We start from the raw sequence: 72,089 nt of genomic DNA on the forward strand, positions 1-72,089 counted from the left end.
CCAAATTCCTTAGAAGATCTAAGTCAATTGCTCACAATCATGCAATCAAAATACATAAATACTAAAAATCCCCAAAGTTGAAGAACAATCAAACCATAGTAATTGAATTTGGGTTACATAAATGCCCTAAGAGAGGATTTAACTACTCATGAAGACGGAGAATATCATCTTTGTTGGTGTGAAAAGCATCTTCATGGACTGTAACTTCTCTTTTAGGGATCTTCTTTTTCAATTCTTCAAAGAGAACTTCAAAAACCCTAAAAGCAGCCGCTAGATCTGAAAAATTGCAAGAGAAAAAGAGAGAGATTCCCTGTGGCCTTCACCTTCTTTTATAGGAATAACTAACTTCTAACCCTTCTTGGATGGGCTTTAGGACTTCTGGTCATCTGGGCCCGTCTGGGACTTAAAGGATGGTTTTAAAATTAATCCCGCGTTAAAAGAAGTTTCCTGAAATGAAAATGCTCGAGCTCAAATTCTTGTGCTCGAGCTTTGCAGCTTGTGCTTGAGATGCTTGAGCATTAATTTTATACTTAGCCAAATTTTCATCAAATATTTCCGAAACATCTTTTTCTTTAACACTTAGAATTTTTCTGAATTTTTCTTGAATTTGTGCTCGAGCATTAATTTTTGTGCTCGAGCATTTTGAACTTATGCTCGAGCACAAATTCTTGTGCTCGAGCTTTGCAACTTGTGCTCGAGATGCTCGAGCATTGATTTTATACTTAGCCAAATTTTCATCAAATATTCTCAAAATGTCTTTTTCTTTAGCACTTAGAATTTTTCTGAACTTTTCTTGAATTTGTGCTCGAGCATTAATTTTTGTGCTCAAGCATTTTGAATTTATGCTCGAGCATTTTAATAAATGCTCAAGCTCTGGTACCTGGAATTTTTGAAGTGTCTTTTCATCTTCCCAGGGGATTTGTGCTCGAGCTTTTCAACTTGTGCTCGAGCACATTTTCTATTGGTCGAGCTTCTTGAGAGATGCTCAAGCTTTTCAACTTGTCCTCGAGTATTTTTGACTTAGTCATTTTTTTCTTCTTCAATCCACTTTGTGCTCGAGGACAAATGGTTGTGCTCGAGTTCTGGCACTTGAAATTCTTTAAAAATCCCTAATTAAGTCTAGAATGATCTCGGATGGTCCGGTACAACTCCATAAGCTTCAAAAACATTTATTTGAGCTCCAGAATCATGATTTTGTCATGTTCTTCGAGAAATCACCTACAAAAAGCAAACAAACTAAAATAAGCATAAAACCGGATAAAAGTATCACTTAAGGTCTTAACATACACACGTTTAAGGGCTCGATAATGCAATATTCAGGGCTAATCACCTCATGTTCAACTTTGATTATTTTTTTGCCAAAGTCTGTGGAAGATACCAATTTTCACTGGAAGTCGGAATCGGCCATGTATTAACCTTTTTATTGGAAGTTAGCCGATAATTTGTGGGACCTTAACTGCATTTGATACATTCACCTCTATATGGCCATGTGCTAAGCTCCTACTGGCCATTGGAATAAGAATATGATGCTTTAAGTTTCATTGGAACTTGCCACGTGCCACTTTTTGATTGAAGGGCGACAGCTGAAAATTAGGGTGTAAACATTTTGTTTATGCATTTTTATTGTTCTATAAGACAACCAATAAAAAAAAAATAAAAAAAAATAAAAAAAAGGAAAAAGAATTTCTGATTCTTTTGAGAATGATGACAAGGAGGATGTAGGTCATAAAACTGAACCTATTCAAACTGGTCACGTATGATTTAAGTTAGTTGAGTTTTAATAGCTCAAGCAGTTGGATTTGATTTAGAGAAATGCCAGGGAGCCGTGATAGTTGATCGGGAATCAGTCAACTGAAAATCAATCACAATACCTGAGGGATTCTTTTGATTGGTCAACCCATCACAAAACTGTAAAATAAAAATTTAAAAAGAATATATTATTTACTGTCATTGGTTGAAAATTAATCAGAAGAGACCAGGTGTTCTGATTAATTTTTAACCAATCACTAAAGCGAGATAATTAAAAATTGAAAAACAATTTTTAAGAACAATTAAAATTTGAAAATTATTTTTAGAGCCTTTCATAATTTTCTTAAAACAATTGAAATTTGAAAATTGTTTGAAGATAATTGAAGCAAAAGAAGTCCAAAATCACTACTAGTATGTCTAATTTACACATCTGTCTACTATTTGACTTGTTCTATCATTAATATCATGTGCAATTTTGCTCTTGGTGCAGCACAAAAAATGGGTCATCCTAATTGGTGTCACGTGTCCTTACATAGAAAATATTACCTGATAAGACGAAATATAAGTCCTTGCTTTTACACGTGCCCTTGATGCCAAAAATGGCAGCAGTTCATAACCAAGAGGCGTAAAATTTGTTGTATGCTGGATCCATAATGTGGATGAAGTACGAGTAGTCTCATCTTTTACGCATTTGAAACAACCGACTTTGATCACAGAGAGAGATATGGCCTCTCTGACTGTTCCTCCTGTTCTTACATCCCCACGGGACGATGCTACCCAACTTCACCATGCTTTCAAGGGTACTCTCTCTCTCTCTCTCTCTCTCTGAAATTACTTTCAAGACTTTAAATATACATGACTTTGTTTGGTGGGTTTATGATATTTAATCATCTTCAGCAATTTTAATTTCGGGGTAGTAATGATTTCTTGTTTTATCTTTTGTTGAAGGGGCTTCTCTGTCAATGTATTTCTAACTTTTTGCTTTGTTGATTTTTCTTCTCTTTATGTGTGTTTGTTCAATTTTGTCAAGAATTTCAATAAAAAGTAATGAATTTAGGTCTGGATCCTTCTCTATTGGGATTAATTAATTAATTAATTTATTTATTTATATTTTTTTTATGTTATGCTCCATATGCAAATGAATAATTTTGAAAAAATATATTTGAGTATTTTATCTTTTAAAAATAAAATAAGGTTGCTGGAACAGATTCTTAAATTGACTATTTCTCTCCGATTATGGTTGCTTGTTGAACAAATCTTATATTTATGAAATTCTTGTTTCATAAGCTTCTCGTGCATGTATATTACTTTTTTGATGTACTGTTTTTGAGATATGAATTTTTGAAGTTAGGATGAATTAGGATTTAAATAAAATAGCAATAAGGGTATTTTGGTCCAAATATTCACTCTTTATTCCCTTCAATAGTTGGAGGGCGTTCTTTGGTAAAAATTTAGACAAGGAGAGTTTACTGGAAAAGGCCCATAGTCGAGGTGTGTTTGTTGTACTTTGCCCTAGATTTAACTCTGAGTTTCTCTATTATTCTCAAGGTTTAAATACTATTTGTTTCCCATACTCAATCCATCAGTAATTAAATGAGTATTTTTAATATATATTTAATATATATACTCCGTGGTATGATCTCTCCTTTCCAAAGAGAGGTCGAGAGTTCAAATTGCAAGAGGCATGCTATAGGTATGAGTGTAAGTATTCCTATTAAACAGTCAGTTGTATAAATTTTCACTAGTGTTCTACAACTTAACTACCAATCAATTCATGTCCTTAAAGTCTTAGAGGGTTGATGAATTTCAAATTTCTAAAAGGAGACATGGCATTGCTTGTTAAGTATTGTTTATTTGGGTGCCACAGTTTTCATACTCTGTAGTTTGACATCATTCCCTCTTTGAAAACTAATTAGGGCTTGGTTCCAATTTTTAACACAATTATTAATCAAATCCAGTATAACTAAATCCATTAGGTCTCGATTATCACATTGCAATCTAGTTTTTAAAAAATCTAATGCACAAAGCCACAAAATAGTTTTTATATTAAAATTGGGATTTATTTTTTAATTGTTAGCTATAATAATTTATATCTAAACTTTATTCTCCTTGGAAATGCCACACAAACATATTCTCATTGCATCAATCTATTGAGACAATTTTGTGAAAATCATTTAATAAATCATTCATTTCAGTAGTTAAATAAGGAGAATTGATGCCTCTTATCATGAAAGAGCTCTTGTAATAGTATTACTTTTAATCACTTACATAGGTTAAGACCCCAAGAAAATATAAAAACGATATATATGCCAAATTCCATGCCTTTGAGGCATCCCTCTAAATGGCCAATTTCACATTAGATTGGTTTTTGTTATACCATCAATAACTTTGTATAGAATACCATCAATGTGAAATGTGAACCTTGGATTATGTAAAATTAATTTAACATTTAAGGGACTTGATCCTCTCCTGTATAGCTTTGTGTATTGTACTTTGTCATACATTTAAATCAATGAATACATTTAAATCGATGATGCAAAATACCACGCAATGCCATTTATTGAGGATTCAACGTACACCATGCCCCACCATTTGCAAAATCATTAAATCAAGGATACTTCGTTGTAAATGTGTTGCATTCTCAATTTGATATGTTGCATCCTCGGTGGTGCATCCTTGAAGTAAACATGTCGTATAAGTGTTTGCATCAGTATCGCATTAGTGTTGCGTAAGATATGTGGATTAGCTTTTTGATTTAAAATGCATAAAATCATCTAGTGCACCGGAGATGATCCTAATACCAGATGTAAGGGTGTTATAGTCATGACCTCATAGTTCTCTTTATAAAATATTAAATCAAAACATGATGTTTATCATGTGACTTCTTGTACGCATTAGATTTTGGAAGGAAAATTTTCAAAAAATTAATATTTTTTTCTAAATTATTTTAATTTTTTAATTCATTAAAATGACAAAAGTTCCAATTGACTGAAAAGTACTTCCTCAGTTGTAAAATGGTTGTTTCTTTTTCTATTTCTGGTTGTCCCAAAATTCATGTTTCATTTAGAAAGTCAAGCAATTGCATTTTCACAAATATATATCTGAAGTTTGAAAACTTCCCAACTCCAAAATATACATTATAAATTAATTGAATGAAATAAATAAATACAGTAGAAGACTGGTTTTCAAGAAATTTCATTGTGTTCACTACTTATTTCAATTTGTATGTCTTTTTCTACTCCCTCCAGGATTTGGCTGTGATGCTGAAGCAGTGATCAATATTGTTGCCTACCGTGATGCAACACAGCGCGCTCTTATCCAACAAGAATACAGAGCAATGTTTTCTGCTGACCTGCGCAAAAAATTGGCTTCTGAGCTTAGCGGCGATTTAGAGGTATCAACATACAACTTCTACTCCTTCATTTCTATCTTGTGGCTTCTTTCTTATGGTAATCTTGTGTGTGTGTGTGTGTGTGTGTGTGTATCAGGCGGCAGTTCTTCTGTGGATGCATGATCCAGCAGTACGTGATGCTGTTATATTGACGGAGGCACTAAAAGGGAACTGCCTTGAAGTTGCCACTGAAGTGATATGCTCTCGTACTCCATCCCAGATACACTTGTTCAAGCAAGCCTACTATTCAATGAATAAGGTCGACCTTAAACATGATATTGAAAAACATGCCTCTGGAGATCATGAAAAGGTAAGCATCTCTCTTTCGTCTCAGTTTATCTTTTAACTGAATTGATCTTAGAATGTGAGTTTAGGCTAGTTAGACTCTATAGAGACCTAATTTTTAACATTATTGATTCCCCAAAATAACTGTGCATAGAGTTCATTGTGTTGATGTTACAATTGCCACAACAAACACCACCATCAACTTCTCCGATTTAGTTCTTAAATTTTTCTTATTAAAAAAATTTCATTTCTTTATATTCATGGATAAATTGATATATCAAGTGTGTTGATTATCAGAGATAGAAAGACAAAGAGAGAAATATAATATGAAAGAATAGATTGAATTGATGTATATAGAATTGATGTTAATGATAATGATACAAAGCAAGTATAAATAGGCTAACATCAAACGGCTAGTAAATCACTATTACAATGGCTATAATATAATGTGATTATGGTAGCATATAATATATTCTAATTATGTTAACATCCCCCCTCAAATTCAAGTTGGTAGAGCAGAAACCAACTTGAGTTTGGAGAGAAAATCTGGAGCAGAAGACGGTACCGATGTTGTGAAGATCTGATATGTTGAGGTGCACATGATAGACTACTTACGGCAAGTGTGGTAGCCTTGAGAGAGCTCTTGAAAGCAATTATTAGAGTGGAATTTACCACTTGAGAGACGTACAGATGCGTAAGACAGAGCGGGATTACCGCTTGGTAGAGTGGTATAACCAGTTGAGATGCGCACAGGCACATAAAGACCACTTTACGACAGATATGGTAGCCATGAGCTCTTGAAAGCTAATAATTGAGTGGAATCATAGAGTGGAATTTACCACTTCAGGTGACGAAACTGCAAAGTTTCGACATGTTGAGAGTGCTTAAAAGCACGGCGAGAGTGGGATTACCACTTGAGGTGCTTGGGAGCACATTGAGAATGGGATTACCACTTGAGGTGCACTAAGGCACATGACAGTGCTTGGAAGCGTGTGATAGAAATGTTGATGACATGGCGCTTGGAAGCGCATGATAGAGCCAGATCAATGCCGAGAAACTAGGTGGGCTGTACTCCGAAAACTGGAACTGGTCGGAATAGGCCCCCTCAAGTTCTAGAGGGATATCAGGAGCGCTTAGAACTTGAATCTGAAATTGGGCCAAACCTTTATCGAACTGGGCCAAAGATTTATCTAGGCTAAATACTGAACTGGGTTTGGAACAGTCCAAACAAGTAAACAAATATATATATATATATTGAATTGTGACAGACATGTGGGCCTGCACTTTTGGCTAATGTATAGAGATAGAAAGAAAATTGGTTTAGAGAGAGAAAGTGAGATGGGTGTTGAGTCAGCCAGGGAGGTAAATGAGAAGAGCCAAGAATCGATAGAGAAATGGCAGAGTGAGACGATGCGGGAGCGTCGGAAATCAGAGGAGCTGGTAGAGAAGCAACCTGAGTTGAGATCGGTGCTAATAGTGCTGACAATCTGAAACGCCTTGGACGGTGTCGGCGATGAGCAAGATGGACAGAGAGTTTCACAATGAGGAACTGCGATGAAGCATCGGTGGATTCACCCCGGGGCCGGCCATAACAACTTTGGGCTTTCGCCACGCCGATGTTGGAATTTCGAGTTTCTGGATCTCGCTGACATGGATCTTCAGTGGTGGAGTTATAAACTGTTTCTCTCTTCATTGCAGAGGAGATTTGATGAGAGAGAAAGGACGTATCGGCTATGATACTGGGTCTACACAGCGGTATACCGACAGTGACTGCAAAGACACCGGAGCCAGCGATGGAGATGAGAACCGTTGAGTCGAAGTCATAGAGCTTGACCTGGTATGGTACTATTTCTGATGTTTGGCTACGAGCTACGGAGAGCTGGAGGGAGCTTGGCTGTTAGAGGAATAGTCGGCAAGCTTGGAACTGAATCGGCGGTTGTAGAGAGAGGTAAGGTGACAGATGAAATTCTATCGGCGGTGGAAGCAACGAAACCCGTTGATCTCTAGTCCGATCGTGTAGATGAATGATTCTGGACGTGAGGGGCGCAAGTTTGGAGACTGGAAGAATGAACTGGGTACAGAGTCTGTGCTGCCATCTGAGGGCGGATGGGTTCACGCTGGCAACCTCTTCGACGAATCCCAATTAGGTTGATTTGGACACCTTGGCGGCGGACTTCATGGCTGGTAACCAGTTGGCGCTGAGTGTGCCGACGCAGATCGCGTCGGCGTGAGGAGTGAAGTCTGGGAAGGCCATTTCGGCCCCTTCCAGGGATGGGTTGGGGCCGGGACTCGGAGGGATACAGAGGAGTGGGACACCACAGATTGGCAGTGGGGCAAAGGCAAAGCTTGAGAGTTGAGAGACAGCGGGCTATGGAAACTGAAAGCTATGGGTTTTGATTTTTTTTTTTTTTTTTTATTCTTGCGGACTTTACAGTTAGAGAGAGAGAGAGAAGAAGGTCAGAGTTGAGAACAGAGGCAGAGACGATGACTCAGAGGTTGGTTTAATTGAGGACCTTGGACCGCCACCGGAGATGAGGCTTATGCCGACATCTCCGGCGGTGCTCTGATACCATGTTGATTATCAGAGATAGAAAGACAGAGAGAGAAATATAATATGAAAGAATATATTGAATTGATATATATAGAATTGATGTTAATGATAATGATACAAAGCAGGTATAAATAGGCTAACATCAATCGGCTAGTAAATCACTATTACAACAGCTATAATATAATATAATTAGGGTAGCATATAATATAATCTAACTATGTTAACAAAGTGAAATGAATGATGTAGCTTTTGGTTGCATATATAAGCACATCTCGACATGAAGGCTTTGAGGTTGATATGCATATGGTTGAAGCGGATGAAATGGCTCTCTATAAAGCAGGGGAGAAAAAAATGGGAACGGATGAGAAAACTTTTATCCGCATTTTCAGTGAACGAAGCAGTGCACATTTAGCTGCTATCAACTCTGCTTACCGAAAGAAGCATAAGAAGTCACTGAAAAAGGTGTGGAATAGTCCTTATTTTCTATTCGTCTCTTTTGGCATCATAAATTCTTATTATAATGCCTAAACATTTGTGGCAGGCTGTGAAGAGCGAAACTTCCGGAAAATTTGAGCTTGCACTTTTGACAATCCTACGCGTTGCAGAAAATCCCGCCAAGTATTTTGCAAAGGTTGATATTCATTTAGTTATGTGTTTGGATGCTATGAAAACTATCCCAGAAAAAGCATAATGTTCTGTATTGTATAGCGTCGTTTGTTGCCACGGAAACCATCTTCTATATCTATACTACATTTAGAAGTGTTTATTATTATTATTATTATTATTTATATACATTTTTTTATGCATTTTTGAATCAATAACATTTAATACCACTATATATATATATATATATATATATATATATATATATCTGTACCAATCTGTAGGAGATCGAATTGCATGCATCTTACACACCTTTGGAACTTTGCAGGAACTACAGAAGGCAATGAAAGGGTTTGGAACTGATGAAAAGAAACTTACAAGGTTAATTGTGACGAGGTCTGAGATTGATATGCAGTACATAAAAGCTGAGTACCACAAGATTTACAAGAAGTCATTGAATGATGTAGTTCGCTCGGAAATATCAGGGAATTACAGGACCTTCCTTCTCTCCCTCCTCGGTCCCATCCATTAAACCTGATGATCAATGTTAGGTGCTCACAAGCACAGTAATTTGCTACACTTTTTAGGTGGCCACTTGCTTGGGTCAAGACCTTTCTGTGTTTTTGGTGAATAAAGCATATCATTAAAGGGGAAAGAAAGAAGAACTGCTCACTAGATCTCCTACACATAGCTATCAGAAGCAATAATTTTCTTTGAATCAATTTAGACAGGTATAGATTTAAGTCGCGGACTTGTGCATCGGAGGGATTCGAACGCACACGCGTATACTGAATACGATTCGTCCAAACATCGAAGGTCTATCCTACTATCCAATTGCACTATCAATTTTTGATGCATTTATATTAGAATTGATCAACAATATCCCCAAAGGTGTGATTGACCTCAGCTTCAACAGTAAGTTACGACCAAGTCCAAGAACTAGGAGGAGGAAATCTAGGAGTCCAAAAGCTCCTCCTTCTGAGTAAATACTAGGAAGCACGGGCATGTACGTTTTTGGAGGTGCCGCGACGGTGTCCATCGGACACACATGACAGTTGGACACCTATAGATAACACGACTAAAAGTGACTAGAATTATTCACATTTTTAAATGATTATTTTTTGAGATAAACACAGCCTGAATACGCCAAGGACACGGCCAAGACACAGCAGGATCAATTTGTGAATTTTTTTTTAAGAAAAAAACAAACCATGGGGTTTTAGCTCAAATTTTAAAATGTATTGGGTTAAAAATATTTAAATGTAAGAATTAGACTTAAAAGCACAGCAACATTAATGCAACATACCTTCCTTATTACAGCAATCTGCATACAAATACTTTGCCCAATAAACTTATTAAATAAACACCAATCATTAGCTTTTAGGATCTCCCAGCAGCAAGCGAGAGAGAACCTGAAAATGCTCCTCCAAGGGTAATCTTGGAAATATGGGAGGAAACTAAAACTTGATATATACGGTAAAGATTATTAAGTGATTCGTATTTTGGTTAGTAAGAGAAGAATGCTATTGTAGGTCACAATAAGGTCAATCCCAAACGTGGTATCCACCAAGTAAAATTCCTCCCATATTGGTGCTCTTGACATATCGAATGCTTGAATAAAAATATTTTTTCAAGCATTTTGAGAGCAAAATTGAGTTTTCAGATATTTTTTCAAGCATGAAATCAACCAACAACATTGACGAATTTTATTAGTGGGGATGTTGGTTTTCCTTTTACTAGAACTATATGAAAGGTCAGTATTATTTTTAAATTAGGGTGGGAGGTCTTTATAATAGTCATTCTATAGGGGAGATTCGTATAATTTTCCCAATTGTTCAATTATAGGGGAAATCCTCATCAATGGGACCCCAGCAGGATTTATTCAACCAGCTAGGGGCCTTAGACAAGGCTGCCCTCTTTCTCCTCTTCTTTTCACTCTGGTCACTGAACATCTTTCACAAACTATTAATGCAGCAGTGCAAAAGAGGACTCTAAGCCTTCTTCATTCACTAACTCAAGCTCACTCAACTTTTACTCATATATTTTTTGCGGATGATCTTCTAGTGGCTTGTAAGGCATCTATCTCTAATGCTAGAACATTAACTAAAATTTTCAGCAGTTTGAAGAGACCGCAGGTTTGCAAGCAAGTCATCTCAAAAGTAGGGTCCTATTTTCCAAGGCTGTCCGAAGAAAACAAAGGCTGCTACGGGTCTTGAATTGAACAGACGGCACTATTCCAATCAAATATTTAGGCCTTCCTCTTTGCCCAACCGGATTGAAAGCCTCTCACTGCCAAGGCTTAATTGATAAAGTTTCCAACAAAATCCTTTGTTGGAATACTAAACTTCTATTTACAGCAGGGAGAGTAAAGTTATTGAAGACTGTGGTGACCCCTATTGTGTTTTATTGGTGTGGTATCTATAATCTTCCCTCTTCTATCATTCATAAAATTCAGAGAATGTGAAGAGAGTTTGCTTGGGGCAGCAAAGAAAATACAAGGAAAATTCATCTGATGAATTGGGATCTCATCACTCGAACCAAAACTGAAGGTGGGCTTGGGTTGAGGAAATTGGTTGATATTCAAACAGCAGCTTAATGTGGATTGGCTTGAGATTTTTTGGTCAGCAAAGATAGGCTTTGGTGTTGGGATCATATGCCCTACAAGCTAATTATTTATTATTTATTCGATATTTTATTAATTAATTAAATATTCATGCATTGGGCTTTATATATATTTGTATGAGATGCATTATAATCTTCAAGTTGCATTATAGGTAACTTAAGTTTGTGAATGAGATTTACACGCATGAGATTTGGGCTCACCGGTTTCTTACACCTTGGCATTGTTCGTAGTCAATGATAAAAGTTAGCACTTTTATCTGTAAGACTGTAACACACTTGACCTCTATAAGATAAGAGAATTTGTCTCGACCATTGGGGTAGTTGACTCTAAGACAATGTGTTAGTGTGCTTGGAGTATACTAAACTAGATCACCATAAGATCACACCATACAATATACTGTTATTATTTTGGTATGTTTCTTATCTACTAAATTCATTGACTTTAAATCCTGAGGGATTTAGTGAACTCAAGTTTCAATACTAGTCACTTTGACTTACCACGGTATCTTGGGTGGATAATGTTAGAGCTCTGGGAACACAAATGCTCAACATGGAATCCACACTCTTTATAAGAGTTAAAATATCCCCTTGATGCAATTTAATAAGTTAACACAGGAACCTGACTAGGGCATTTTAGTAAAATGTTTACTAAATTATTTTTCGATTATTTATTTAGAAAAATATTTATTTTGTAAAATTCTTTTATAAAATAATTTAATTCAATGATTATAAGGATTAAGACGGTATATATTTTCCTGGGACTACTTATGAATATTCGATAGTGGAAGGGCTTATATGTAATTATTTAGTAGACGGGGCCTTGTAGTCATTTCTAAATCCTAGAGTGCAATTACAATATTATTGTGGTGCTTATTGTAATTAATTAGATATGATATAGTTCTGTAACGCTGCGATACAAAATATAAAGAGTGAGAGATCGAAAAGGTCGCGGTTCCACAAACCTATCATCAAGGTCATAGAGGTGAAGACTCATTGATATTCAAGGTCAAAGGAAGAGTAATAAAATTCACTGTTATTCTCGGAGTGTTGACGATTAATCAATTGTCAAAAAGGTATGAGATCCATTTTCAGTACTTCTTGATTTGATGAAAAATCACGTGGATAAGATCCAGAAATTTTATAATCGCTTCTGTTTTATCCTTCAATTGGTATCAGAGCTACCTACTTACTTTTCATTAAATCATGATAATTTAATCGGGGTCATAGAGGTGAAGACTCATTGGTATTCAAGGTCAAAGGATGAACAATCCAATTCACTGTTATTCTCAGAGTGTTGATGATTAATCAATTGTCAAAAAGGTATGAGATCGTTTTTCCGTACTTCTTGATTTGATGAAAAATCACGTGGATAAGATTTAAAAAATTTTATAATCGCTACCGTTTTATCCTTCAATTGATATCAGAGCCACCCACTTGCTTTTCATTAAATCATGATGATTTAAGTAGCTCAAGTTTTTTTTGAAGTTCATGATTGTTGCGTCTACCTCGATCACTAAATATGAACTCCTCATCATCGGAATAATACGCATAGGTTGGAGACCTACATGGATATACAAGAATATAACCTATGTTCGATTAGCTGCGAAACACATCATCAACGCAAACTTGAACTGAACCACGAACCGTTGCCACCAATCCAATCCACAAAGTATGGTACTTTGAATCCACAAAGCAAGAGATAAATTCAGATAAATCTTATAATTGTATTGATAATCGAATATGTAATTCTGCTCTCTGTGTTACATGTATATTTATAATAAAGAAAACCTAACACTAGAAGAAAACTAAAAATGTAAAGAAACTAATCCTAGAAATAAACCTAAAAATAAATTCTTTATAAAAATTCTGAAAAATAGAATAAGAAACCTAATCAACAAAAACTATTAAATCTAAAATTTGAGAGCAATCTGAGTTCGTTTAGGCCTTCAACAAAAATCTTGAAATAATCAGCAGGCCTCCTATAAGATAATAAAATGCGATTTTGGAACCCTAAAAGAAGGTTTCAGCCGTAAAACGACATGGCACACAAGCAAGATTAATCTTCAGTGACCATTTCGATAAATTCAAGTACGTTTAAAAGGGGATAGGAAACTTAAGCGAGATTTCAACTAGGGATGGCAATTTGCCCTGCCCCCGCGGGTACCAGCCCGGCCCAGTCCCATTTTTTGCGATTTTGGGGGACCGTTTAGTTTATTTGGGAGGTGATAGTTTGATGTTATTGAAAACCCGCGCGGGTTCGGTGTGGGGGCGGGGGCAGGTCGCCCCGCCCCTACCCGACCCGTTTAGATAGGAAAATTACTTAAGTACCCTAATTTCATTAGTATATATATTTCGCATGAGTACCCATATTTCATTAGTATATATATTGAGATAGTTTGTTTTGCAACAAAATCTAAAAATCTAGAACAAGTAGCTTGCGCGATCATTAGAATGTTTTTAATATTCAATTTTATGTTAAACTATTTATTCTCCATATTTTGTATGAATCTTTTTGTGATGTTTCCGATTTTCAGCGTTTTTCAATTTTCAGAAATTCGTGTCGCTGCAAGGGCATTTTCGACCTTTCACATTTTGTGTATGGGATCTTAGTAGTGTCCAATTTTATTTTTGTACATTTTAATTTATGTGGATTAAATGATATTTGTAAGTGGTGTATTTTTATCTATGTGGTGTAAATGGAGGATTAAAGAAAAAAAGAAAATAAAAAGAAGTAGCGGGACCTACCACTAGTGTAAATAATGGTTACAGACCATTTTTGGTCTCTCAATTCTCTCTCTCCCCGCTACCAGCTCTCTCACTCTCTCAAACTTCAATTTTCCTTCTTCTTTTGCTTCAAATCTTTGAAGCTTGATAGCTACTTCATTACTTGCTGGATTTAGGTGCTGTTTGAGGCAAAACGAAGAGCACAACGAGCTCTACGCATACATACAAGCAATTTCAGATTTGGTGCCCTCCTTGATTTTCGAATTCCTTGACCCATTTCAAGGGTTTTGCTCATTTTGAGGTAGGGGCTTCCTAATTCACATTATTCATGCACCTTTGTGATTTATTCTACTTGAATTGTGCTATAGCATGCTTATTAGTGTTAATTGTAGCCTAAAATGTCTTGATTGTATATATGTGAATATATGAAGACTTGTCTTGATTGTGCTATATGAGAAGCATGCTTACATAATAAGTTTTATGTCTATTGTATTGTTCACATGCTATGAATGGTGTATGAAAGCATGCCCTATTGTATTTTGTGATAATCCATTATTATTTAAATATTAAAAGTATGAGAACATGCTTACTTGTATTGTGTCAAATTCCTCATTTTCATAGTATTGAGATCATGAGACATGCACGTACACCATTGGGTTGCATGAAGGGAAGAAATTGTTTTGAAATGAAAATGGGGAGTTTTGGGAAAGAATATCTTGATGAAAGTGTTTTGGAAAACCCGGTCGCTGCGGAGTCACCAACGGGCTGGTAGGTTAATGTAACATAGAGGGAACTAGGGAGATTGCCCTAGCGTGGTTGAGCTATTTGGGCCCCATAATGATGCTGCAGAGTCACCAAAGGTCAGGGACAGTAGCCAATTCTTCTCTCGGCGCTGCGGAATCACCAAAGGGGGTTACATTGACAGTTTGAAAGCGATGATTCTGATTGTGAAAAATGAGGAGCGACATCGGCATGCATTGCATCTCCAATTGTATCTTATTATTTGTGTTGAGAAGGATAACCATGTTGTATTCTCCCCTATGTGGTATGACCCCAACTCCTATTGGCCTATTCTTTGTTTTGGGATTCACGGGGTTTCATGAGGTGCGTCTTAGGCGTCACCTACTGAGCAAATTGCTCACCCTACTATATTATTATATTTTTTTTCAGGTCATGGCAAGGAAATGGCGGATGAAAATCCTCCGCAAGCTTAAAAGTTGTTAGAAGATGATTTTTTTTTTTTTTTTTTTTTTTTTTGCTATTTTATATTTGGCCTTTACATGTACAATTATAGTTTTGAGAATGTAATTAAATTTGTATTCACGGCTATTGAGAAAATGTAATTAAGTCAGTTTATGTATTTTAAGTAACGTGTGAAAATTTATGTTATTGATGGTCGTGGTATTTTAATTTGATGTTAAAATGTGAATAAAATTTCACGCAAGTGTAGTGACGTGGTGTTTGGATTACCAAAAGTTGGTGTTTATGGGTTACACAGGACAGTGGGGAGTGGAAGTGTGAATTTCCCAGAACCGGTCGACGTGTGGCTTCCTAAACGTCGACCGATATCTTCACAGTGAGTGGTTGTTGCATGTAACCCAAACCAGTCGACGTATGGCTTCCCATACGTCAATCGGTATCCATTGCACCTTACGTTCCAAACCAATCGACGTATGGCTTCCCATACGTCGACCGGTATCATGTCCCAAACCAATCAAAGTATGGCTACCCATACGTCGACCGGTATCTCGGCAGTGGGTTTCCCCACTGTTCATAACCCAAACCAGTCGACGTATAATGTACATATATCGATCGGTTCTGCCTTTTTATATAATTACTATTTAAGTTCTTAAAATTACACTTTGGCACCATTTGAAGTTGCAAGTAATTATTTTATGACCCACTAAAATGTCATAATTATATTTTAACCACCAAAAAGGACTATGTTGCCCCGGACCTTATTTTGTTTATTACGTAATGCAAGTAAATGACTGTTTTACCCTTTGAGATTCAATTTATTCAATTATGGCAAATTACCATTTTGTCCTTTTGGATCTTGTTATTTAATTTTAACGTGAAATGACCGTACTACCCTCGGATGTTTTTGGGTCGGGTAAGGACCCGTTTAATGATCCGGATCCATGAGGATTTGGGTCGTTATAGAATGGTATCAGAGCGATGGTTCGAAAACCTTAGGACGACGGGTAGAGGCCTATGTAGGATTATGTGGGGGGTTGTTTGCATTACGTATGAGATTAATTATTACGTGTTTTGATAATTGATGAAGCATGCTAAATTGTTTACTTACTTACCTGTTTAACTGCCTACGTGTTAATTTGCTTATGTGATCGCATACTTATATGTTGTGTGTGTAGCACTAATTCAAATGACTCATGAAGAGGTATTATGTTTTCAGTATATAATTGTCTAGCATGCGCACTTCTATGCTGTACTAGCTTTGCGAGTTATCCCTTACGATGAGGAAGATGTTAGCATTGTGGACCAAGGTGATGTGAATAATACGATCTATTGAGTCCGGTTTGATCTGGACACGTTGTTCCATGAAGAATCTTTTCCCTAGAGACTAGGAACGGTGTAAGGATTTGATCTTAGGTGTCTTCCGAGATGGAAGTTCTCATTTTCTTGCAAGGGGAGAGTTTATGTTGAGTCTCCTCGGTGTAGTAAATGGGCTCTTGGGATGATGGATTCGTAGGGTATGGTGTGTGAGTTGTGGGATCTTTTAACATTACGTAAAGTTAATTAAATGTCAAAGGACGTGAGGTGGCATGTAGTGTATGACTTGTGTGGTTCTAGTGTTGTACGGGTTGTGCAGGGCTGGTATTTGGTTTTTATTTAGAAGTTCACCGATGTTTAAGGTTGAGAATTTGTCTCTTAGATTGTTGTTTTGAGAGTATGAATTGTGGTTGACCTTGAGTTGGCGATAAGATAAGCAAGTTACACCTTTTGTTTTGATTTCCAATGAGGAAGGCAGAAGCTAAGTGTGATGTTGTTTGGTGACCATAGAGTGTTGGTCACAGATTATGTTGAGCCAGGATGAGGAGTGACCTCTTGGGCTCGATGGCCTGTTCTATTTGATTTCTTTGTTTTGTGGCCCTGTGGGCGGGTGTGCATGAGCGTGTGCAGGTGGCACCAGAAGGCTACCACACTGGGTGAGCTACGGACACACAACTTAGATCAAATCGATGTGGACATTCCATTGTGGGATGGTAATTGTAGCGATTGGTTGGGAAATGATAGTGTTGGGGGTGTGAGAGTTGTATACCCTTTTGTTTAGTTGGACAGATCAGTTGTAGGTATGACTTGAGTGTCCAGTTAGATACCAATTAGAGAGATCCCTGGTTGTAGTTGTCGTAGACTATAGCTTGTGTGGTTAACCGTTTGGCGTAGTGTTTGTTGTCCCTCTTAGGGATTGTTCATGTAGCATTGCCGTATAGGATTTTTAATTTTCTTGTTGCGGATTGCTGACCATGGTGTCGGGTATCATAAACGAGGTGTGTTTTCATGACGGGTTAGTGTCACTTTTGAAGGAGCGATGGGTAGTGGAGGTTTATTGTCTATAAGGGATTGGAATTGTGAAGTTATTTTGGGAAGAATGATCATGGGGTATTAGTACTTGAGGTTCCTGTAATTGTAGAGTAAGTCAGTTTTGGAGTGAACCCAGTATTCAAGAAGACAGTAGTGATTGATCGCATTATTGATGGTTTTAAGGAGACAGTTGGGTGTTGAACATTTTGGATTTTTATGCTCATTTTGTTTGAGGATTTGTTGGCATGGCATTGACGTGTGGATGTTCTTTTCTAGTGGTTGTTATGGGGAGCAATGAGCATTATGCTTGTTCTTTGTTTACAATGATATTTTCTTAAGTATGTTTAGGGAAAATCTTTTAGTAGTGACTTGATGGTCTGATGGGATAATAGGTTTGAATGGTTGTTGGAATGAGTGACAGTGGAGGTGTTATGATGTCGTGGTGTGATGATTAGTGCAGATGAGCATGATGGTTTTAGGCATGATCTAAGGACGGATTAGGGATTGTGAGTCGTTTGTTGTGTGTTGTCAGACATGTGATGGGTTGTGCGTCAGTTGAGGCGGTTGTGGACGGCTTAAACTTTTAGAACTAGTGAGAGTGGTATTACTGCATGGGCACTTTTTTCTTTTAAGGAGTCAGTGGACAGTTGTGAATGAGGTTACGGGTTTTACGCGCACAGTGATTGAGGCAGTGTCGACTTCACAAGGTAGAGGTGGAAGAAATGATAAAGTGTCATTATAATTCATAGAGTTTCCCATCGGGAGATTATCAAGTAGGATGGGACGCAATGTCCAATGTACAATGATGGTTCCTAGTGTTAGTATGTTAAGGGTGCTGATGCTTTTCTCTGATTGGTTTAGGTTAGCATGGGCGTTTTGGAGTATCTTATGCGAGGTATTCGTGTTGATAGGGTGTGACAGTTTATTTGTGGCAAGGTTGCCTAGAATTGTGTCCGTAGTCCCATATGTGTTCCAGTTGGGTTTACTCCTTATGTGTAAGGAGTTCATTTCGTCTCAGGAGGGATTGGGTGTCCATGGTTGGACAATTAATGGATAATGTGTGACAGGTGGTTGGGTACACTCAGGCTTGAGTCGTTAGTCTCTTGAAAGAGCGGGGCTTGTTACCCTTTCCGTTTGTTCTAGTCCTGGCAAGGACGTTGATTGTCGTGAGTCTTGTTCTCCAATTAGGAGTTGTGCATGTCCGTGGGTGGACAGGTTGAGGGGTGGTTTGTTATGCTGTTGGGGTTCATCAGTAGAGGTTTTGATTGAAGGGGTCGACTTACTTCCACGGAGGGAGGTATAGCCTTTAGTTTGTGACGTTTATTTTGAGAATGGTTTTGACTGATAGGATATGAGGCATGGATTGCCAAAAGGGGGATTGTGTCTTTGATGTTTGTTATTGTGGTGGCGGCAAGGAATTTGTCGTGAATGAATGGTTAAAGATGACTAGGTGATGTGATGTGAGTTGTATCTCCGAATGTTTTTAATGATGTCCGAATTGAGCAGTGTTTTGAGGACAAGTGTTAGTATTATTTGGGTGTTATGCATTTAGAGAATGATGATGGAATTCCATTAAGAATAATAGGAATGATTGATCCTAGGGTTTTAGATCTTAGATGAGGGATAGTTGTATGGTATGTTTTGATGAGGTCAGAATTGAATCGAATGATACTATGGAGTTGTTTTTCTTGTATGAGTATTATAAAAAGATTAGGGAGCTTTGATGTTAGTCGATGATTGAGACAATTAATGCTGTGTTGTTTCATTTGTTATGGCTACGTGATTGAGACATGATTGGGGTTTTGAGGATAGGTTTATGATTGTATGGTTGTTAGGGTTATGTAGAGCAACGAATTGATTAGAAAGTGGATCTCGTGATTGTTTTGAGGACTTTAATGGGATGTGTTTAAGGTTTAAACCTGATGACAGGAACGACGTCTGTGTTGAGATTGGATCGATGATGAGAATGGCCTGGCCAACCATTTCCCCTGAATCAATCCTTCTTCAGCACAATGTCGGGTCAAAGGTCAATAATTGTTTCGAGTTGTCATAAATGGTGAGAATACGGTATCGCAGGTTAAGTTGGTGTGATAGGGTGGATTCAAGGGTTTATGATACGATCATTGATTATTGAAGATCTTGCTTTGAGAATTTGGGGTCTTTAGTACCTGATAAATTGTTTATTTGTTTTGGTAACTCATGATTATGTAGTCAAGAGGGAATTTATTGTTTCATTATCTTGAGGTCGTTGAATGTAATGATTGCTGAATGGTGCAATTGGTGATCGCTTGTACTATTAGGTGATGATGTAGTTAAGTATTTGATAGCAAGTATTTGATTTGTCAGGAATGTGTAGATTAGGGTTGAAATTGATTGAGAGATGGACGGAATTCCTTGTTTGTGGTTTTGTGTGTCTATTCTTTAGGGGATGAATTGTGATTTGCATGTCGTCTTAATTAGTGATTTGGTGACCGTTTTCCTTTTGAGTTAAAAGCCTTTTGTGGCAGTGTCGAGTGGATCGATGTCCATTATGAGTCAGGCGTATGGTCTGGTTGGTTTTGTGTATGATGTGGTGAGAGTCGGTTAACCGCAGTGGTTTTTGTGGCAGTATTGGTGACACCCGATGCTAAAGGCAATAATGTTGTTGAATTCATGGTCTTAGAGTTATGTGAGGTGTTCTTCGTGAATGGGCGACGGTGGGCCTTCTTCTTAAGGAAGATAGATTTCGAGGACGAAATCTCTTTAAGGAGGGTAGATTGTGACGTTTTCGATTTTCAGCGTTTTTCAATTTTCTGAAATTCGTGTCGCCGCAAGGGCATTTTTGTCCTTTCACGTTTTGTGTACGGGATCTTAATAGTGTCCAATTTTATTTTTGTGCATTTTAATTTATGTGGATTAAGTGGTATTCGTAGGTAGTGTATTTTTATCTATGTGGTGTAAATGGAGGATTAAAGAAAAAGAGAAAATAAAAAGAAGTGGCGGGACCCACCACTAGTGTAAATAATGGTTAGAGACCATTTTTGGTCTCTTAATTCTCTCTCTCCCCACTACCAGCTCTTTCACTCTCTCAAACTTCAATTTTCCTGCTTCTTTTGTTTCAAATCTTTGAAGCTTGATAGCTCCTTCATTACTTGCCGGATTTAGGTGCTGTTTGAGGCAAAACGAAGAGCACGACGAGCTCTACGCATATATACAAGCAATTTCAGATTTGGTGCCCTCCTTGATTTTCGAATTCCTTGACCCATTTCAAGGGTTTTGCTCATTTTGAGGTAGGGGCTTCCTAATTCACATTATTCATGCACCTTTGTGAGTTATTCTACTTGAATTGTGTTATAGCATGCTTATTGGTGTTAATTGTAGCCTAAAATGTCTTGATTGTATATATGTGAATATGTGAAGACTTGTCTTGATTATGCTATATGAGAAACATGCTTACATAATGAGTTGTATGTCTATTGTATTGTTCACATGCTATGAATGGTGTATGAAAGCATGCCCTATTGTATTTTGTGATAATCCATTATTGTTTAAATATTAAAAGTATGAGAACATGCTTACTTGTGTTGTGTCAAATTCCTCATTTTCGTAGTATTGAGATCATGAGACATGCACGTACACCATTGGGTTGCATGAAGGGAAGAAATTGTTTTGAAATGAAAATGGGGAGTTTTGGAAAAGAATATCTTGATGAAAGTGTTTTGGAAAACCCGGTTGCTGCGGAGTCACCAACGGGCCGGTAGGTTAATGTAACCTAGAGGGAACTAGGGAGATTGCCCTAGCGTGGTTGAGCTATCTGGGCCCCATAATGACGCAGCGGAGTCACCAAAGGTCAGGGACAGTAGCCAATCCTTCTCTCAGTGCTGCGGAGTCACCAAAGGGGGTTACATTAACAGTTTGAAAGCGATGATTCTGATTGTGAAAAATGAGGAGCGACATCGGCATGCATTGCATCTCCAATTGCATCTTATTATTTGTGTTGAGAAGGATAACCATATTGTATTCTCCCCTATGTGGTATGACCCCAACTCCTATTGGCCTATTCTTTGTTTTGGGATTCATGGGGTTTCATAAGGTGCGTCTTAGGCGTCATCTACTGAGCAAATTGCTCACCCCACTATATTATTAATTTTTTTTCAGGTCATGGCAAGGAAATGGCGGATGAAAATCCTCCGCAAGCTTAAAAGTTATTAAAAGATGAATTTTTTTTTTTTTTTTGCTATTTTGTATTTGGCCATTACATGTACAATTATAGTTTTGAGAATGTAATTAAATTTGTATTCACGGCTATTGAGAAAATGTAATTAAGTTTTACTCACTCAAAATCAGTTTATGTATTTTAAGTAACGTGTGAAAATTTATGTTATTGATGGTGGTGGTATTTTTATTTGATGTTAAAATGTGAATAAAATTTCACGTAAGTGTAGTGACATGGTGGTTGGATTACCTAAAGTTGGTGTTTATGGGTTACACAAGACAGTGGGGAGTGAAAGTGTGAATTTCCCAGAACCGGTCGATGTGTGGCTTCCTAAACGTCGACCGGTATCTTCACAGTGAGTGGTTGTTGCACGTAACGCAAACCAGTCGACGTATGGCTTCCCATACGTCGACCGGTATCCATTGTAGCTTAAGTTCCAAACCAGTCAACGTATGGCTTCCCATACGTCGACCAGTATCATGTCCCAAACTAGTCAACGTATGGCTACCCATACGTTGACCGATATCTCAGTAGTGGGTTTCCTCACTGTTCATAACCCAAACCAGTCGACGTATAATGTACATACGTCGACCGGTTCTGCCTTTTTATATAATTACTATTTAAGTTCTTAAAATTACACTTTGTCACCATTTGAAGTTGCAAGTAATTATTTTATGACCACTAAAATGTCATAATTATATTTTAACCACCAAAAAGGACTATGTTGCCCCGGACCTTATTTTGTTTATTACGTAATGCAAGTAAATGACTGATTTACACTTTGAGACTCAATTTATTCAATTATAGCAAACTACCATTTTGTCCTTTTGGACCTTGTTATTTAATTTTAACGTGAAATGACTGTACTACACTCGGATGTTTTTGGGTCGGATAAGGACCCGTTTAATGATCCGGATCCATGAGGATTTGGATTGTTACACTTTTCAATAATTATATAATTTTAGTTGATAAAAAATTAAATGGAAGAAAATTTCTGGTCTTAAGCGGGGTGGGGCGGGTACCCACGGAGGTAAAGATGTTAAACGGGGGCGGGGATGGGATGGAAAGTCTCCCGTTTTTGCGGTTTTGGGTGAGGATCGACGGGGGTGAGGTTTTTAAACGGTTGCGGTGGTGGGAGAGGGTACACCCGCCCACGTTACCATCCCTAATTTCAACCTTAGCGAGGGAGGCTGCCAGCACATAAAATTTGTAATGTGGTAGCAAAGTTGAAAAAGGTCCACTCCTTTCTTTAGCTGCTTAATTTCTTGTCTTCATTTGCTTGGCTATGGTTAAGTTTTTGGTGAAATCTAGGAGTAATTGTTAATAATTTTGATTAAAGCCGAGTAAGTCCTATGTATATGGACAGCTCTACTTTATTATTCTTCTCCATTTTTGTGCTAATTGAAAACTTTTTTTTTTTTTTTTTCCTAGTTGGGGGACTCACACGCGCTACCTTCACTGAGGTTCGAACCCCTGACCTCCCTTTGGGAAGTAAGAGCCTTGTACCGCTAGGCCACAGGCCTGTTGGTGTGCTAATTCAAAACTCGTCAAAGGTGACAGTAATGCATGTGATTTGTGGACGATTACGTTCCTAAAGAGCTTATGCTCAACTAATAAAAGAAACTATCAATAAAAGAGTGCTATCTTTAACGGTTCGTTTGGTTGGATGAAATCAACTAGAAAAGAAAGGAAATAAAATTTTTTTTTAACTTTTTTGGAGTTTTGATAGAAGGAAAAAGAAAAGAAAGAAAAATTTTGGTTTCCACATCTGTCTATTTTTTCCCAAAAATTTTCCACAAAACACACGAAAATATTATTTTCCCGTGAAAGGAGTCCCTTTTATTTGACTTTTCGATTTTATCCAACTAACTTATTTGTATTTGTTGTTAGGTAACTCTTTCTTTTGTGACTTTGTGAGTTTTCAATGGGTATTTTTATGAAACAATTTTTTTTTTTTTTTTTCTTCTTTCAATAAAATAGGATAGGTGCATCTTTTTAAATATAATCCACCAACCCTAAACCGTGGATAGAAACAATCTCTCCCTTTTCTTTTTCTTTTTTTTCTTCTTTCAATAAAATAGGATAGGTGCATCTTTTTTAATATAATCCACCAACCCTTAACCGTGGTTAGATGTAAATATTGATTAATAATGAAAAAATAAAATATCTAATGCGGAGGTTCAAAAATAAAAGAAAAAAATATTAATATTTAGTTGAGCCTCTACTCTCTAATTATGTGTAATCCAACTTCTAAAAATTAGTTGCCTTATTTTATTATAATTTTTATTTTTTTTATCATCTATTGCACAATATTTATTTTTTAAATTTTAACTGATATAAAGGTTATTTTGGTAAGTAGAATCTCTTTCATCCTACCCAAATTAACAAAATCATATTTTCTCAAAACTTTCTTGAAAAACTTTAATGCTAAACAAATGCATGACAGAAATTTAATTTCACTTCACTTTCACTTCACTTTCACTTTCACTTTCTATCATAACTTTAATGCTAAACAAATGCTGTAGAAACTTGATTTTCTTTTCTTTCACTTCCACTTTTTATCATAAATTTCTATCTAATCAAACGGACATTCAAAGAAAAAAACACAAGGTTTTCTTGTGTATGATTGGGAAAAGAAAAAAAAAGGAAGGATTTTTGTAATTCTAGAACTACTTAGTAATTACAAAACTATTTTACACAAGCAGGTAATATAAAATTGGATTTTTGTAGTACAGCTTACATAGAGGAATGTTTGCTCATTTTATATTTTATCTTTGCATGTTAAAAATTGAGAAAAAGTGCTTCTAGTTTTATTTTCTTTAACCATGTTAAAATCTAATATTTTCTATAAACCATTTACCATATATATTTCCTAATTTGTATGAAATGATGGCGTTCTTGTCAAAATGTAAAAAGACAATATAAATGAGCAAGGTCAGTATGTCAATGACATTCATACCTTATTCATGTGCAAAAGACATATTAATAAAATGAATGTCGACAACGAATGAGAGTAATGGACTTGGTCCTTGCATGATAAAATGACTTAGCTTCCTTTTGAGATGGGCGGGTAAAAAATATATTATGTGATGAATTGTAAGAATTTTCTATTTGATGAATTAAGTTGGGTGTTGTATATTTTTGAAATATTGGAGTAAATTAATAATGAAATAGCAACAATAATATTTAATTTGTTACAAATTGCAAATTAAGATTAGTGAGTATGATTCAGGTGTTTTTTAGGCCGATAAATTTGATAGGATAAATGTATCTAGAGATATTGGATGGTGTCGTGGAGAAAGACCGAACAGTCAATTTGTTCGGTATAATGAGATATTGGGAAATCGGTCATTCTGTATAAAGGGTTTGATGGATTTAATGGAAGTTATTTGAACAAAAAATTCATTATAATCATCGTCTATGGGTATGTGTGTTTATGTTATTATTTGGGAATATAAAATATATTTCCATTTGTCATATTTTATAAAAAAATTAGAGAAATGCATGGACTAATAATATAATAGCAACAGTAATATTATATGCCTCAACTATTCTTAATCAGAATTTGACGCTGCATTGCATTTTCTATTTTCGTATCTATCCACCAATCAAAACAAAATCAGCAACAGAGTTTGAACACCATCCCATTAACTCCAAAAATAAAGTAAATAAAGTAAGCAAAACTCAAAGCTCCCCAGCATTGGCGGGGAAAAAACGGAGAGGTTAGCCGCAGAGGTTTGAGGTGGGGGTGGGAATGAAAGAAAACGGAAGCAATTATAAATTTTTTTAGATAGTAGTCACATGATTTTTCATCAAATCAGAAGTACTGAAAGGAATCTCATTCCTTTGCACGATTGAATGATCGTTGTATACGAAAACATCAAAAGTACTGAAAGGAATCTCATTCCTTTGCACGATTGAATAATCGTTATATACGAAAACACATTTCTTTAGCTTTGATCTCTCACTCTCTGTATTTTGTATCGTATCTAAGATACTTTTGTATCGCAACAGCGATACTTTTGTATCGCAACAGCGTTACAGAATATATGACCTGAGAGAGTCGGTTAAAACGTCTCGGGGTTAGAGATAAGAATCCAAGAAAGCTTCCTTATCCTAACTCCAATTGAATAGAGATAGATAACTCAATCATATTCAATTAATTACAATAAGCACCACAATAGTATTGTAATTGCACTCTAAGATTTAAAAATTACGACAAGGCCCTGTGTACTAAATAATTATATATAAGCCCCTCCGCTATTGGATATCCATAAGTAGCCCTAAAGAAAATAAATACTGTCCCACCTAAGGCATACTTACTTCTTATATTCCTTGAGTAACCAATTTAATCCTTATAATCACTAAATTAAATTCTTTTATAAAAAAAAAATTTCAAAATAAATAATAGAAAAATAATTTAGTAAACATTTTACTAAAATGCCCTTGCCAGGTTCCAGTAATCAAACTTATTAAATTGCATTAATGGGATATTCTAAGTCTTATAAAGAGTGTGGATTCAATGTTGTGCATTTGTGTTCCCAGAGCTCCACTCCAATATTAGCCACCCAAGATACCATGGTATTGACCTTAAAAAATTAGTAAGTCAAAGTGACTAATACTAAAACTTGAGTTCACTAAACCTCTCAGGATTTATAACTTAATATATCTAGTAAATAAGAACACACCAAAATAATAACAGCAATTTGTATGGTGTGATCTTATGGTGATCCAATTTAGTGTACTCTAAGCACACTAACATACTACCTTAGAGTCAACTACCCCAATGATTGAGACAAACCATCATATCTTATAGAGGTCAAATGTGCTACAATCTTACAGATAAAAATGCCAACTTTTATCACCAATTGCGAACAAGGTGCAAAAAACCGGTGAGCCCAAATTTCCTACGTGTAAATCTCATTTACACACTTAAATCACCTATAATACAACTTGAGGATTATAATGCATCTCATACAAATATACGTAAAGCCTAATGCATGAATATCACATTTATTAATAAAATATCAAATTAATAATAATATGATCCCAACAGGATATAGGTAAAGGAATTAACGTGCAGACAGATCCATGGGTGCTACCGTGCTAGAGTGCTAAATTTCATGGTTCGCTCCATTTATCCAAAAGGTTGCAGTATTAATTTAGTTAAGGACGTGTTGCACACACATACTAAGTTATGGAATACTGCACTTGTGTCTCAGTTTTTTAGTTCAGATGAGGTGGAGAAAATTTTACTTATTCCTGTCAGTGAGTTATCTGCTCGAGAGAGAATGGTGTGGCATTTCACAAACGATGCTGTTATATTGAGGTTGAAGTTGCCACTGAAGTGATATGCTCTCGTACTCCATCGCAGATACACTTGTTCAAGCAAGCCTACTATTCCATGAGTAAGGTCGACCTTAAACATGATATTGAAAAACATGCCTCCGGAGATCATGAAAATTGAAGCGTCTCCCTTTGTCTCGGTTTATCTTATAACTGAATTGATCTTAGAATGTGAGTTTAAGCAAGGTAGATTTTATGGAGACCTAATTTTTAACATTATTGATCCCCCAAAATAACTGTGTATAGAGTTCATTGGATTGATATTACAATTGCCACAACAAACACCACCATCAACTACTCCCATTTAGTTCTTGAATATTTCTTTTTTTAAAAAAATTCATTTCTTTATGTTCATGGATAAATTGATATATCAAGTGAAATGAATGATGTAGCTTTTGGTTGCATATATAAGGACATCTAGACACGAAGGCTTTGAGGTTGATATGCGTATGGACTTTTATCCGCATTTTCAGTGAACGAAGCAGTGCACATCTATTGTATAGGGTCGTTTGTTGCCACGGAAACCATTTTCTATATCTATACTACAATTAGAAGTGTATATATTTTTTATTTTTTATATACATTTTTTAATGCATTTTTTGAATCAATAACATTTAATACCATTATATCTTTGACCCAATCTATAGGAGATCGAATTGCATGCATCTTACAGACGTTTGGAACTTTGCAGGAACTACAAAAGGCAATGAAAGGGTTTGGAACTGATGAAAAGAAACCAGGTTAATTGTGACGAGGTCTGAGATTGCTATGCAGCACATAAAAGCTGAGTACCACAAGATTTACAAGAAGTCATTGAATGATGTAGTTCGCTCGGAATTATCAGGGAATTACAGGACCTTCCTTCTCTCTCTCCTCGGTCCCAACCATTAAACCTGATAACCAATGTTAGGCGCTCACAAGCACAGTAATTTGCTACTCTATCGAATTAATTTGCATAAATATGAAATACTGTGTTTGTAACATACTCAGGAGGTTTAGCATTTTGGATTTTCTGTCAGGATAGAGAGAATGAACTGTGCGTGTGTTTTCAGTGTTAGGGAGAGTTGGTCCCATAATAATATCAAACAGATCAAATGTATTTATTAGCAGGCATGTATATATATACACACACACACACATATTAAACATACTATTTCGAGGGATGCATAATGGATTGCAGAGAAGTTCTTACCATCGCCAATAACCTGCCCATCCCACTGAACAACTGAATGAACAAGAACTCCACTGCCAATCAACATCATCTCATCCGCCTTTTTCCTTCATCAACAGTTACATTTCCTACTCTTATTCCCCGAAGCTTCCCCTCCTTCACCAGGCCCTCTGCAAGAATAAAAAATCTCCAAGCTGTACACCCACTAAGATTTTTATCAAAATGGGGCATCAGAAGTTCATTCTCCTTCGTAACAAAAGCCACATTCATGTTAGGCCCTTCAGCAATGAACTTGAGCTCAATTTCGAACTCAAGATTGCTAGCCAGCGAAACAAGCCAACCTCAACCGTGTCTAGCATTATCCGAGCCAAAAGAAAAACTAGCTATGATTCCAACAAAATATCACCAACTAGTTACTTCTAAATGCTTGGCATGATATCTAGCGACTCAACAAAAAGAAACTGCTCTTGAAAACGTAATTCATATAATATAATGTGGCTCGTACCCCAAAACAAAATTTAGAAGATACAATGGCATACAAAAATAAGCAATACAGATAACAAATACTTTCAGCATAACATCTAAAGACAATCAAGCTCAAATGCCGGAAAAGTTCAAAAGCATAATGATTGAGTCAAATATTGCTGAAATAAAGTTTTTAGATATGATTCCAACAAAATATCACCAACTAGTGACTTCTAAATGCTTGGCATGATATCCAGCGACTCAACAAAAAGAAACTGCTCTTGAAAACGTAATTCATATAATATAATGTGGCTCGTACCCCAATACAAAATTTAGAAGATACAATGACATACAAAAATAAGCAATACAGATAACATATACTTTCAGCACAAATGCTGGAAAAGTTCAAAAGCATAATGATTGAGTCAAATATTGCCGAAATAAAGTTTTTAACCACGTAAGTATACCAAAAAGTAACCAAAAACCAGGGAAAGAGTTCGCGATGCCACTTCTACTCTTTCAAAAGTTCTCCACCTTCTCCGGCTTCCACACTTTGATTTTCCACCTTGATCACAGCCCTGAAAGAACATGCAGACAAATATATAAAAATAAAAATTAACTGTAACTACTCAAAGATGGAATTTGAAACAGAAATTGACAATTTTGAAGTTTATGCTACCTATCCGGGCAATGATAAAATAGAGGTTATTTAAATGCTAGGTCAAGCTTTTACATTCACATGTAGCCATAACGGAACTTAGCAACAGCAATAGCAAATAGAAGATGTAAAAGTAAGTAAAATCACCCGTCTTGCCTCTTCTTTCTTTTCTTCTTTGTTCTCTTTTTTGATAAGCAAAAGACTGTAATATTTTTTGGGAAAAAAGAGGGGGGCTAATTTTGCTCTTCTTTTCCACGATTTCTTAGCTCCAAGTAAAACTAGGCTCTCTGTATAAGCATCTGCATAAAATGAGTCGTCATAGTATTCATCTTCATCTCTAGATGCACGAATATGAAGTTGCATTAATTGTTCTGATTGAGGATAATAAGCTACCAGAAACCCATCTTTTATCCCAAATAGAATTTCACCAGCTACTACATTATTGAATAATCCTCCAGTCATATCAATATTGAATTGTTTAGTCCATGACTCTGATATGCCATACTCCTTCATCACCCATATGCAACAAGTACCTCCGTCCCAACTACCAACAATCAGAGAGAGTGATTCTCGAAACTTAGCAACATGAAGATTTAATATGTCATGAGCAATGCTACTTGGCACCATTATCTCCCCACCCATGTGGAATGACACGATCAAGTTCAAGAAATTGATCTCCGGCTCAAAAGCTAGCTAGTGTACAGTCCCGTTCAGATAAGCCTGTGGAGCCCGCTCGCAGATGTTATGTGAAAGACCCAAATGGCTGATGTTCCGCCATGTGCCTGTGCTCAGACTGAAAATGTCTATCTCTGGAGGAGGTTCACAATTATTGGGTTGACAGAAGAGATACACAGTCCTGACAACCTTGTAGTCATCAGTTCGGGCATCAAAGCCAAACCCAATGCTATGCTTAAAAGGGCCGTGTGATTGAAAGTTCATACGTAATGGAGGAAGCGTTATCGTCTTCTGAATCGATGGATTCCATAGATAAAGTTTCACCCCATAACCGTGCAAGTCATCAGAAAGGCATACGAGCCCATTGCAGATACCTATTATCCTCAGAGAAGGGTTTCTGTAGCTCTTCAATGGAAGCCCAAGCTCTGCATAATTAGAGAACATTCCGTTTTCAGAACGTAGTAGTGAGTAATGCACTACATTGGCATCATCATCAGAGCAGCTTCGAAGTAGTACAAGGTTGTTGTTGTTCACAATGGATGATCGATTGTGGTGTGCGGTGATGAAATTGGGGTTTGTGACCAAAGAGTACCATGATTTGCAGACACAAGCGCACCGGATGAGGGTTTTGACCGGTAGTCTGGTGAGGACGTCGATGAACAAATCATGAGGTAGGAAATCTGACATTTTCTTCCGATTCGTCGCTTCAAAGAAACAGAGATGGGTTAGAACAAACAAAACCCTAATACCTTCTTCAAAGAGAGACAAGTATTTCTCTCTACTTTATTAAACCAAGCAGGGTTTTAGTGCACAACCATCCACCTCAGAAGACCACAGACACCATTCGTCCACCGGCGGAACCACCGGATTGATCGAGTTAGGGCGCTGAACTTCTTGCTTCGCCCTAATTTCCACCGCACCGGAATGACTCATGGCTTGGACATGAATAATCTACAAACCCTAGACTAGGAATGTGTTTGCTTGGTGATGGGCGGGGCCCAGTAGTGTTTCTGTTGTTTTGCTTGCTGGTCTACTTGCTTATTGGGCCGTCTACATTTCGTAGGCTGTGTCCTTGTTAAGGCTTGACCTTGTTTTATTGTATTACTTCATATTTATAAATTCATTTTACCTCCTCAAAAAAAACACTAACTAAAACTTAAAATAAAATAGCTGCAGCATAGTGTTAATGTTATCTTCTTAAACTTTCAATATGGAAGATGAGGGTTTGAGTCCCAAAAAAAATTTAAGATTTATTTATTTACAAATTTTTCTGGGTGGCAAATGGGTAGATTTTTAACAACCCAATCAACCCATTCTAGCGGAATAGCGGGTCCTAAACCGGAGTACAATATATATATAATGTTTTTTTTTTTTTTTGGGTTAAAAGATAAGCTTATATATATATATACAGGGTGTGTTTGTGTTTGGTAGGGGTTGATAAAAATGCAACTTAGGCCCATTCATGAGCTCTGACTTGATCACTCAAATTTAGGTTAACTCGACCCCACCAAAAAAATGTTGACAGTATTTAGAAAAATTTAAAAACGTCTCCAATTCCTCTGCCATTTATTATCTACATTTTAAATATCATATTATATATGGAGTAATAAAAAATGCATAATAATAAATAATAAATAAAAAAAACCTTTCTTTTTTATTCAATTTTGATCCAAAATTATAGATTCATTAATTTTGTCCGAAACAAGTCTTCAACCATCCTAGCACAACCAAGTTTCCCGCTGTCTATGTAACAACATGCAGCTTAAACATCATTTCATTTCAGCAGGCAAGCTGGAGCTACCTTGAGTAATAAAGGCAAAATTGGTATTGAACTTGGTGGTCAAAAGAAAGTAACAAATCGATTTACATATTGAACAAATTTGAAGGGCACATAAAGTTCCAGCTAGTTTATATAACATCAGATTTCTTCCTACAAACGTTCCATGCTGGTTTCAGACAAGAAGTTCCATGATTCCAAACAATAGAATCTGACTCTACAGTGACTAACACAACAGCAATTGCAGCATGTCTAACTTCTTCCTGCAAAATGACTGTTAAACATCCACTGTCCATCCTCTGTAATGGATCGAAGATCAATACCTCTAAAACCGTTCGCACCAAAATCTACGGATCAAAGATTTACCACCACACCATGCATCGGACAGGAGTAAAAATCTATCACCATAGCCTACCTTAAAGGTAGTGCGAGTCAAGAAGGTGTCTCGAACTTCTACTAATTGCCTCCACACAAAAGAATCAGGAGCCTTTGGCGCCAAAGACCAAAAGGAGGCCTTATTCAAATATCATAAGCATATAAGCTTTAGCAGAGGAAACACTAGCCCTTGACCAGTATCATCAAAATCATCAGCATATAATGTATGAGAGAGTTTCAACTTTCAACCCAGCTCCAGAGACACTATTACTGCACTGCAATTGCTCAGAGTCAATCCTGTTCATCATGAGTCCAGAAAAGTACTCAGTGATTAATGAAAAAAGCAAAGGACTCAAGGGGCAGCCCTGTCTAAGCAAAACCAGTTTGTTCCTGTTTTTGACAAAACCAGTTTGTTCTAATCCCACAGGAGAAGGCAGAATTGAGCCGAGTCTATTCGCAACGATTTTGGCAATGATTTTATACAGAAAATTGCTCAAAGTAATTGGTCTATTCTTACTGATATCAGAGACATGACCTCCCTTAGGCATATTACCTGAGAAGAAAAAATGACTCGCAGCAGCAATGACTACAGTCCCAACCACACTAATCAACCTGGGAAACCATCCAGACCAGGAGCCCTATCCGGATGAAATTTTTTAACTACTTGCTCAATTTCAGTAGCTGTAATAGGGCCCTCCAAAGACAAAGATTCTTCAGCAGGCAGGCACAGTCTTCCTAGTGTGAATCACAGCAGTAGAAACATCTGTAGCAGCATACAAAATCTGGTAAAATTCCACCAACCATGATTTCATTACACTAGGGTCCTCAGACACGGAACCATCCATCTGTTGTAACTGGGCAATAGCACTATATGCCCTTCTTTGTTTGACCTTGTGATGAAAAAAGGAGGTGCACCTATCCCCTTTAGAGATCCATCTGGATTTTTGTGCCCATAGAATCTCTTCTAAATCTGTTAGATTCTGGACCCGGAGAATACAGTTCTTTTCCCTCTGAATCAAATCTTGATCAAATGGACTTCTAAGCAATTCTAACTGTGTATGCTTCAATTCCTCTCTGGCACCATTTAACTGCTCAGAAAGCATGCCCTTACTCCTATTCCAATTCTTCATCTCAGTCTTAACTTCTCTGAGCTTCTGCAGCAACTGATGGATGGGATTACCATGAGTATGAGTCTTCCAAGCATTGGATACAACCTCATCAACCTCCTGCTGAAAACACCAATTTTTTAAGAATTTGAAAGGTTTACGGCCTGAAGACACAGAGTTATGCCACTTCACGGCCATACCATAATGATTAGACAGAGATGGGGCAGTGAAATACACTCTAGAGTCAAACCACTCCTTATTAGCTACAACCAAATCTTCCAGTTTGAGGCTCCTAAGAACCTCATTGAATTCATCTAATACACCTTGAGGAACAGCCAAGCCACCTTTCTTCTCACCATGAAACCTGGTCTCATTCCAATCCCTTACTAAATAACCATGATCGAACCATAAACCATAGCATGGCGATCCTTTAAAGTAGTCAAGGATCTTTTCTTTACCTCACCGTATTGGCTCCATAAACAGCAGAAATAAAGACACAGAAACCAGCTTCTATGAATCGAACCTTAACCAAAACAATGTGAGCAAATTTATTTTCAAGGAGCCATTGCGTGACCTCCTTTTTGCATACAAGGTCAAGTTTGACCTCTCACATTCCATACACCTAACATTAAAGGTCAGAAGAAGATGGAATTCCACCACCTGAGACTTTTCCCCGAGGTATTCTATCAAAGAGGGGAGGGAGATACTTTTTCCTTTGCTGTTTTTCCTTCTCCGCTGGTGTATATTCATTTATGAAATAAAAGGATTATTTCAGTAGGGCTTAAATCCCCTGCTGTGAGTTACCATGCAGTCCCCTGCTGTGAGCTGATGAAAGGCCTTAGTTTGGCCACGTGTGCTTCAATTTGTAATAGGTCTGTGGGCTCCACTAAAATGGTGCAAAACGCATTATTCCGTTAAATCTGCCTTCCGTTAAACATCCATCTCTCGGCATCTCTAAAAAAGCCCAAAGAGCCGGCTCTACAAATTAATTGAGTCGTCTCCAAAAAATTGGGTTGAGCCGTCTCCACATTTCTTCTTGAGCCGGTTGTCCATTATTTTTTTTTTCTTTTATTTTTTTTTTTTTTTTTTTGCTTGGCAAGGAGCCGGCTCTAAAAATTCTGATCACAGGAACTCTGATCACCTACACCATCAAAATAAACTATTGACACAGTTCTGTAAAACTAATTTCACACCTCTGTAAAACTAATTTGACACCTAAATTTAACATTTTTTAATTCTTTCATTTGTCATCTGTTAGTGTAAATTATGATATTTTTCTACTTGAAATTGACATTGGTTAAGCATTTTAGAATATTTGAAATGTTGGATAATTGTAGGATTTTTTTCTACAATCTTCAATAACCATTCTAGTAAATGTAAAATCTTACATAATTGTTTTTTTTAACTGAGTTGGTTTCATTAGGTACCAATTTGTTATCCAAATATTTTTTCTTCTCATGTATGCGGCAATTACACATTTCACAGGTTATTATGTGACATTAATGAGAAAAAATACATTGTGAAGTTTAATAAGTAGGGACACTGATTACCTTCACCATCAAAATAAGCTATTTACACAGTTCTACGTACTAAACTAATTTCACACCTCTGCAAAACTAATATCACACCTAAATTTAACATTTTTTAATTCTTTCATTTGTCATCCGTTAGTGTAAATTATGATTTTTTTTTTTCTTGAAATTGGCATTGGTCAAGCATTCTAGCGTATTTGAAATCTAGCGTAATTGTAAGATTTTCTTCAATAATCTTCAATAACCATTCTAGTGAATGTAAAATCTTCCGTAATTGTTTTTTTTTTTTTAACTGAGTTGGCTTCATTACGTACCAATGTGTTATCCAAATATTTTGTCTTCTCATGTATGCGGCAATTACACATTTCACAGGTTATTATGTCACATTTCTGAGAAAAAATACATTGTGAAGTTTAATAAGTAGGGACACTGATCACCTTCACCATCAAAATAAGCTATTCACACAGTTCTACAAAACTAATTTCACACCTCTACAAAACTAATTTCACACCTAAATTTAACATTTTTTAATTCTTTCATTTGGCATCCGTTAGTGTAAATTATAATATTTATTTACTTGAAATTGACATTGGTTAAACATTATAGTGTATTTGAAATATTAGATAATTGTAGGATTTTCTTCTATAATCTTCAATAACCATTCGAGTGAATATAAAATCTTTCATAATTATTTTTTTTTAACTGAGTTGGCTTCATTAGGTATCAATGTGTTATCCAAATATTTTGTCTTCTCATGTATGCGGCAATTACGCATTTCACAGGTTATTATGTGATATTTATGAGGAAAAAAACATTGTGAAGTTTAATAAGTAAGGACACTGATCACCTTCACCATCAAAATAAGCTATTCACACAGTTTTGTAAAACTAATTTCACACCTCTGCAAAACTAATTTTACACCTAAATTTAACATTTTTTAATTCTTTCATTTGTCATCTGTTAGTGTAAATTATGATTTTTTTTTACTTGAAATTGACATTGGTTAAGCATTCTAGCGTATTTAAAATCTTCGATAATTATAGGATTTTCTTCTATAATCTTCAATAACCATTATAGTGAATGTAAAATCTTGCATAATTGTTTTTTTTTTAACTGAGTTGACTTCATTAAGTACCAATGTGTTATCCAAATATTTTGTCTTCTCATGTATGCGGCAATTACACATTTCACAGGTTATTATGTCACAATTCTGAGAAAAAATACATTGTGAAGTTTAACAAGTAGGGACACTGATCACCTTCACCATCAAAATAAACTATTTACACAGCTCTGCAAAACTAATTTCACACCTAAATTTAACAATTTTTAATTCTTTCATTTGTCATCCGTTAGTGTAAATTATGAATTTTTTTTTCTTGAAATTGACATTAGTTAAGTATTCTAGCGTATTTGAAATCTTGGTTAATTGTAGGATTTTCTTCTATAATCTTCAATAACCATTCTAGTGAATGTAAAATCTTCCATAATTGTTTTTTTTTAACTGAGTTGGTTTCATTAGATACCAATGTGTTATCCAAATATTTTGTCTTCTCATATATGCGGCAATTACACATTTCACAGCTTATTATGTCACATTTATGGGAAAAAATACATTGTGAAGTTTAATAAGTAGGGACACTGATCACCTTCACCATTAAAATAAGCTATTCACACAGTTCTGTAAAACTAATTTCACAACTCTGCAAAACTAATTTCACACCTAAATTTAACATTTTTTAATTCTTTCATTTGTCATCCGTTAGTATAAATTATGATTCTTTTTACTTGAAATTAGCATTGGTTAAGCATTCTAGCGTATTTGAAATCTTGGATAATTATAGGATTTTCTTCTATAATCTTCAATAACCATTCTAGTGAATGTAAAATCTTCTATAATTGTTTTTTTTTTTTAACTGAGTTGGCTTCATTAGATACCAATGTGTTATCCAAATATTTTGTCTTCTCATGTATGCGGCAATTACACATTTCATAGGTTATTATGTCATATTTATGAGAAAAAATACATTGTGAAGTTTAATAAGTAGGGACGCTGATCACCTTCACTATCAAAATGAGCTATTCACACAGTTCTGTAAAACTAATTTCACACATCTGCAAAACTAATTTCACACCTAAATTTAACATTTTTTAATTCTTTCATTTGTCATCCGTTAGTGTAAATTATGATTTTTTTTACTTGAAATTGACATTAGTTAAGCATTCTAGCGTATTTGAAATCTTGATTAATTATAGGATTTTCTTCTATAATCTTCAATAACCATTCTAGTGAATGTAAAATCTTCCATAATTGTTTTTTTTTAACTGAGTTGGCTTCATTAGATACCAATGTGTTATCCAAATATTTTGTCTTCTCATGTATACGGCAATTACACATTTCACATGTTATTATGTCATATTTATGAGAAAAAATACATTGTGAAGTTTAATAAGTAGGGACACTGATCACCTTCACCATCAAAATAAACTATTCACACAATTCTAACAAACTAATTTCACACCTTTGCCAAACTAATTTCACACCTAAATTTAACAGCTCTTGGGATTTAATGGAGTCGGCTCTTGAAGTTCAATGGAGCCGGCTCTACGTTGTTGAGCCGGCTCTTTGAGTTGGCAGCCGGCTCATAATAAATATGGAGCCGGCTCTCAGAATTTTTAGAGCCGGCTCCTTGCCAAGCAAAAAAAAATAAAAATAAAAGAAAAAAAAATAATGGACAGCCGGCTCAAGAAGAAATGTGGAGACGGCTCAACCCAATTTTTTGGAGACGGCTCAATTAATTTGTAGAGCCGGCTCTTTTGGGCTTTTTCAGAGATGCCGAGAGATGGATGTTTAACGGAAGACAGATTTAACGGAATAATGCGTTTTGCTCATTTTAGTGGAGCCCACAGACATATTACAAACTAAAGCACACGTGGCCAAAGGCCTTTCATCAGCTCACAACAGGAGACTCCAGGGTAACTCACAGCAGGAGATTTGAACCCTATTTGAGTATGAGTAATGATACACGGTACGACTAAAATGACCGAACTTTTGTCCGACTCCTCCGTGGCACAACCACGTCATCCCATCCCATAAATTTCTCTCCCCTGTTGAATCTGGTTAGGCAAAACCATTCTCTAACCCCCTTCTAGTTCTCTCATCAATTTCTCCTCTAGTTTTTTTATTCTTCTTCAAACTCTTGCTCTGTGATTTGGCCTATAATCATATTTCTTGCACGACAAAGTTATCTACAACTCTAAACAACAGAAATCCACAAAAAAAAAAAAAAAAAATTATGGATTCAGTCATAAACATACATTCCATAATTGAATATATGAAGATAGAAAATTAGGGATTATATACGAAATCAAAGAGAGTCGGAATTGAAAAGAGGAAGAATCCATGAGCAGGAAGATATATTCAAGAACAGTAAATGGAATTTTAATGCTCCATTTTTTCGATTCGATTTTGCGAAATTGGAGAGAAAGGGTAGAATCAGAGAGAGGAACAACTTATGTCTAAATACATCTTCAAAGGTATTATATGTTAGTTCCTGTAATCCATGGTGGTGTTTAGATTCATTTAGCTCCTGTAATCCATGGCCATGGTTGTGCTTAGATATTTTTGGGTGGATGATTTTTTTGTTTGCTTGTTTTGATGGATAAAAAAATACCTAGATCCATGTGTTCATATGGATGAAATAGACCCAGAAACAAAGATGAGAGAGACTCGAAGAGAGAGAGAGAATTGATGAACTGGAGAAAGAGAAAATAGAGAGAAAAACTAACCAGAGGAGAACCAGAAACAGAGGAAGAGAGGAGAGAGAGGGGGTCTAGAGAATCGCGAAGAAGAGAAGAGAACCAGAGCAGAGAGAGTATCAAACAAGAGAGAGGGTTTTCTTTTTTCTTTTTCTTTTTCTTTTTTTTGGTTTTTGGATAAAGATGTGGCAGCCACATCAGATTCTGACTAAGGTTCGGCCATTTTGGTCGGAACATGTATCACTCATCTTTAAATGGTGATTAAAGAAATCTGCTGCAATAAAAAAGGTTTTTTTAGGTGCTTTAGCCTTTAGGTGGCATTAACTGCTACTAAATAAGGGCCACTATAAGCCCACTTTGTTGTAACTTTTTTTCCTAGCCCATCACCCATAAGCTTGCCAAATTTGAGGCTCTAGGCGACCCCCCTTGGTCGCCTTGGGCAAGGAAGGACCTCTATATTTTATACATAAGGAAAATGTCAAAAAAAAAAAAAAAAAAAAAATTGCAGTTTAATTAGTTATACTCCCTTCCTAAATTGATAATGTTGTAACAAAGAAATAATACTTTGACTTTTCAATTGTGTCATATATTTTGGGACAGCCAAAAATAAAAATATAGTCATTTATTTTGGAAGTATACGTGAGGAAGGGTTGAATGGAAAACACATAAATAACAAAAAGTACAGATAAATACAAAAGCTTTAAAGTGGCGATTTTAGCTTTTAACTCGGCAAAATTGTCTCAATTATTTGATCACCAGAGGCATTACTCCTTGAAAGTGAAAAATGTCAAATGGGAAAGCCATTGCTGCTTTCATATTTAGGACAGTTTGGTATATGGCGATAACTAAGCACACTCAGCTAGTATGGTAATGCAGTTTGGTTTTTTAGTTATTTTATTTACAATAGAAACAATTGGGTACTATGAACAGTTAAAAAGAAAATCAAGGTTTATTAAATTCTCAAATATGCACACAGTGTTGGTTGTTGTAGATACATTTTGCTCTAGCTCAATCTTCAATTTATGCTTTGGTTGTGTTCTGAATATTAACATTTTCATACTAATTAATAAGGATTTTTTTTTTTTTTTTTTTTTGGGCGATTGTACAATCTGGAATTTGAATTTTGGTTTCCTTTCTTTTAGTTTCACTGTTCTTCAAAGTAATCAATAGTAACAATTGTGTTGATGTCAGAGTTATCACTAATTATTGACTATTTTCTTTGTGATTTGCCAATTCAAATATTGTCGAATATTTTCTGTGAGAATTAGTAACATGTTCATGATTATTGACCTCATAACCTGTAATTAATTCAAGCTTTCTACCAAAAATTAGGATTCATTTATTGTCTAAAAAATTCGCTTGTAGCATTTATACCATGTCTAAATGGATTGATGTAATTCCAAATAATTAATGCCTATTTGACAACTACTTTTACTTCATGTTTTTTACTTTTGTTTAGAGAAGTAAAAATACGAAACATGTTTGTTAACGTCTATTATCATTTGAATAGTACCGAAGCACTTTCAAAAAAAGAGGCCAAAATTGAAAGTGTAAAAATAATGATTTTGGTTGCTTCCACGCAATAGCAAAAGCACTATTCAAAAATAAATAAATTAATTAATTAATTAAAATGACATTTTTATCTAGCCTTTTAAAATTTTCAAACTTGTTGTAACGACCCGAAAAGATACCAAAATAATAATAAAAATCTATAAAAATTTTGGCATGACCTCCGCAGAAAATGTCCCTCAACAACCTATTGAAATACAAAAAAATAAATGCAGTGGCCTCACTAGGCCTTAAATCTAACTTATCATGTCCCAACGCATAATTCAGATATTATACTACATTCCCAAAATGGTTACATACATACAAAAGTCCCGTTCCTCCATCTCATCCAAATATGGAACCCACTTAAGTTACATCAAATTACAGTCCATAAAATGTAGCTAGAATTAAAAGTCCGTAACTTACAATATTATACTAATTAAACTAAAGTGTCACAAGGTAGCTAATATTACATTTACAAAATACTAGAATCTAATACAAAAGATAACAAAATAGAATGGGTCTTCAAGCTCATCTAAACCTGTGGTGGACCGTCGTCCGCCACCTCTTTTCCATATCCTGAAAAAATGTTAAAAATAAGGGGGTGAGCATAAGCTCAGTAGGAAGTGTCTAAGACACACTTCTTATGTCTCCGTGAATCCATACAATGAATAGATAAAAAGTGAACGGGATCATGCCATCGGAAAATACACATTCTCAACCACAATAACAAGTATATAACAAATATCAACCAATCACAAATTTACCACAATGTCATGAAGTGCAATGTTATGCAAATGTCACTCTCCATTTCCGAAACAATTCCGTTTCAAAAACCAAACCGTTAGTGTAGTCCGACCCAAGGCACCTCCATGGCGTCACGAAAGGAAGGTTGGTTAACTATCCACGACCACAAGGCACCTCCAAAGCGTCGCATCCGGCCTAGTTAACTCAACTACATTCCCTTCTAGACTACACCAACATCACGGACCACTAGGCGCCTCCTAGGCGTCCGATTTTCGCAACACTTTTAGAAAATATTTTCCCCAAAATAATTTTATTTGTTCTAACAATTATTTTTCCCCCTTTCTCTTTCCCAATGGATGCATGAATGCTTCATGCTTCAAATCATTAATTTAACTATATGTTTTCACACATTTCCGTTTACATCATCATCACAATTTAATAAAAATTTCTAAACATTCATTTCTTTTATTTATTTATTTATAACCATAGCACCCATTTTTGCTTCAAGACAATAAATAAATAAATAATCATGGAACATACAACACATCAAACACTAAGCATGCTCATTTACCGTAATAAAAATAGACATGTATATGAACTCAAATAACACATAGAATACAATTATCATTGTAATTACACATAACTATAACAACAACAAGCTAAGTAATTAAAATTTAGCATGCTTAGGATCAAATTTAAGGGGAAAAATTCACCAAAGGCCAAGAAATTGTAGATTAGAACACCCCTACCTCAAATTAATGAAAACCCCCAATTTGAGCCCAAGAACCCTAGAATTTCGAACTCCTTGGAGTGCACCAAATGATGATTGGCTCCTATCAAATTGACGGCCTCGACGAGCTCAACAACTTTGCTTCATAAGGTTCTACCAAATTTCAAAGGGATAGAGCTAGATCAAGCTTTGAATGGTGAAAGTAAAAATAAAACAAATATTCCAGAGAGAGAACATGGAAACTGCCGAGAGAGAGAACTAAAATGTGTATCTGTAATGGCCTTATGGCCTTTTTGATGTTTTTAATATAGTGGTGGGGCCCACTTGTTTTATTTCTTTTTCTTTTAACATTAATTATATATATATACATATATATCACAACATTACACTTACAACACATTTTACCAAACATTCTTTGGTGTCTTTCCTTTCAAAAATTTTGCAATAAATTTACGTTACCAAACATGCTTTGAAATAATATTGAACACACTATAAAGCAGAAACACTACTTCTTCGGATCAAAATAAATACACAAAGCAAAAACGGTTGTCAAACGAGCCCCAGTCATTCTCTTTATTTCCATTCCATGACAAAAGCAATCTTCTTTCATAATATTTGTACATAACCACTATAAAACGACACACAACTTATAACAATTGTTATGAGGTTATGTTAAACCGTCTTAGTGCACATATATTGCAATATATGTGTGCAATATATATAGACAACCCCCAGGATTTCAAATGCTTACTTACTAGTGGTCAAGTGAAAGTTTCTTTTATCATAGTTCTATTCCTAATTGAAAATTTTGAGAGGTGGTGTCTATTTCCTACATTATCCCCAAATAGGAAGTCATACCAACCTGTTGTATTCCAACCATCATCACTTGAGCACATTTGATGGAGTAAAATATCATGATGGCAGAGGAAGTATGCACCTCTCCTTGCCTGATACACAGATAAATCTACGCCGTCAAGAGCATCAACGGGACTAGAATTGTAGGCGTTGTGTCAGGTATCCTTCTCCTTTTGTTCATACACAATGTGGACTCCAAACTCCTTTACCTGAAATCCAGCCAACAAAACCACTGAAACAACCACTTCGTCGCCAACTTCCAATTGATTTCCAATCTTCCAATGGCTTGACCACATCATATTTTTCCCGTCATCTGGAATCCCTATAAACATTGGGCAATAGGTCCACTTGAGGTCCTTAGTCTTATTGAAGATTTTCATAATATATGGATCCCTGACATCGATGGAAGGTGCATCGGCATATGTATAAACAGTACATACATTCAAGCCTTGGATATTGAGGTTAGAAAGTGGCTGAACAATGAAATATATCGAGGACATTGTACTCTTATTGCTGAACCAGCTTGGAACCTCATTCCTAGGAAGAAAAATGTTGAATATACCGAATTCATACAGTCGCTGATCCATGGAAATCATAAAACTCGATTACTTACAACATAACATGAGAGAGAGAGATAGAGAGAGAGAGAGAGAGCACCTGAATAGGAACAATCTTATTGGTAAATGTTAGGCAATTTAACAAGTTCACCTCGAACTTCTCCTTGGATTCCAACTCAACCAAGCCCAAATTCTTGATCATTTCTGCATCAATGTTTTGATTCTTTTGAATAGGTTCGAACCTGAACAAGTTTTGAACCTCAACTAGTTTGTCACATTCAAACACTAACAATGCCAGTGATCTCAATAGGTTTGGTAGATTTGTTATTATTTCCAGTGACCTGCATTCACTTATATCCAACTCTTGTAAACTCATTGGTAGCTCTGGAAGCAATTGGAGTCTTGTGCAATTCTCTAAATCAAGTGACTTGAGCATGGTGAGACCCTTGATGTTATCTGGAAGGGTACATATTGGATTTCCTCTTAACTTCAAGTTCTGTAATAGGGATAGGCTACCAAGGTCCCTTGGAATGGCATCATCTAATAGATTGCAATTTGCAAGACTCATGCTTATCAATGAGTGTGACAAATAATCCATCAATTCCGGGGATTTTCTTGGTCTAGAAACCCAAGAAAACCACCGTGAATGCCATGCTGTTATGTCACTGCTAGCAGAGGATGGTTGATTTATTGCAACACCATCTGCTTAAAGAACCTTTAACGATTCCATCTCACACATATCTTTTGGCAACTTGACAAGCTTTGAGCAACCAGAGAGGATGAGTTTCTCAAGGGATTTTAGCTGACCAATTTTTGTGGGAAGATTCCTAAGATTCTTGCAGCCTTTTAGATTTAACAAAACAAGTCTCACCAATTCTCCAATGGATTCGTTAACTTTTATCAAACTTATGCAGTCTTTAAGAATTAACCTTTCGAGATTAGGGAGTTTTGAGAAGTCGGGCGTGTTGGTAAGGCCATGGGAATGACTGAGATTGAGGATTTTTAATAATCTGAGTAACTGTGAGAAATAGGTGAGAATGTATAAATATTCACACTAGTCCCCAAAGAAAAGAAAGAAAAAAAAATAGTTAGTAGCATACCTTGTTTCCATTCCAAAGTTGTTTCAAGCTACGGTTGCGCAGGTCAAGAGCAACCAGGCTCTCTAGAGGAAACTCAGTCGGTATTAATTTTAAAGGGAACCCACGCCAACACAACCATCTCAATTTCCTAGGAAATTCTTTATAGTCTCCTGTGAGCCCTACATTATTGAGCTGGAGTAGTCTTAAATGGCGCAACCTAGAAAATGCATCAGTATGTAAATCTACTTCATTTGATTCTGTCGAGGCAGAATTTATGGGAAGCCAAGAAGAGAAGCCTAGGCCACGGCGCTCCAACAGAATGTTTCCATAGAAGTTGAGGATGAGGCCTTCGATGGTTTCTGTTCCCTGGTAAAGAGGACTCACTAAGTAAGCACACAATGCAATAAAAACATGCAAATAGACTCAGAAAACATAGTTCTTACATTTTTTTCTCTTAATACATTTAAGGCATCTTTATGATCCCATAGTCTGCTGCGTTTCCCGAGCTCCTTTGGTGATTTTTGACGTATTATTTCTCTTCCCATGTCTTGTAGCAACTGATGCATGCACAGTTTGTTGATCTCATTGACAATTAAGAAACACCTTTTTATAAGGTTGTCAATTCCGAATTTCATCTAATATTCACAACCATCGAGTACTGTAATTACGAAATCTTGATCCTTTCCAACAAAAAAACACGCAATGTCAAGGAATAAATTTTTGTCATGGTCCCCTTCTAATGAATCGAAGCTGATTTTGAGTTTTGTTACGATCTAACCATCAGGAATTGCTTCCAATTTGTTTATTGCACTTTCCCACACATCTACCCTTCTCCCAGAAAGAGAACAACCCAAAATTTGAATAGCTAAAGGAAGCCCTCCACAATAGTTTACAACCCTTTCAATGTGTTCCTTATAACCTTCAATGGGGTGGTCTTGTTGAAAGGCATGCCAACTAAAAAGTTGAAATGATTCTTCATTGGTTAGTTTCTCAACTTCGTACATCTTATGCAGTTCATGTGCCTTCAACAATTTTTCATTTGTAGTTGTTATTATAATTTTACTTCCTTGTTGAAACCAACCTCTCATTATGAGTAATGTATTCAATTGGTCTAGTTGATCCACATCATCAAGGACAAGTAAGATTTTTTTGCAGCAAATAGAATCTCTTATTCTTATGATACCTTCATTAACGCTGCTAATTTTTACTTTTTTCCCCTTTAAAATATCGAAAAGAAGTTGTCGTTGTAAACGAACAAGACCACTAGGCTCTTCTGATGTTTCTTTTACCCTTGCAAGAAAACTGCTACCTTCAAATCTATCAAAGTTCAGATTATACACAGTTTTTGCAATGGTAGTCTTTCCTATTCCACGCATCCCACGGATTGCCACTATCCCAACATCATTTGACACATCTTGCACCCACAAATTAATGTCATTTATACGATAATCAAATCCAATTGGGTACGAACAAATACTCAACACGGTGCGATTCAGTTTGTTTCCAATCTCTTTTACGATTTCTTGAATAAAATTTGCCTCGTACCTACAAATTATAGTGGGTGTAGTTAAGAAGAAAAACGTAAAGCAAATATGTCGTAAATTGCAACGAATCAATAAGTTAAATAAAAATGCAAATATATACACACACGAAAGGTTTAAAGGGCACAATAAATTTCATGCAATTTTGTTTAGCCATTCTCAAATATAATCATGCAACATGCCATGTTGAAAATTAGAAAATCTTGAATTTAGAGATTGCATAGTCAATGATATGGTAAAGATATTAAGGAAAAAAAAAAAAAAAAAAAAACACCTATCACCGAAGGTTATAGTTTAGTAATATTTCTTTTACATTTCAAAAAGGATATATATATATATATATATATATATATATATATATATATTAGAAGAAGAAGAAAAAAGAAAGAATACGTGAAAAAGTGCTAAAATATCCAAGAAATTTTTAATCTTACTGGAGAAGACAATTTCAAGATAAGGGTTGGCATTTTGTGTTGGCGTGTCGTGTTCGTGTCGACACGATTACGACACGGACACGATGAGGGTTGACACGAACACGACACGATTATTAATCGTGTCTAAGACCCTTGACACGAACACGACACGATTATTATACATGTAATACGACACGACACGCATAACCTGTCTAATAAATTGGTCAAGACTTGACACGACACGAAAAGACACATTTAAGTCATTTTTGACACGAATACGATATATTTATTCTACACGTTTTGCTAAATCGGTTATTTTTTATACGAACATGACACGTTTATCTGACACGTTTAATTAATTGGGTTAATCATGTCATAATCGTATTTACAGGATCAGACACGAACACGACACGTTTAGTTAGCGGGTCAATTCGTGTCAACACGATTATGACATGAACACGATTAGTCTAAACCCAAATTCGCTTATCTCGTATTATGTTCGTCTCGTGTTAGCGTGTTGTGTTAAGTATTGCCACCCTGAAATTTTTTATCCACAATCTTAATGATGTTTCTATTCATGAAGTTTCATCTTTTTATTTCTAGTTATTAACTATTAACTTTGTTCTTTCAATGTGCTTTCATGTCATTTAAAATACCGAGAATTTAAGTTATTGAAGCACATTAAATTCATATATTGCATTAGTCTCTTTCAGAAGTTGAGGATTTTTGTTGTGTGTGTTTTTTTTTTTTTTTAAATAAACAATGTGAGTCCCCACAATTTTGTATAATATATATATTGCATTAGTCTCTTTCAAAAGTTTATTAAAATGTGGTAGTATTCTTTTAGCCAAACCTTTACCCTACTTTGTACTGACTACCGATAAAAGGGAGCCAAAGTTCCTTTACTCTATGAGCTGGCCACTGATGAAAGATAGTTAACAAAGATCGTTAACCTACTGATTGTAAATATATAAAGAATAGTGATACTCACACGCAAAAAATTTGCAGTAAATAATTTAATTAAATAATTTTTAATTAATTATTTATATTAAATACGAGTAAAAATAGGATTCTATTCCCTTATTTGTTGCATAAATGACCAATTAAAAATAAAAATGATTCATGTACCGATTAACTTTTGTTGCATAAATGACCAATTAAAAATAAAAATGATTCATGTACCGATTTGTTACAATAAATTGCCAGACCTAATTTTTTTAATTGGTCCATTTGTGCAACCAATAAGGAAGTGGGTCCTCCACTTATATTATGCATAAATAACTAATCAAAAACTTTTGGTTAGGTAACAACAAATTGGTGCAAGTATCACTAATTATTAAAAGTAGTAGATCTACCAATTCACCACAACTATTTGGTGGAAGAATCATTTTCCATATCTAATTTGTTAAGATTTTGTTTTCAGTGCAGCTAAACTCTAAATTTTGTCCAACCGATTTCTCACACCGAATCTATGTGGCTGTCCACGTAGATACAATTATTGGATTTTTCCCTCTTCTATTTTTCTCTTCTTTTTCATCTTCCCCTAACAAATTGGTGAGTATGAACCAGGCGGCGACTAAACTTACCGACAATGGATGATAGCAGCGAGCACCTAAATCTTCGGCAGAAGCTGCAGAACGGGTGTGGACGAGAGAGATTCAGCTAATCGGCGAGAGATAACTTCCAATTTGGTGGAGACGAGCGATATCGGATGAAACTGCTCGCCAATTAGGGCTGCAAATGAACCGAGTTATTCATAAAAAGCTCGGAGCTCGGCTCGTTAAGGGTTCGGCTTAAGCTCATTCGTTAAGCAAAAGAACTAAACCCGAACTCAATTTTTGAGCTCGTTTATTAAACGAGCCGAGCGAGAACAATGCTAAGCTTGACCCGTGAAACTTGTGAACAAGCTCGTTTACACAAGGCCTATTACATTTACATTGCTATATTTAAAATAGGCTTAGCCCATGAATGTAAGTTAGCCCATTTGCATATATTTCATTGGCCCAATTCATATTTTAATTTTTAGAGGCCCATCTTACTAACTCATTAGCCCAAATCAATACTTAATCTCTGCCATTTGTTATTTTCTTGGAAAAATTTCATCGAAGTCCTATTTTTTTAACCTTAAAGACAATTAAATCCTAAATATTTTTAACTTGGATAAAGAAGTCCTATTTTCAATTTATTTTCAAATTGGTTCAAATATATATATATTTCCAAAAGTACCCTTTGTTAGTACTGCAGCTCTGATTCCCTCTCTTAACCTATGTACTACACAAATACAAAGGGTTATATTATATATATATATACACACACACACTACAACTCTCATCTCCATTCCGGCGTTTAAATTAGTGTTTTTTTTTTTTTTTTTTTTTTTTTTTTTTTTTTTTTTTTTTTTTCTAGTTGTTATTCAAAGAACAGAGTAGGAATAAATTGCCGGCAAAAATGGTCCATGATGTTGGTGGAAGAAGATGTTGAGAAAATACAGAGGCTAATTCCTGATTTGGAGGAAGAAGATCGCTTTTCTGTAGAAATTGTTACATCCATGGACATTGAGAGATGGAGATCGGTGGTCGTAGACGTGGCGGAAACTAGGTCGCCGTGGAGGTTACGGTTGTGAGATATGAGATTGAATAGAAATTGAGGTGTTCGTGGAGGTTACGGTGGTAAATGGATGCCATGGTCACCGGAATCCATAAACTCCGGCAAACTAAGTTCAGTACGGTGTTGCTGCAAGACCCACCTCTACGCAACTCGTTCAGTGAGCTCACGATCGGCTTGAAATTCTGGTGACGGCGAACCCACTTCGGTGACCAATTAGCAATCTCACGTTGCTTGCAACTCCGGCAACGTCGAACTCACGTTGCTTGCAACTCCGGACCGGTGAGGTCAGAAGAGATGTTTCTATTGAAATCAGCAAGCATCAGTGATTGAAAGAATTGAGAAGTGGGGTGGAGCTGGACGGCGGTGGGTGCAAGAGGAATGGTTGCTGAAAGGATTGAAAGAGAAGATGATTGAACAGTACTAATAAAGGGTACTTTTGGAAATATATATATATTTGAACCAGTTTGGAAATAAATTTGAAAATAGGACTTATTGGTTGAAGTAAAAAATATTTAGGACTTAATTGTCTTTAAGGTTGAAAAGTAGGACTTAGATGAAATTTTTCCAATTTTCTTTTATCAACATACTAGATAGAACCCTAACTACAGAGTCTACGCATTTGCCGCAACCACTTAGTTGGCAACTGTGGAGAACGACAACCATGGAAATCGCTTCCTAGGAAACTGCTGAACTCTGTCTCTGAACAACAAGGTTAGTTCTCTCTCTTCCTCTCTCTCTCTCTACTCTAATAATATTGCTGATTAGATCCATGGTCATGGTTGAAATCCGAAGCAAGCAAAAGAGATTATGAAGATGGGATATTAACGCAAGCGCAGAAGTCAACAATGGAAGATAATGGTGCAAATTTGTATCTACAAACGCCAGCGGTTAGATCGATGTGATTGATTGTGTATATATATATATATATATACATATACACACGCACGAGCTGAGTCGAGCTCGAACCTGAGCTTATCCTTAGGCCAAGCGCAGGCTAGCCCGAGCCGAGCCCGAGCACTCCTCTTACTTAGGCGAGCCGGGCCCAAGCAACTTAAAGCTCGGCTCGGTTCATTTGCAGCTAAAGCCAATGAATCAAAGAACCAGTCCATGTGGGTTTCTTGTTTCTGACAGTGGAAAGTGGAGGAAGCGGCTGTGGTGAAGATGATGAAGTTGAGGATGGTGTAAATGTACGGTGGTGATACATAGGTCCTTGAGTTGAGGAGGTCCATAGACTTGGCATAGAAATAACAATGTTCAGTAAAGATGGAATCACCGTTGCTTTGAACAAGAAGACGGGGGAGATGATTCCTGCTGAAATGGGGTCGCCGGAATCCATGGAGTGCAGAGATGGTGTTGGAGAGAAACAGAGATTATCTCGCCCTTTAAGCTCTCCTCCAAACCACTTTCCAATAAACCTTAATAGTAAATTAGTTTTGCATAATTGGCAAACTATGCCCTAATTTTTGTAGGAAAATTAAAATCGGAGTCATCCTCGCAGGCGTTCAAGCAAGCCTATCTTTTTTTTCCAGTGGGTTTTCTTTCAGCAAACAGAGATGCTGAGTTATTTGTCTGCCACTAATATTTCTATGGGTATGAAGCCTGTTTCGCCGGCTAGAGAATATGGGTTTGAGGAGGTGATCGAATTTCAAGATGAGATATCCGGGTCAGGGAGGGAGGCGGCGATTGGTGACGACTCCGACATCACCAGATCCTTGTCGAGGTCCTCGTCATCACCTTTGCTGTGGTTATATAAGCAGTGGTAAAGCTCATTGGGTCACCAGAGTTTGGATGAATGAGACGATCTTGGTGGGTGGTTTGGAGTAATGTTTGCGGTCTGTTAGGATAATTTTTCCATCCGAGAGAAGCTCTTCAATTTGGAGAACAAAGAAATTTGTTTATTGAACAGAGAAGTTTCCAAATAAATTTGTTGATTTGTTGATCGGATTGAGAAGGCGCGTGAATTTGATGACCTGGCAACCACATAGGATTGGCTAACGAAGTCCGGCTCTTATGCTGCATTTGGTGTGCATGAATGGAATGAAATGCAAGTGGAAATAGAAAAAGAATATGAATGGAATGGAATGGAATGACGAAGTCCGGCTCTTATGCTGCGTTTGGTGTGCATGAATGGAATAGAATGCAAGTGGGAATAGAAAAAGAATATGAATAGAATGGAATGACTATTCTCATTCTATTGTTTGGTTGAAAATATGAAATGTGTAAGAATGAAATGATAATAATCATTCTAATGTTTGGTTGAACAATTTAAAATTTAGAATGGAATAAAGTTCAAATTGAGACAAAATATTCCTCTTAGTAACAAATAAATTAAATTAATAAAATGACATTCTTCTATAATTTTTTAAAAATAAATTGTGGCAGTGGTGGATGGTGGTGGAGATAGAAAGCGATAGTAGTGTAGATGGTGGTGTTGGAAGGCGGCAGTGGTGGTAATGGTGGAAGGCGGCAGCAGCGGTGTTGTTGGAAGGCAGTAGTTGTGTTGGTGGAAGGCGGTGGCAATAGTGTGGTGGTGGTGGAAGGCAGTGGAGTTGGAGGTGGTGGTGGTGGTGGAAGGCAGTGGAGGTGGTGGAAGGCGATAGCGATGGTAGTAGTGGAAGGTGGTGGCGATGGTAGAAGGCGATGGCACTGGTGGTGGTGGAAGATGGTGGTGGTGAAAGGCGGTGACAGTGATGGAAGGCGGTGGGGTGGTGGAAGGTAATAGTGAAAGGCGGTGGCGGTGGTGGTGGCAGTGGTGGTGAAAGGCGGCAGTCATGGTGAAAGGTGGTGGTGGTGGTGGTGGTGAAAGGTTGTGGCGGTGGCGGCGATGAAAGGCTGTGGCAGTGGTGGCGGTGAAAGGCGGTGGCGGTGGTGAAAAGCGGTGGCGGTGGTGATCAAGGTGGTAAAAGGTGATGGCGATAGTTAGGGGCGGAGCCATCATATGCCTAAGGGGCACGTGCCCTCTGGTCTGGCCCTGCCTTATATAATATATATGAATTTTTGAATTATTTTTACATATATATAGAAATTTGTATTTTATGCCCCCCTAAAAATATTAAATTCCTAAAATTTTCTTAACTTTTTCCTTCTTTTTTTTTTTTTTCCTCATTTACTCTTTAAATTTCTTTAATTTCCTTTTTAAAAAAGTCAAATTTTCCTTATTCAATCATACACTAATTCATTTCTTTCAAAATTATGTCATTTTTCTTTTCCTATTACTTCTTTTTTTTTTTTTTTTTTTTTTTTTTTTTTTTTTTTTTTTTTTTCCTTCTTCTACTTCTTAAACTTCTTCGTGTTTTTTTTTTCTTTCCCGGTACTGTGCCCCCCTTGAATTTAAATCCTAGCTCCACCCCTAGTTACTACCCTTTTATTTTGGATCGTGATAGTTTAGGGATAATAGCTAGTTCCATGTTTTATTAATAAGATCATCATCATCATTCTTGTCTAATCCCTTATGAATGGGCCAGTTAGTTTATTATTAATAAAATGATGAGATAGTATTATAAGAAACTAAAGACATGTCATTAATGAATGGAGTGAAAGGAATTTAAGGAGCTTACCCATCTTTCAAAATCAATCCTGCCAAATCTTCAACTTCGCTTAAAGCTTCCTTCCATTTCTTTATCTTTTCGACTCTATCCTCTTTCGTTTTGTCCATCTCTGCCATGAACCTTTCTTTGTGTTTTGCAAATGATATTGCAAAACTTCCCGTTTGTTTCCTTACATCGGATGGATCCACATGGTAGAAGACAGGAAATATCATATGACCAACAGTCTTCTTGCGTTCCATAATCTTTAACAGTTCATCAAGGCACCATCTTGAAGATGCATAGTTTTTCGAGAAGACAATTATTGAAATACTCGACTCTTTGATTGCCTTTATCAATTCTATTGAGATATGGTCGCCTCTTCTAACTCCATCATCATCCCTAAATGTGCGTATTCCTGCATGTAACAGAGCTGTATAAAGGTGATCGGCAAAGGTCTTTTGAGTTTCACCTCTAAAACTCAAAAAAAACATGATAAGAACACTGAGTTGAGGAGGCTTCCCAGATTTTCGTAGTTGTCATTTAACCAAGAGATGGATGAAAGATGGATATGTGTAGTATCTGCATGCGTAAAATATCTATAAATATAAATAAACAATATTATGCATCACAGTAAGCATATAACCAAAGTCACGAGCAAAATTCTAAAGAGATGGTCTTAATGAATTATACATGCAAGGTTTAAACGAAAACAATTGAACCATCACTTGCTACTTTAGAAGGTAAGGAAGTATTATTAGACTACAACCCTTTATTTTGAGATCATTATATTTTGAAAGTTTTTATAAAGTTTCTTGCTAGAGAGATAAATAAGACATGTGTATCTCTTGTGTATCTATAATCCAAATCACAACAATAATAATAGAGGGTCATACTAGAGAGACATTGGAGATATTTTGGGTCTTCTTGGTTTAATTTTTTTGTTTTAGTAGATATTTATTATATTAGCAGACGTTATTTTCAGTTATGGGATTTTTATTAGGGGTCCTTTATATACGGATTCCCAAGTTGTACTTTATAGGTTTAACACAAGAGTGATTTAGTAGTGTTGTTCTCTATCTCATCGGAATTAGAGCATAATTGAAGATTCAGAAATTTCGGAAAAACAGAATTCATTCGTTCTTCGTCAAATTCAGATCTAGAAGAAAAGGGTTGAAGCGATCACACTTTAAAGGGGTCAGAGCATTCGTGGAGTGTTGTCTGATCTACCTGTAACTCTTCTACAGAGATCAAGAGTAAGCCTGAGGTCGAGAAATGTTGGACAGGGGAGTCTCAAAGTCAGGGATCATCAGCAATTAGTTTTTGGTAGAACGATGAGTGTAAGACTGAGTCAAAATTCAATATACTTTGCTTCAAATATAATTGATCGTTTATCTCAAGACTGCAAAGTCCAACAAGGTTTTTCTTATTACAATTGCTCTATTCTACCAATTGGGGTTTCCTCATTAAAATCTAAGTCTGAAAATAAAAATAATATATTTTATTATGTATATAAAGTAAAATAATATTTTTATTGAATTTTTGGACAATTAAGTTTCTGGAATTGAACCTATCAAATTTAGATCGATCAGTATGAATATATGTGTATAATGTTAAATGGGTAAATTAATGATGAATTAATAACTAGCTAATTTAATATTCATGTTATGTGAGGGTTAGTAGTTACCAAAGTGGCCTAACCTTAATGATTGATGAATATTAATTTTAGTAGTAAATATAATTAATTATGAATTAATCACTAACTAATTTAATATTCATATTATGTAAAGGTTGGTAACTGTCAAAGTGGCCTAACCATAATGGTTGATGAATATTAATTTTAGTAATAGACATAATTGCAATATTTCGTAAATTATTGATACTTATGATTTTTTGTGATATTCATGAATATTGAGTTTATTTAATTATGAGAAATAATTCTCCAAAGGGAATTGATTTTCAAGTGTTTAAATGAACATTAAGGGGTTGATTGTATTTTTTAATTGGGTAGATATAGGATATCCAAAGGTAACTTATGTGTTTAATTAAATAATGTATCACCAATAAAGTTATACATATAAATACAAATAAGTATCATTATTATTATTTTATAGTTGCCACCCAAAGGGGTACTATAGTTATACATTTATTTATATTTTAAGTTATATATACATGTTGTTAACTCAAAGCATTATTGTTGTTAGTATTTTATTTTATTATGTTTATTTTATTATATCCCTTAATTCGCATGCTACACCTGTTTTACTTCTTAATATAACTAACTTCTCATAATGGAATGAGTAAGTTAAGTTCAAAATTTAAGAGAGATCGAACAGATTAAGCATTATGGCTATGCAAATAATTGTTCCCTATAGTTATAGTGCTAAGGAATATTTGACTATAAGAATGTTTTTGTATTGTAGATAAATATCTAAAATGAAAATTATTAATTGATATCACTACTATGCATTTTTGTTGATACTCGTACCATATATGAACATAATTTTAAGATGACTAATGTTGCTGCAAAATTGAGAACCTTGGGGATGATTGTGGATGATAATTTTCTCGTTCAATTTATTCTCAATTTATTGTCTACTCAGTATGGGTTATTTCGAATTAACACTATTAAGACAAATGAAAAGTGAAAGAATTGACCATTATGTTAATTTAGGAGGAGACAAAACTTAAGCAGTAAGATAATCATTATGTTCATCTCATGACTCAAGAAGTTATAAAGAAATTTGGGAAGAAACTTGAAAGGGCATTAAGTGAGCAACACCAAAAAATAAAAGATTTTGATTAATCTATTAAAAGAAAGAAATATAATAATGCAAAAGTATCATTTATGTATTGAATATTTTTAAAAAGATTACACGAAACAAAAAGAATGATTCGAAAATAAAGATAAGTCTTTTGACTTTTGTATATTTCGAATTACTTATTGAAATTCTTTCTAATACATGATATGTTGACTTAAGTACTACTGTTTATATTTCTAGTAGATGCAATGATTACTTATGGCCTAAATCACAAATTCAAATGAGAATTGGGAAAAAGTTTTGTTGAAACCATTGAGACATTTACTTAGTCTTGGACAATAGATTTTATTTAAATTGTTTTAAACGCTTTATATTTCTTCAATTTTTCATAATTTGATTTGATTTCAAAACTTTATGTTAATGATTAATCCATTAAATTTGATAATGATTTTTATTCAATAAATTCTAGTTTGTGAGTTATGGTATTCTTGTTGATAATTTTTGTAAATTCAAACTTGATAGTTTATTTATTAAAACCCTTTTGACCTTGCATCATAATTTTAGAATTAAGCTTAGCTCAATTAATAAAAATTCATTTATCTTGTGGCATAAAAGACTGAGAGAATATATAGTGAAAGGTTAGGAAAATTAGTAAAGGATGTGATTCTTCTGAATCTAAACTTTCCTGATTTTGGTGTATGTGGGGATTGTATTAAAGGTAAACAAACAAAACACACAAAGAAACGAGCCACAAAAAGTACAAAGTTTCTTGAAATTATTCATATAGACATTTGTAGACCTTCTGATGTTTCATCTTTTGGTGGAGAAAAGTATTTTATCACCTTTATAGTTGATTTTTTACGTTTTTGATATATCTATTTATTATATGAAAAATCTCAAGCAGTGTGTACACTTGAAGTATACATAAATGAGATTGAAAAACAACTAGATAAAAAAGTGAAAATCATAAGGTCATATAGAGGTGGTGAATATTATGGAAAGTATGATGAAACAGATTAATACTCTAACCGTTTGCTAAACTCTTTGAAATGTATGGCATTTGTGCTCAATACATTATGCTATGTGTGCCACAGCAGAAGCGTGTAACTGAAAGACGTAATCGTACTCTTATAGATATGGTTAGGAGTATGTTAAGTAATTCTTCGTTACCCATAATATTGTGAAAGTTAAGTAATCTAAACGGTATAAGTTTTACTATCCTAAACATAGTACGATAATTATTAAAATCAGAAATGCCAAATTCATTTAGAATGGTGAAATCAGTGGGAATGATAAAAAATAAGAATGTGATCATTCAAAAAGTTAGGGTACAAATTCATTAAAGGAAATAATTATTCCTACAATTGTTGAACCGTATCACAATGAAGAATAATTGAAAGATCATTAACTCCATGATGAGATTGTCACCAATGAATAGATTGTAGAAGAACCATAAGGAATAACATTAAGACGATCTCAAAGAGAAAGGAGATCTGTTATTTTGAATGACTATGTGGTATATCCACAAGAATATGATTTTAAGAGTAAAGAATACATGATCTGTAAACTTAAGATGTCAATATATAAACTTAAACAAGCTTCCCGACAATGGTATATTAAGTTTAATGATACCATTATTTATTTTGGTTTTAAGAAAAACACTATTGATTGGTGTATATACCAGAAGGTTAGTGGGAGTAAGTTTATATTTTTGATTATATATATTGATAATATTTTGTTCGCTAGTAGTGATCTTAGCTTATTATATGAAATTAGAAGTTATCTCTAAGAACTTTGAAATGAAATATATGGATAAGGCATCCAACGTGTTAGGAATAAAAATATTTCAAGATAGATCAAGTGGATTTTTAGAATTGTCTCAGAAAACATACATTGAAATAATCTAGAAAGATTTGGTATGTAACATTATTCAACCAGTATTGTTCCATACATAAAAGGGGATAAATTCAGCCTAATGCAATCCTAAAGAATGAGTTAGTTAGAAGGTAAGAAAACGAAAAATATTCTTGTGCATATATTATGAAGTTTAATGCATATACAAGTTGGTAAGGGATAAAAGATTATATGCTCACACTTAAGAAGACAAATTTTTGTTGAATATATGGATAATAATTAATTTACTATTGGTTATTTTTTTCTTTTGGCTGGAGGAACAATATTATGAAAAAATACAAAGTAATTTATTATTACTTTGTCTATTATGAATTTTAATTTGTAGTATTCTTTGAGGCTACAATTTATGTTTGTAGAATTTATTTTAGGACTTGAAGTTATAAGTATCATTTTCAGATTGCTGAAAATTTATGCTGCAATTGATGATCTTCTTGTATGAAAATTGATAGGTATTCTAAAGTTGAAATACTTTATCATTAAAGAAGATATTTAGAAATAACCAGCATCTATTGAACATATAAGCACGCAACTTATGATTGCAATCCATTAACGAATAGACTACCACCCAAGACATTTATGGAACATGTTGAAAGAATGGGTTTGAAATGTAGTCAATGATGATTTTTTTTTTTTTTTTTAATTGTGGATTGCTTAACAGTGCTTATATATATTTGATATTTTACACTCATTAAATGTGTTTATGATATTTTTTATTAATTAATGTACATGTATGTATTGCTTTAATAAGTGGTAATAGGAATAGTTTTTGAAAAGACATTATTGTTAGATCATTATTGGTACTTCTCATTTATAGACTATGTTGAATAGGTTACTAGTGCTATGATACATGGAAGGGACTGTGCCATTTAGTGATATATAATAGCCATGACTCGCATTGGTAATTTATTTACTATGGTATTTATGATAACCAACTTAAAGACTCAATCTGATTTATGGTGCATACTAATGACTATTTTATTAAACCACTATAAAAGTTATCATATGGGCCAAGTAAGAGAATGTAAGATTATTTATTAATTGTGTGGTCACATGATTTGGACACGTGATATATTTTATTAATTAGTAGTTAAGTAAATAGATATCAGATTAATATTATATTATTTGGTCAATTTATTAATTACCTTTTTAGTAATTAATTATTGGTGAAGTGTTTTCCTATTTATTCTTTACTTTGATGGAAAGTGAAATTACAGTTACTAAAAGAAAAACTGGCCCTCTCTCTGTCTTTTATAAAAGTGTATATATCACATCAATTATGTACGCTAATGAAACAACACGTATAAAGTTTTATACGTGCAATAGGCCAAGTGAGAGACGTTAGTTTTCATGTTTTGCCTATTATTTGGAGTTGCAGCTTAGTTCGTTATTAAAGGATCTCGACGTTGGACTTGATCTTAACAAGATTTGTTATCACAGATCGATGTATTTATATTTAACTATAGTTATGCATTATAGCAATGTGAAAATAATGAAGTTCTAAGATCTTGTGATTTATATTTATTTGTAATTAATGATTTGCAAGAATAATTAAAGTTTACAATATTGACTTAGAGTTTGATAGTTTAGACCTAAATTCACCTGAACAAATTTGTGACCATTTTTTTTTAATATATTTTTGAATATTTCTACTAGAAAGTATAAATCAGAAAAATGAATAATAGAAAGATGAGAAAAATAGAGAAACTAATTCAATAGAGAAAATGAGCTCTTAATAAATTTGTTACAATTAATAACCAAAACAACCCCCACCCCCCGCACCCCCCCCCCCCCCCCCCCCCCCCCACGCGGGCGAGGGGGAGCCTCTTTAAGTCCATCCCTGCTTGTTATCATAAAAAGTGTGTATATATATTTTTTTGTTTGCCTTGAAACATAGACCTAGAGTTTGGTAATTTAGACACAACTTCATCGGGGACAAATTTGTGACATTTTTTTTTAATGTATTATTGAATATTTTTACTAGAAAGTATGAATTAGAAAAGCCAAAAATAAAAAGATGAGAAAATAGAGAAACTAATTCAATAGAGAAAATGAGCTCTTTATAAATTTGTTACAACTAATAATCATAACATAACCCGAAAAAAAAAAAAAATGAGAAGACCAAGTCATCTAATAAGAAAATTATACTAAAGTGAAAAATAATAATAATAATAATAATAATAATAAAGTAAATAGTGACTTGATATTAATATATTACACATTGAAAGGCCATTTTCTATTTTTCATCTAAGATCTCAAATTCTATTGTGCTGACATGATTTTAGTCGGACTTTGTTTTTCTATGCAGTTTCTTAATTTATCCACGTACATCATGCGACAGAGAAACAGGACAAAGCATGAGAAAAATAAATAAATAAAAATACCGATTATGAGCTATTAGCAATGTCTAAAGGTAGATGGAAAAGTAACCTGTAAGTAATGGCGAAGAAAAATCCTTCCAGCAGTGTGGTTTGGCCACTTCACAGAATGAAATTCTTATGTTGATACAGACTACAAGTCACACATATATATATAGTGTGATATAAATAAATAGATAGAAATGGATCAAAGACTCATTGAGTGACAATTAGGATGGAAATGGAAGAAGCATTAATAGTTGGTGAGAATGAAAAAAAGTCCTTCCACAACATTAATTAATTAGGTCTGTGTTCACAAGATTGACATTGACTGATCAGTGACCAATCTAAAAATTGTTGGGAATGAAAGAAAGTCCTTCAAAAAGTCCTTCCACAGCATTGATTCAGCCTGTTTGTGTTCACAAGATTGATATTGACTGACCCAATGACCTACTCAGAAATTTGTTTCGGCAGGGTTTAAATAATAATAAAGTTAAAAAATTATATAAAAAAATTGTATTTAATTATAAATTAATGATATTTTGACTCAATACATTAAAAAAAAGGTCTTTGATTATGATATTAATCATAGGATCAAATTCTATAGTTATTCTTACTTATCAAGAAAATAAATCTATAACTATTCTTTGAATAAGTTATTAAAGTAGTTCACTATTTTATTCATTGTGCTTTTATTAAAACTTGAAAGATTTTATTTAGTTAAAATGGTACAATTTTTATTGATATAATAAAAAATGTACCATATTTAATTAAATAAAATCTCTCAAATTATTTTTTTAAGAGTTTTTTTTTTTCTGAAAATTTTCACATATTTTTTATTATGTTTTTCTCAATATATATATAACAACCTTAATATTAAAAAAAAAAAAAAATTATGCTACTATTGATTTTAAATTTTTATTATATAATTTCAATTTGACCCCAAATTATAATTCCATTTCAGCCCCAAAGGTCACAAACAAATAAACAAATAAATATTCTTTGCTTATTAAAAATTTTCGTGAGGCGAACCCCACTACATCATTGTCCGTACAAAAAGTCCTTCGTCAAGTCAAGTCAAGTCAATCATTGATGGTTCACAAGTTTACAAATCACTGGTTGAACCAAAGTTTGAAATTGAATCCCTCTTTTAAGGGGGCGAATCGTCTCCATGACACCTCTCACTGGAGGGTGTCCATGGCAAGTCCAGTGACTGAGATGAAGTTAACTCAGCTTAGCTTGCTTAGTAATTGCCTTGTCATTGATAATGAAGCGCCAACTCAGCACTGACTTTTCAAATCTACTTTCTTTTACCATATATGAATACTGCAGACAAAATTCATACTTACTATATACGAATACGGTATATAAAAGTTATACATAAGACCCAAATTAATATTTACTTACTAAATAAACCTTTTTACTTCTTTCTCTTTTCAAAATTAAAGACCAAAAAAGAGATCTCAAATTTTTCACGCATAGAGATCCAACCATGGCGGATGTAGAGATGGAGTTCATCGTGGATTCAAAGGAGCACAACCTCCTCTCTTACGATGCGGTGGTGCGTGAGTTTCGCAGCACCAAGGCCAAACCAATATCGATCTCAACCTTCCCCTTCTCCTGGAATTCACTTGATCTTGCCGGAATGTGCCGGAAACTCTGATCTTGCATCATCTATTTCCAATTTTGCGACTCCATTCATCTTCTTATTATTTTTTTATTATTTATTATTTTTTTTCAAATAAAAAAATTTATGAAATAGATAATATATATAATTAGGGAGAAAATCTAGTAAGAGAAAACTATATTTTTAATCATATATATTAGGTTTTTAATGGTAATAAATATATTATCTGTTTTTAATGATTTCCAATTACGTTTTTAATAGTATATTATCTGTTTTTAATGCTAATAAATATTATATGTTTTTAATGGTTTCCAATTACATTATATTTCTGTTTTTTTTTTTTCTTCTCTTGTAACTATAAATATACTGATACATGTTTTTATGTGACTTGTATCAATAAAAATATGAATTAAATTCAATATCAAATAAATATATTTTAGAATGACATAAGAATGTAAAACATGTTAAATTTATGAATTAATTTCTTTCTTCCCAATCTTTGCACCTACACAAATAAACATATTTTACGAATAACATCATAAATTAAACGTAATATATTTCAAACCTAAATTATATGTAACATTTTAACTTACTCGCAACATGTATCATATATTATTTTTATGTAACTTGAATAAATAAAAACATGAATTAAATTGAAAATCAAACCAATATGTTTTAGAGTAACATAACAACGTAAAACATGTTAAATTTATGAATTAATTTTTTTTCTTCCAAATTTTTGCACATACACAAACAAACATATTTTACAAATAACATCATTAATTTAACATAATATATTTCAAACTTAAATTATATGTAACATCTTAACTTACTTGTAACATGTATCATATATCATTTTTATGTGACTTGTATCAATAAAAAATCGAAGTAAATTCAACATCAAACAAATATGTTTTAGAATGACATAACAACGTAAAACATGTTAAGTTTATGGTTTAATTTATTTCTTCCAAATTTTTACACCTACACAACTAAACATATTTTTACGAATAATATCAAGAATTAAACGTAATATGTTTCAAACCTAAATTATATTTAACATCTTAACTTATTTGTAACATGTATCATATATTATTTTTATGTGACTTGTGTTGCCCAAGTAATGACCCTAGAGGGGGGTGAATAGGGTCATTTGCAAACTATGAAACTTTTTCGATTTAGCTTCTCTAAGCTCTTTTTTATTTATCTCTATACTTTAGAACCAAATACAATTCATTATGATGAATGTATTTCTCTAGTTGATTGTAGTATAAAGCTTTCTTTAACCTTGGGAATGTAAAACAATTAGTTTACTATATGTGATGAGTATGTTGCCTTCGTAAATGATCATTTCATTCATTCTTTGAATCATGCATATGCATGATGTAAAATTGAGCATGAGCATTATTGAATTTAAGTTATAAATGAGATTATTTCAAGCATGAATACATGTAATTCAATTAATCACTAAGGATAAACATTTGAATGGTATTGATGTAAATTATGCTCAAGGTGCAAATGTTATGAAAAACCTTATTATAGAGTTGATAAGAAATATGTCAACTATTTGTTAAGCATCTAAACTCTAAATATGAATGTTAAGTTGAATATACATTCTATCAAATATTTGGTGTGCAATAACATTGAGCTTATGAAGAAGTATATTCATGTTTGATTTCTTAAACCAATTATCTCAATACAATCCACTTAATATTTTGGACGTAAGACAATGAGCTTGCTACATATGAGTAGATTGCTATAGCCAAAGACCAATTCATTTAGTACATTGAATCATGCTAATTAGTTATGCAACTAAGTGTGATTATCATTGATTCAATTAAACGAATTCTTTTAAGCTTCAATGTTTTCAATTCAACAAATCATTTAGAATTAGCATTTGCACAATATTGATGTGATTAATATTCAAGGTGCAAATGACATGAAATACATAGTCATAGAGTTTATTACAAATTTATCAAAAACTTGGTGTGCATATAAACTCTAAAGATGAAGGATGTGTTGAATATACATTTTGTCAAACACTTGGTATGCAACATTAGTTTAGCTATATATGAATCAAATATTGGACATATGGTCTAAGCTAAAATCAATCACTCATTCAACTAAATCCAATCATTCATCCCATACTCCTCATATATAAAATAACATGTCTATCTCATAGCATTTATAAATAAAGCATTAAGATTATGAAATGGAAAATGATAAGGAAATAAAGAGAGTAAGAGTCAGAGAAATTGCAAACCAAAAGACACGCGATGTACATGGTTCGGCACAAGCTCGGCCTACGTCCATGCCTTGAGAAAACCTCTCAAGGATTTCACTATGGCTCCTCCTTACGGGTGGAGAGCAAACCTTCACAAGAAGCAACACCATGCTTCTCCTTGCTAAGAGAACAACCTTCTCGTAGTCTTCCTTTTGATCACACCAATCCGGTGGGTCAAACCTGATGAGCACTGAAAAGTGCACATTTAAACCCCTTAAGCTTAGGTATTCTAGGACCTTTATCGATCTTATTTTTCCGTTTTATTCTAATTTCGTGTTATTGCCCTTTTCAGGCACTTATCCCAAAAATAAGTTAATTCAGCCAAATAAGAGCATTAAAGAAGTTAATTCAAGTTGAATGGAAGAAAGGAGCAAAGTGGAAGCTAAATGAAGCAAAGTGTGGAAATTCAGTATGTTCGATCGATCTCAGCATTTCTTCGATCGATCGAAAGTTCATCGATCTAAACAATTCAAGATGGATCCAAGCCTTTGTCCTTATTCAAAAGAATCCAACAAGTTCAATCGATCCAACATTTCCCAGATCGATCGACATGATTCGATCTTATCCACACTTACCACCTACCTACCACTTTTGTCTTTTTCCCAAAAATATTTCAAAATATCTCAGAGATTTGTCTTTATTCAAAAAGGTGCAGCCAAGGATGATCGATCTCTGCAGCATTCGATGGATCTCAACTAAGATCGATCGATCTCACCATAGTTCGATCAATCGAACTTCCTCAAGTCCGAAAAAAAGACAAATTCCAGCTCATTAAAAGTTGGCTTATGGTGCAATCATTGGAGGGACCTTGATGCACGAATCCAGACTATTAGTGTGACACTTGACCTACCTATATAAGGATTTTGAACCATTTTTACATCATAACTTGTAATATTTAACATAACTTGTATACCTCATATCTTGGAGAGGAGGTTAAAGATTAGAGAGCTTTACACATTTTAGGAGTTCTTCCATTCTTCTAGGGTTTCCATCAAGAAGGAGGTCATCTATGTGTATGGATGAAGTTGATCTAGAGATAATCAAAATATAGAGCTTAATTGAACACTCTTGCAATTTATTTGATGGTTCACACTTTTTTCTTGATGGATTGTACCACACCTTTACCCTACTTAGTTTAATTTCATGTCTTTAGTGTAGATGTAGTGTAGTTGCTTTAAATTCATAGATAGGTGGACAATCTACTCTTGTTCATTGGTGTTCTATACTTTTGAATGCATTAGATGTATGTTTCTAGATAATTGTGTGTGCATAAATTGTGGTTTCATTGAATGGATTTTGGTCTCATTTGATAGGTTGTGCTTTCCATTTGATGTGGCTTGACAATCTATGCTTATTTGCCATCCATGCCTAGTTTCAATTAATGTCACACATACACACAAGTTACAAGTCAATTTCCCCATTAATATACAATTGCCAGTGTCTAGTGAAGTCAAGTTTAGTGGTGAGCTCTAGTACCCAAAGTCTTCCCCTCTATATCTTTCTCTACTTTATTAATCATTGAATTTTGTTTACTTTAATTTCATTTGCACAATAGCTTAATCAATCAATCCAACCAATCTTTAATCACTCGACCTACTAACCCTATATATTGTTTCAATTGCAAAGGCACCCAGAATCCCTTGGGACGATCCCTACTCACTCTAGCTATATTTTTAGTTAGAGGTAGTAGTGGCTTTTATAAATTTAAAACTTGGCCACATTGCATACTCACACTCTTAGTTCATATCTTTGCAAACTTTTGGTAAACCGCGGCTTAAACCACTAAGTTTTTGGTGCCGTTGCCGAGGATTTAATTGGCAATGCCATGTTTTGGAAACAATTAAGAATTAGTACTCTTTTGATCGTTTCTTTACTTTATTTTCTTTTTGATTACTTATTGTGTTGATTCTTGATAGACTAGGTGCATTGAGTGAAGGAAGTTGAGCAAAGGAGAATCCAAAGCAAGGAGCTAAGCAAGGCAAAAAGGCTAAAAATCTAAAAATTACAAAGCTAAGCGAAAAATTGAAAATATATTGAAGTTGCTTAAGGACCCTTTGTGAGATCTTTCTAACTCAAGCTCTAGTTAAATCATCGGCCCGCATGGAGGCTTGCTTTTACATTCTTAGATAGATCGTGAGCCCGCATGGAGGCAATTTACTTTTCTTTGCATGTTGTTTAAGCATGGGAGTATGGGATCATTGTATGTGGAGATTTGTTGATTGAATTGTTGTGGGGGCGAAGTGTTTGTTACTTACTTATTTCTTGATTATTTGCTTTGCTAGTGTATGTATGGTCGTAGGTCATTGAATCAAACTCTTGTCCTTCCTAATTTGCATCTTGAATCAGTTGTTCGTAACCCTGGGGAAAGAGGTAGTTCTCATCACTTCATTTCACCAATGGAGGATTTGAATGACGACCATGCGGAGGACCTTGGTCATATAGACCAACAAGGCATCCTCAACCCTAATGTGCATCATGAAAACATCTAAGTACTATTAGGTATGCCTAGACCATTCATTCACCCACCATAACAAGAAGGCCAAATTCCATTGGGAATGCCTCAACCAATCTTTGCTCTACAACCTCCTATGGTTCAAGCTAACCACGGTGTTCATTTAGCACTACCAATTGTAAATCCTCCTCTTGTTTTAAGAGACCATTATGTGCCTAATGAATAAATGCACCCACTTGTATTCAATTGCCTCCATTTAGAGCACATCACTATAAAATCAAACCATAAACCATTCAAATGCTTCCCAACTATCATGGACTTCCAAGTGAAGAACCTTATAAGCATTTGGATGAGTTTCTTGAAGTGTGTTCCACCGTGAAATACACAGACATGCCAGAAGAAGTGTTAAGACTCAAACTTTTTCCATTCACCCTTAAAGATAAGACAAAATATTGGTTCAACAATCTTGGGCCTTTTTCGATAACTTCTTAGGCAGAAATGTAACAAGAGTTCTTGAAGAAGTGCTATCCGGTTTCGAAGACCAATGCCATGAGAACTTCTATTCGTAAATTTTCTTAAGGGGATGGGGAAATGTTTTATGAGGCATAAGAAAGATTCAATGACTTGCTTAGGAAGTGACCATATCATGATATACCTAAGTGGCAATTAGTTCAATATTTCTTTGAAAGTTTACCGAATAATCACAAGGGTATGGTTGATGCATCTATGGGTGGTTCTTATCTTGATAAGCATGAAAATGATGTGTGGCAATTGTATGAAAGTATGAGTGAAAAATCCATGCATAGATCTTTGTCTTCTAAGAATGGTAGAAATCTAGGTGGAAGGAAGAATGTTGGCTTATATCAAGTCGATAACTCTAATGAAATAGCCACCGAGATGAAATCCTTATCTCAAAGATTTGATCAATTTTTGGTCAACCAAACTTCGGCAAACCAAGTGTCTTCCTCCCCTAATCATGTTCATCATCGTGTATCTAATGAATCATGTATGACTTGTTCAAGTGTGTTACATTTTACTTCAAATTGTCCCCATGGACATGTGCAAAATGACAACCATGAGCAAGCTAATGCCTTTTTTGCTAACCAAGGGAATAATCCCTATGGCAACCATTACAATTCTAGTTGGAGGAATCACCCGAATTTTTCTTGGAAAAGCCAAGGGGAAGGCTCAAACCCTCCCCAAGGTGTTTTTCAAAGGAAGTATGTTGCACCTCCAATGCAAAGCCAAGGTTCCTAAGGTTTTAGATCATCATCATTTCAATCACATGGAAATCAATTCTCTAATTCTCATTTTCCAAATCAATTATATTCTCAAGGAAATTCTAGGAGTCCCGCTTTTGAAGAAAACGTTTTAACGGCTTTAGGCACTCTAGAGGCAAACACTCAATTACTTCATTCTCATTCTCAATCCATTGCTAAGCTAGAAACCCAAATAGGACAAATAGTTAGTACTTTAAATGCTAGAGAGAAAGGGAAAATGCCTTTGAATGCCCCACCAAAGCAACAATGTGTTGTGGAAACTCATTCCTCATCGGAAGGTCCCACAATTGAGCATGTCAATGCGTTGACAACCTTGAGAAGTGGGAAGATTGTGGATAACTAAGTAGGTATGTTCAATGAAGAGAGTGAACCGGTGCGACCAAAAGTTGACACCCATCCCGTTTCACATTTTATTCCTCCTTCATTGCATGTGCTTGATCATCATGTTGAGAAAGCATTGAAAAATGATTTGAAAGATGAATTAAAACATGATTTAAAAAAGGACTTGAAAAATTCTTGTGTTGAAGAAATTTCAAAGAAAGATTTTGAAAAAGCTTTTGAGCCAAGAGCTCCATTTCCGGATGCTTTAAAAGGATCCATTTATCTTGACAAACAAAAGACCAAGACCAATGAAATCATTTAAATGTTTAGGCAAGTGAAGATTAATCTCCCGCTTTTAGATGCAATTAAGCAAATTCCGGCTTATGCCAAGTTCTTAAAAGATCTTTGCACCCAAAAGAGGAAGAACAAAAGTCAAGCACCAAGAAAAGTGGTCTTGACCGAGCAAGTGAGCTCTATTTTACAACATAACACTCTCCTAAAGTTTAAAGACCCCGGTTCACCTACTACTTCTTGCATTATTGGTGACCATGTCATCAATAAGGCTCTCTTAGACTTAGGAGTAAGTGTTAACATTCTTCCATACTCAGTGTATGTCAAGTTGGGCTTAGGAGACTTGAAATCGACGTCGGTAGTTTTACAACTTGCCGACCGATCAATCAAAAAGCCCTGAGGTATCATTGAGGGTGTTTTGATTAAAATTGATAAGTTTTTCTTCGCAGTTGATTTCATTATCATAGACACGGAACCGGTTCCAAATCTTAAGAGCCAAATTCCCATTATCCTTGGCCGTTTTTTCTTGGCAACTTCAAATGCCAACATCGATTGTAGGACGAGGATAATGAAAATCTCATTTGGCTATATGAAAGTAAAGTTGAACATTTTTAACCCAACCCTAAATTCAATGGACCAATATGAAGAAGTATGTGTTGTAGAGGAGTGTGTAAACCATGAATTTGATATTGTTAAGTCTTTACTTGATGTTGAACGTTTCCATAGTTTGTCTACCAGCTTAAAAACAAAGAAAGTTGTATTGAAGTCAAGTGTTCCATGGGCATGGAAGCCCAAGAGTTGTTTTGGCCAAGGACCGTTAATGTCATTTGAATAAAATCCAATGAGTTCCTTAAGGAACAATTTGTTGGGTGGGGTTCAAAAATCCATTCACCCCGTTAAGGAGGGGTTGCATAACAAGATATTTGATCTGGGCTAAAAGAGCCCAATGTCTTGCTAGAAACGTTAAAGACTAGTAAATGCTTCGTAGGATTTATAACCCTATTCCTCCCTCATTTTTATTTCACCTTTCATTTCTTGCGTTGTCTAGATATGTTTTGGGCTTTATACACATTGATAGGAACTATGATTGAGAATGCATGCACTTCATTCTGAAAATAGGCATTTTGTTCTTGTTCGATCGATCTCAAAAGAGGTTCGATCGATTGAACATCCTCATCCCTCTGTTCCATCGATCAAAATTTTCCTGCATAAATCAGCTCTTTGCGTATCAATCGAAAATTTCCTTAAATCGATCTAAAAGTTCTTAGATCGATCCAACTTTTTCTTGGATTAATCTTCACTCCACACTTATAAATTTTTTGAGATCTATGAAAAAGGACTCTCTGTGCATCGTTCGAACTTGTCTGCAGGTTTTCACTTGTTTGATTAATCGAAGATTCTTCCAGATCGATCTTGGATTGATCGATCTGTACCCCTTTGTTGACTTTGATTTGGCTGAAATTTGAACTTTAATATAGTAAAAATCCAAAAATATTTTGAATTTTTAGTTTATTTCATTTTATTCTCAAAAATTCCAAAAATATTTTTAATTTTAGGAAATTTTTCAAAAATCTAAAAATATTTTCATTTTATCTTATTATTATTATTATTATTATTATTATTGTTGTTGTTGTTGTTGTTGTTGTTGTTGTTGTTGTTGTTGTTTTTAATTTTATTTTAATCTTAAAAATATTTTCAAAAATTCCAAAAGATTTTTATTAATTTTATTTTCCAAAAATTCAAAAAATATTTTCTTTTTAATTCCATTTTATTTTAAATTTTCTAAAAATCCATAAAATATTTTCAGTTTTCAAAAAATCCAAAATTTTCAAAAATACTTTGCCATTTTGAAGCATAGATCGATCTGTGTTCTTTCAAGATCGATTTATGTTTGATCGATCTGAGATTTTTCCCGATCGTTTGAACTTGTCTGTAGGTTTTCACCTGTTCGATCGATTGATTTGCAGATCGATTTATACATCGATCTCAGACTCTCATCTCTCTCGCCGCTGCAAACCCCATCTTCCCAACCTCCGGCAGTCTTCTAAGGCTTCGAATCTTCCATCTTCGCTTCAGATCTACTCATCTCTCTCGACCTCCACTTCTCTCGTTCGTATTTGGTAAGTTTAAGTTTTAGTTTCCATTTTCAAGCTTCAATCCATATGATTTTGATGATTCCATGATAGATCTGAGGTTGCCGTATTGATTTGTTTCCATCTTTGATGCTTTGAACACATGTGTATATATATGTATATATTTGATTCCGAATGTGATTTCTGGGGTCACGTGCCAAGATAAGTGACCAATATTGTGTTATTATTGTGTGAGAGTGCCCCACGAGCTTGCTCGGGTGCCTTCGTGCTATCCACGTCACAGATCTATGATTGTTTGCATTTTTTGCAGAGTTCGATCGATCTCTATTTTTCTCAGATCGATTTGATAAAGATCGATCTCACTTAAGTCCAGATCGATCCAACTTAGATCGATCTCATTTTTTCCTGATCGATCGAACCTCACAGTTTTGCCTATACACTTCATACACCATCTTTTGTGTTCCATGTGATCTTATTTATGCCCAATGCCTGTGTTTTTCACATTGGATGCATTTTATACTTATATTGTTTAGCATGTTTCATTTGGTCACTGTTTATTCGGCTGCGTTATCACTTGCATAGATTCATGATTATTATTCTGAGTTGTCTATCTTATTTGACATATATGTTTCTTTATACTGTGCTTTAATTCTTTATGCCGGTACTAACTTATTCTGCAAGTGTTTTTCTTTCTGTTTTGCAGGTTATGGCTAGGGTAAAAACTGTTGCCCGTAGGCATTATTCACACCGAGTGAGGCAGAGAGTAGAGGAGCAGGCATGACCATCTCATGTTAAAGACCCCATTCTAGAGCCAGCTCCAGAGCAAGTTGATGAGACTGAGCAGCCTGAGCAGTTAGAGGCAGCTCCATCTGAGTCCCCATTAGCCGACTCTAGACTACAGTCTTCAGCCTCTGCATCATCTTCTTCAGCTGAAACTGAGCATGTACCTTCTCCCTCACCACCACCAGCACAGCCAGGCCAGGTCCACGACAGACCTATCAGGAGATACTCACACCTTCAGGTGGTGCATGAGTCAGTATTTGATATTGTTTTCTTCTCCTAGTATCTCCTGACCCGGTCAGCCTATGATGATATTAACCGGAGGGGCATTTCAGCTATTTTATCCCCAGTTACATATCCAGTTTACCCGCGGCTTGTTCGGTTGTTCTACCAGAACCTCCGGCAGGCCCCGAGTAACCTGTCAGAGCTGCACACTACCATTGATGGCCACCCCATCCAGATCACAGTTGATATTCTTGCCAGATCTTCTCGATGCTCGCATGTCTGCCCTCCTGATGTTCATTATCTTATCTTGGAGTGGAGGCCTTTTTACTCAGATATAGCCATGGCACTGACTGGCCGCTATGCAGATGGCGAGACTTTTGCCACCCAGACTTATTTGCTCGATGACCTTTGGTTTCACGATTCGGTACTATTCTGAAACGTATTTATGGCGGGCCATAAGATCTAGAGGCGTTCAAACTTTTTGGTTGCTTTATATGCATTCTAAACAGGCCACTGGGTATCTATGCCGGCACTCTACTGGAGTGTCATAATGAGATTGTATTCGACTTACATTAGCAAGGCCAAGCTCAAGCGAGCCACTTTCCTCCCATTTGGCCATCTTATCACTCAGATCCTGCAAGATTAGCGCTATCCTTTCCATTTAGATGAGCGTCCAGAGATAGGAGCTTGCCATTATGGCAAGAAGGAGTGGAATAAGAGCTACAATGCTCTTATCAAGAGTTTGGTGGAGGGCGCTGTTCTAGCAGTTGAGGAGCTTGAGGAGGAGGAGATAGCAGCAGCAGCAGATTGAGCAGTAGACGATCCAACAGTCGCACCGACGGCTGCAGTACATATGGACATTGACTTAGAGTGAGAGCCTCGAGCAAAGGAGATCCCACATCACTCTCCGGCAGGGTTACCACTTCATTTTCAGGAACAGGCTCATGATGTACCACAGTTTTATGATCCGGTCGTCCCTGAGGCTCTAGCTCAGACACCTGGCCTAGGAGAGTGTATCCAGACCTTGGAGGACGCAGTTGTCTCTCTTCGGTCAGATGTGGCATCTCTTAGCACAGATGTGTCTACTCTCTGCTCCGATGTCTTAGCTGCGCTGTAGGGCATATCCAGAGATATTAGGGGATCACGCCCTACTCGCCCTACCTCATCTTCCTAATCTCTATTCCTCTCTTTCATTATTCCATTATATCTGTGATACATTACTGCTCTTTTAATACTATTGTAATATTTTTGCGGCTAGTCTGTCGGCCCTATTACTGTGATGTACCATATGCTGTTTTTATTTTCTTATTTTATGCATGATCTTTTGGATGTCATTTTCTTCTATTGATATATCTGTTTGTGATTGACTCTATCAGGTGCATCCCAGTGACTTCAGTGAGAGAGAGTGCGGCCCAAATTTTTCAGGACCACCATTTTCCTCTCTCATTAGTTCGTTTATTATCCCATTTATACTTGCATGTCCACTGTGCACTGTTATTATCCCTTTTTGTTATCTGATGAGTTATATCCCAGTGCCATCTTTTCAGGACCACAGTTAATCCCAAGTTTGGGGGGATT

At 35.3% G+C, this 72,089-nt stretch overlaps 4 protein-coding genes across 4 annotated transcripts; 1 reads left to right on the plus strand and 3 right to left on the minus strand.

Moving 5' to 3' along the window:
- The first annotated feature begins 2,363 nt into the window (after nt 1-2,363).
- Nucleotides 2,364-9,389, plus strand: LOC132284571 (annexin D5-like). The gene is made up of 6 exons (XM_059786681.1): nt 2,364-2,549; nt 4,998-5,143; nt 5,238-5,450; nt 8,223-8,438; nt 8,518-8,607; nt 8,908-9,389. The coding sequence occupies exons 1-6, from the start codon at nt 2,474-2,476 to the stop codon at nt 9,109-9,111; spliced, it is 945 nt and encodes a 314-aa protein (XP_059642664.1). The 5' UTR covers nt 2,364-2,473; the 3' UTR covers nt 9,112-9,389.
- A 20,610-nt stretch (nt 9,390-29,999) lies between these two features.
- LOC132280960 (F-box/kelch-repeat protein At3g06240-like) lies at nt 30,000-30,914 on the minus strand. Its single transcript, XM_059782706.1, has 2 exons — nt 30,797-30,914; nt 30,000-30,685 (listed from the first exon to the last, which is right to left on the minus strand). Exons 1-2 carry the CDS (start codon nt 30,912-30,914, stop codon nt 30,000-30,002), a joined length of 804 nt encoding a protein of 267 aa, XP_059638689.1.
- Nucleotides 30,915-43,670: 12,756 nt separating this feature from the next.
- On the minus strand, nt 43,671-44,588 carry LOC132280961 (disease resistance protein RUN1-like). Its single transcript, XM_059782707.1, has 3 exons — nt 44,505-44,588; nt 44,065-44,409; nt 43,671-43,982 (listed from the first exon to the last, which is right to left on the minus strand). The coding sequence occupies exons 1-3, from the start codon at nt 44,586-44,588 to the stop codon at nt 43,671-43,673; spliced, it is 741 nt and encodes a 246-aa protein (XP_059638690.1).
- A 7,569-nt stretch (nt 44,589-52,157) lies between these two features.
- On the minus strand, nt 52,158-60,832 carry LOC132280962 (disease resistance protein RPV1-like). The gene is made up of 2 exons (XM_059782708.1): nt 60,711-60,832; nt 52,158-52,602 (listed from the first exon to the last, which is right to left on the minus strand). The coding sequence occupies exons 1-2, from the start codon at nt 60,830-60,832 to the stop codon at nt 52,158-52,160; spliced, it is 567 nt and encodes a 188-aa protein (XP_059638691.1).
- Between the last annotated feature and the right edge of the window lie 11,257 nt (nt 60,833-72,089).

This window comes from Cornus florida, unplaced genomic scaffold, assembly GCF_030987335.1.
Source record: "Cornus florida cultivar Cherokee Brave unplaced genomic scaffold, ASM3098733v1 CherokeeBrave_3.0.0_Hap2_Chr11, whole genome shotgun sequence".
Lineage (NCBI taxonomy): Eukaryota > Viridiplantae > Streptophyta > Magnoliopsida > Cornales > Cornaceae > Cornus > Cornus florida.

What these genes read in the sequence shown, in the direction of transcription:
- LOC132280960 (XM_059782706.1), bottom strand. Translation starts at nt 30,914, where the DNA reads ATGAGTCATTCCGGTGCGGTGGAAATTAGGGCGAAGCAAGAAGTTCAG. An exon ending in GTGGTCTTCTGAGGTGGATG is followed by an intron (nt 30,686 to 30,796) that starts GTTGTGCACTAA and finishes GTTTCTTTGAAG; the next exon opens with CGACGAATCGGAAGAAAATG.
- LOC132280962 (XM_059782708.1), bottom strand. Translation starts at nt 60,832, where the DNA reads ATGATGCAAGATCAGAGTTTCCGGCACATTCCGGCAAGATCAAGTGAA. An exon ending in AACTCACGCACCACCGCATC is followed by an intron (nt 52,603 to 60,710) that starts GTAAGAGAGGAG and finishes TTTGAGTTTTAG; the next exon opens with AGGTGAAACTCAAAAGACCT.
- LOC132284571 (XM_059786681.1), top strand. Translation starts at nt 2,474, where the DNA reads ATGGCCTCTCTGACTGTTCCTCCTGTTCTTACATCCCCACGGGACGAT. An exon ending in AGCTTAGCGGCGATTTAGAG is followed by an intron (nt 5,144 to 5,237) that starts GTATCAACATAC and finishes TGTGTGTATCAG; the next exon opens with GCGGCAGTTCTTCTGTGGAT. An exon ending in ATAAGAAGTCACTGAAAAAG is followed by an intron (nt 8,439 to 8,517) that starts GTGTGGAATAGT and finishes CATTTGTGGCAG; the next exon opens with GCTGTGAAGAGCGAAACTTC.
- LOC132280961 (XM_059782707.1), bottom strand. Translation starts at nt 44,588, where the DNA reads ATGGGAAGAGAAATAATACGTCAAAAATCACCAAAGGAGCTCGGGAAA. An exon ending in ATCATAAAGATGCCTTAAAT is followed by an intron (nt 44,410 to 44,504) that starts GTATTAAGAGAA and finishes CCTCTTTACCAG; the next exon opens with GGAACAGAAACCATCGAAGG. An exon ending in AACTTTGGAATGGAAACAAG is followed by an intron (nt 43,983 to 44,064) that starts GTATGCTACTAA and finishes TATTTCTCACAG; the next exon opens with TTACTCAGATTATTAAAAAT.